Genomic DNA, 72,089 nt, shown 5'->3' with positions numbered 1-72,089 from the left:
CGCATTTAACCCATCTGGTAGTGAACACACACTCACACACACACACACGTGTGTTAGGGGCAGTGAGTACACACACACACCCAGAGCGGTGGGCAGCCAACTCCAGCGCCCGGGGAGCAAAGAGGGTAAAGGGCCTTGCTCAAGGGCCCAACAGTGGCAGCTTGCCGAGCCCGGGAATCAAACCCACAACCCTGTTATCGATATCCCGGCGCTCTAACCGCTGAGCCACCACTGCCCCTAAGGAACAATACACTGCACTGTTTCATCCAAATTACAGTTAAATCATTGAGAGATCACAACCTAAAACTGCACTACAGTCTAAAACACTTTCAAAAATAAAACTGTTCTTCTGAAACAATGATTTCTAGCAATGATCTACCTCTGGTGCAGTCTGCCTTCCTTACACAAACAGTCTCTTCCTGTGAGCACAGCTTCTTCCTGTGCAATTTAACAGGACTTTATCATTAAAAACATGGGGCTTCAACGATGCCTATCAGGGTTCATGCATTTAAACAGGGAGTGAACAGAAAGAGAGAATGTAAGCATTTCCTCTGACAATACTGGCAGTTACAGACACTATGTTTTGGCACACACACACACACACACACACACACACACACACACACACACACACACACACACACACACACACACACACAGATAAGACACAGGCCACACCTACTGGCAGTAAGAGATAAAGGGTTCTACATACCATCTCTTAGTCTACACGGTGTGTTTCTAGTACAATCATTTTTGTTTATGTGGGTTATATAGAAGTGAGAGAAAGTGTGAAAACAAAATCTTAATCTTAAAGACAACCAGAGCTTAAACCCAAAGCATACAATTCTTTACTGCGCAGCTTTGTGACAGCATGTTTGGTTGAGTTAAACCTAAAGCTTGGAAAAGCCTTGAGACTTTCATTCAGGGATTCAAATGCAACGGACTTGTTTAAAGTAACTGAACTAAGTAACTCAAATCACTCTCCAAAACCCACTTCACCAGACTGGAGTCATATTGGAAATCTCTAAACAGCTGCTGCAGCTAGTCAGCTGCTTTTGGTCACTTGATTTTGAGGGAAACAGGTGAAGATACTCTTCATCTGAGAGTCTCCGCAGTTTAGGAACATGTCAAACTGACAGTTGGCAGTAATCTCAAAGCCCCGTTTGCATGGGACCTTCTACACGGGACCTACTAAAATTCCAGCAAAATTACTGTGAGGGCGCATAAACGAACAAAAGCCCATAAGTTACCAAGAAAGATGAATAATGTATCAGCTTCTGTTGTCAAGCTTTCAGGGTTTGTGAATGGGGGGGAAATAATTACGTAGTTTTATGACCTTTCCTCATTACAACCATGTTTTCACTTTGTGTTTGCTTATTTACAGTTTAAGGGCCAATGGTGCATTTTTCAGTGCACTGATTTCACGATCCAGGTCATTACAAATGAGTCCAAAAAGCAACACAATCAGCTTACTTTGCTAACTTGTATATAAGCATTACAAGAACAACAGTTTACTGTGACCCAATTGACCCCATTTAGAGCATTGTCTTGTAAGAAAAGGTAAAACAGACCACAGGAAGAAAAATATGCATCTGCCTGTTACCCTTTACTTTGCCAATGAGCCATTTTATTTTCACAGACTGTGATGAATATTGACATAATTTAGACTTATCGAGGGACCACTCATTCTGGGAACTGTGTCCAAAAAGACTGAAGTAATAACACAGTCCTAGGTCAATGAATTGCATCTTTTCAAAAGGCAAACCTGCTGAAGTGTCCTACCAGAATTACATAAGAACACAGTATATAACACACACACAGAGAGAGAGAGAGAGAGAGAGAGAGAGAGAGAGAGAGAGAGAGAGAGAGAGAGAGAGAGAGAGAGAGAGAGAGAGAGAGAGTAGCCTATTACACAGTCAATTCACCAAGTAATCTATTTAAGGCTTGTTTAATTTGTTTAATTAATTAATTAATTAATTAATTAATATTTCCATCCACACAAGAACAATTAGTCCTAACCTCACACCACAAAGAGGAAGGAAATAAAGAGAAATGACACTCCCCATGTGTACTATGCGAGTCACAAAATTACGTATTCCAAAAACAGTGCGATGTATGTTATAGAACAGTGTTCAAATCTGAAGTCTGGGGCTGTCTGCGTCTAGACATTTAGTTGTATAACTTATGTAGCCCACTATACCTGGGGGTAAGAAGGTATTTGAGATTCAGTCAGAAACATGCATGTGTTGTAACGCCAACGTTTTCATAAAGCTTTGTTTTCCTCATCCAAACGACAATACTGAAATGTTTTCATAAATCTCCACTATGAAGAGCATGTTCAAAAACCTTAAATCAGTGACTAAAAACAGCAGTTGTGTGGACAGGAGGCCAAAATGCAGACAAAAACCTCTGGATGTGTGTGGACAAGGCCGAAGACTGAGATGAACACTGTAGGTGCCGCTCAAAATAACCTTAAACTAAAGCAGTAAAGCAGTCTTCTGAACATTGACCTCTGTTTGTACCAAAGCATTCATTGCGCTTTATTAAAGGAAGTCATAAACCTCTTCTCAGACTGACAAACACATTTCCTCTCTTTAGACAAAACAAAATCAAAAGGAAAAATGGAGAAATGGAAGAAATTTGGAGAAATGAAATATACAAGGATTAAAACATGACATGAGAATGTCTCGAACTAGCGCCAAGCAAAAGAAGACCTGTCCTGCGAAGTCTTTACAGAAAAAGAAAATCAATCAGCTACCTCGGTGCAACTCTACACAGCGGTTTGCTCCTATCTTTCTCACACACATGCACTCAGTACACAAAGAATGGTGCCAAAGTGCTCCCATATGCCAGATTCACACAGACCATTTAGCCCCTTGCAACCAAACATGCAGGCCTGAGCAAATCTGAACAAAACAACAACAAAAAAAACCACAATTAGTGGAGGAGACTGTAGTAAGAGAATCCTGACCCAACATAGGATGGGGCAGACAGGAGTTTAGCAAGTCTTAACACAAAAGGACACCCCGGGGTGTGTGTGTGTGGTTGTGAGTGGGGGAGGGGAAAGAAGACACAGCCTTCAGATAGGTGTGTGTGTGTGTGTGTGTGTGTTTGGGTGTGTATTTACAGATCTAAAATTCTTTACACATTCCTGAAGGGCTTCTGTTTGTTGTTAAACCCCACCCACATTGCATGAGAACCAATCAAAACACTGCCTTGACTTAAGGAAGGCATTCTTCTGGAGACGATCCGTAAATGGTTCTGTCTGTGAGCTGCGTTTGTTTTAGCAAGTCTCAAATCTCCAACAGTAACACAGTTCCAACAGTCCAAAGCTGACCGATCTAACCAAACCCAGGGTCTTATGGGAGAGAGAGTGCGAGTGTGTGTAATGGAATCATTGCCGAATGCTTTAGGATGACTAACGGTTGACTAACTGCTTCCAAACTGTATTTCTTAAAGAGTTTAGATTTTGAGAGATGCATGCAAGTGGAGCTTGGTAATGGGAACACACACATACACAAACAGCTGATCTTCTGTTTTAGCTACTCACCCAACCCCCACACCATTAGGTCCTCTGGTGTGGAGCAGCTAAGCCATTTCCTTAATTAAAGTCTGCTGCTATTCTTCACTCACACACACACAGATGAGTGATCGGGAAGAACATGTGTCCGCTATACAGAATCTAGCAGGATAGAAGGGCCTGCAGAAGGAAAACCCCACCTATATATGAAACGCACACAGTCACTGCTTAAACATGCTCACGTTTACACACAAATCACACATTTTCACCGTATTAACCTTATTTTCCATGACAACAATAGGAGGGGCCATCGTTGTTTACATTTGTTGTGTTAGACCTTCCCATGTGAGAGTGGATCTGCCTATATAGATTACAAGCACAGCCACACACACATCCATTCATACGCCTGCTGTGAAGGGGAACCAACACTAGAACGTCCTAACCCAGAGAAATGGCTTGGCTGTGAAGCTCCAGTGAAGTGAAGTGTTGAGTGCTTGTGAGGCTCTTAGCCTAGGAGCTAGCCTAAGAGCTAACCTAACATCTTACCCAACAGACTCACAAGCATCACTTCTCCTGAGTTTCGTAACAGAGCTGGAACAAGACATACGTTTGGGTGGATGTGTTAAAATTAGCACCTACGACCATAGACGCAGGTCCTCTTCTTTGTAAGGCGGTGGATAGAAGTTAGCAAAATCCTGAAAGTGGGCGTGGCAAAATATGGTACACGGCAAGCTTGTCGGCCCACAAGTTAAAGAAACTGGAACCACAAACAGATTTTATGGTGCTGAAATCTCAGCCCTCACTGCGAAACCACCCATATCTTATATTAGCGACTACCCACACTTACAGTACACATGCCAAAAGGGGATTTGTTCGCTGAACTAATGTACTCAAGTGTGCACACCCTCACACACAAGTCCCAACTGACCACTTCCTCTACATAGGGGTGTAAGAAAATACTGAGCTACTGAAGTATATCCTCCTGTATCATGATGTGTATCGTATCGCCAGGTTCCTGTCAATGCACAGCCCCACTACTAAAAGCTCCACAGGCCTTACTACACTAGGCTGTACTACAGGGCTGCATTTGGTATCTGGTGCGGTATTTTCTTTTAAAGCAAGACTGAGCTGTTTTACATCTCAGGAACATCTACAGTTCCTCACCGCAATCTTTCCACCTCCTTCAGGAACTCCCTGGTAACTCCAGCCAGAAAAGCATTAAGCCTTGGTGTAGTTGTGGGTGACCAGCTTTCATTCTCAATTTATGTTGCAAACCGGACTCAGTCATGCAGATTTGTTCTCTACAACATTTAGAGAATTTGCCCCTTTCTCTCCAGGGAGGCCAACCAGGAACATGGCAACTTCCTGTAGCCACTCACATCAGATTTAAAACCCTTAAGCTGGCCTACAAAAATCAAAGTCAAAAATGGACTACCAACTTCCCTCTGGGTCATTTGTACAAGTTAATTGTACAGTTCTATATAGACATGGTATATGCACTCTTTCTCCAAAAAGCTTAGAAACTTCCAAAAAACACTGACCAATCAGCTCCACCGGAATCTCCCATGCCACTCCCGTCCTTCCCCATTGTTAAGGTGTCATAACAAAGCGACTGCAGGAAGTGAGTCAGGCTGCTTGTCAGTATAGAATTGGGCTCAGGGTCTGTAAACACTGACCATATTAGACTTTACCATTCCTTGACATGTGATTCACTAATATACGGGATATGAACTCAGCTCTGATCAGCACTATGTTTCACATTTAAAAACTATAACACAATGCCTGTTACCAGTTTCAGATTCTCAGGTATTCATTATTCAAGCATGGTTGTCCTCTACGCCACGGACTCTTAACTCCAAGCTCTGCCTATTACTGGACTTTCTCTACATTAACATGCTTGCTTTAACTCGTGTAATTACAATTCAACTCAGCTAATTACAAAGCTGTTTTTGAACCAGCCAGATGTGCAAGAGGAAAATCACCAAAATGTACAAAGCTTTGATTCCCAAGAACCCCTCTGTTAGTCTAAAGAGTTGTAGATGTGTGTCAAATACAAAGAGCAAATTTATAAGATCTTTGATTTGACCAATCAGACCAACAATTAACACTTCGTTGTGGCTGATATGCTATATTACGCTCTTATCTAGGGCCCAGAATACTAGTGATCATCTGCGCAAACGTATATACAAGCAAAAAATAGGGCACCAAGTAAACTTACGTTCCAATGGTCTATAACGCCAACATTGGTCAGACAATAATGGTGTTTTCCCATTCATCTGCAAAGCATATCAGCTGCAGCATCACAGTGAAGAGATTGACTGATTTCCTGATTACTGTATACAAGAACAGTGCATGCAAACATTAGAGAACATCAAGTTCTTCCCAAGGAGGGACACAAAGAAGTGAAAAGAACCACGAAATCTAACACATCAATAGAGTACACTGGCCTCGACAAGTCCAGAAGGCTTCGGGAATCTGTGCAATCATTTAATTCACAAGAAATGACTTGTTGAGGCGCCATTCTCCTCCTCCTCCTCCCTGAGGTTTTATTCTAAGTGATAGACTGAGTTACAAATTGAGGCCTATAAACACAGGCCTGTACAACAGACGAGAGCACTGCTAATGGTTACCGTACTACCAGAAGGTAAATCACCCTGGATCCAACAGTACCTCTGTGCTGGCCTTGTTTGTTTCGCTGAATCTAAAACCACACACTTCTTTACTTCTGTTGCCAAAGCCCACACTGGCAAAGTGTTAAACCACTTGTAGCAAAAATTCTAGAAAACTACACTAATGAATACCTTTCTAATTGTAGTGAAATGTTTTTTTATTAATTACTCAGTCTGAGAGTGTGTGGGTTGGGATGCAGCCATTGTGTATGCTGTAAAAGGGGGGAAATCTGCCGTGACCTTAATTCTGTGTGTAATCGCACACCATCCCCAATCAACAAACTTAACATACAAACTACTAAACACAATAAGCACTACTATTTTTTCTAAAGGAAGTATTATAACAGCGCTACTGACAACAGGATGCCATCTCACACACCATAAACAGAGGGAAGCCAGCTGACTGACCACTTACACGCACACTACCGTCTTATTTAACCACTACCTTCTTATTAAACCACGGTTAGTTTCAGGCTTGCCTCAGTGATCTCACTGTCGATTTGCTCATGAACCTGCAGCCGAATGATCAAGGGCACACATTTTCTCACTCGCTCAGCTGTTGGTTACAGACATTGCTTTGGAGTTGATGTGTCAGTTCCCTTGACCATGGGGACTTACAGAATTACAGAGCAGATGAGTAGTCATGTCTGTAATTAACGCTGCTGTATTAAAAGACACAAACCTAAGGTTGGGAATCACCACATTGCCCAGAGATGACACACACACATACTTCACCACTCCAGGCTATATTAAAGCAGTGTAGTGTGGAGCACTACTAAGTGCCGTAGACCTCTACGTAGCCGGATATGCTTCATGCCTCTATAAGTAATTTTCCAACCATCTTTTAATCTCTCTCCCCCTTTATCCATTAGAATTAATCACGTTGTTTCTGTTAATGCACCTCTAATGTGCTAAATGAGTTCTGTTCTGATCGCCAGCCCTGTGTTGAGCTTCATTCAAAAAGCCTTCAGAGCTGAAACACCCCTGAGAATGGTAATACGAAAGGGTGAGGCTAAACTGTGGTAGGCTGAGATACATGTACATGAGTTGTTTCTCATGACATTTGAAACATAGTTATTTGCAGCTTAGTTTGCATACGTGGACTGAATGGACTGGGGAGTACATTAAAATCAATTTTAGTAAAATTTGCTGCAGTAGACTTCCGAGTCAGACACACCGTCACAAAAAAACAACAACATTGTGCTTCTCCGCGCCATCTCTCTGTGGGAACAGCTGAGCTTTACAGTGATGTGAAAGTATCACATTTCCTTGTGTAATAATAAGTAATGAGTCGGAAGAAAGCTCATGCCTGTATGACTTTACAGCAACTAAAGCTTTCAGCTGTCACAGTAGGTCTGGCTGTAAGTCTGCCTGGTCTGGAAAAAGCCCTCAGTCCAAACCCAAAAACTAGAACTCAGACTAAATGAAAAAATATGAGGAACCAAACGTCCACAACTGAGCAGCGTTGCTAAGGAAGCAGAGCAAACATCTGAACAGCCAACATAATAAATCCATCCTGGAAAGTATGCATTTATTAATGCCTGAAAAAGATCTGCCAAGTGGAGCTGAGGCAAACGTTTAGGGGTGGCAAAAGACAAAAAACATATGATATTTGAGATGTATTGTTGTACTAGGTTTTTCTATTGTTTGAGGAGTTGGTGAAGACAAAAAAGCCACAGTAGTGTAAAACACTATTTAAAAATGATGCATACAATTACTTGTATGTGATGTTTTACAATTGAATCAAATTATAAGCAATACTTACGTCCACTTTACAATGGGAAAGGCAGCTGACCTGTATTCTTTAGACACTGACCATTCAAGAAAGGTATATCTACATAATTTACCACAACAATACATAGTTATATTGTCCACCTCTTGTTTACAGTTTATTGTAAAAGGCAGAAGGCATATTAGTGGGGTTTGTGTGAAGGATCCAACTATATGAATATAACTGTGTGTAAACATTTATTTATAAAATACAAACAGTAACAAGAGCATTTTTGTAAATTTTTGTAAATATTACTTTGACAGGCAGCCGGAGGTGCAGATACCGATGCAGACGCCGCAATTCCGGTAACCTCATTCACCCACCTTGTTCTAATACCAATGTGATGGTGACTGGGGGACCCACCTCTTCCGAGAGTACTTGGGCGAATAGAGTATTATGGTCGCCTTATTGTCTTGTGTGTAGTAATGTCTAAGCTTAGAGGTATCTTTGAATTATTAGTCTATTCTAACTAGCTAAGGTTTCTTTCTTGGGTAAATAGCAAAGCACTTTGTAAGTCGCTCTGGATAAGAGCGTCTGCTAAATGCCGTAAATGTAAATGTAAATATTCCTTACTGGACTTACACACTCCTGCAGTGTGTGGTTGGCTTTCTGAAGAGAAAGGCCAGCAAACTACGGTTAGCTTTTAGCCTAGAACAGATACCTGCTCACTCAGTGTAAAGAGGAAAAAAGATCCCCAGATCAGGCCTCAGGCAAAGCCATGGTCACAAGGCCTGGGTCATGTAGCAACTCACTTTCCACCATCTAGCGGAGTCTGATGTGCTGCTCTGATGTACAGCCGTGGCAAAGATTGCGTTAGAAAACTATCTGCAAGCAATAATGACAAAGACTAGCGCTAGCAGGGCTTTCCTAAGGAGTTTAGCTTATGTAAATGTTGGGGACATAAATAACAATAAGATAACGGTGACGGCCCTGTTTTGGTTATGCCGGATTGTCTTTGTCAAAGAAGACACAACAGTGTTTGAGGCTCACAGTACGTCACTTCCTTGGAAAACCCAATTTTCCGTCCTATGGCACTTTTAAAGTCAATGTCCTGCTGATCCGGATAATTCTGACCTCCCTGTGCATCCTTAAGTTGTGTGGTGGTCTTAGTCTGGGTGAAGTCCCCCTCACTCGATAACTTTCCACTGCATGGTGGTTGGTGTGGCGCAACAGATAACACCACTACCTGCCACTGAGCTACCACACCATGTGGGAGGCTGGGGTTCGATTCCCGATCTGGGTGACTATGCTGCGCTACACCAATAAGAGTCCTCGGGCAAGACTCCTAACACTACACTGGCCCACCTCTGTAATACGAGTAACCTTGTAAGTCGCTCTGGATAAGATGCCGTAATGTAAATGGTGTTTAATATGTTGGGACAGTTTTAGCTTTGTGGAAAAATGAGCAGCTGATGAGTAACTGTGATCCCCTGCACTGAGGGGTGTGGGGGGTAGTACGGATGAGTCAGAAGTGTGACAAAATCCAGGCCACCCATTCTGAATTCCAGATATGGAAAAGGGGGGAAAAGGGCGTAGGGGACAGAAATAAACCTTGTTTCTAACGTAAGCAGAACAACAGCACAGACATCCCAGTGGAAGGCAGCACTGTTCTCCGTTGCTTGTGGAGAGACAAGCTGGGCTGCAGGAAGTTCTTCTGATACTCAGCTATCTATCTAGCTGCCCTGAACAAAGATAACTCACGGCTTACAGCTGTTGCATCGTGGAGGTCGCCCACAGGCTGATCTCAAGCCTGTTTTTGGAGTATCCCAGCTAGCTAACAGAAGCAGGGGTAGCGAGGGGCTTCCAGCGAGCTCTGGCATTGCTTCCGAATGACATGAACAATGGGAGCCGTGCCGTGCTGGAGTTGGACCGAGCCGTATTTACGTTAACTAGCACACCAACAACTACCAAATAAAGCATTGTTCATCAGCGGCGGCCATTCTTCCTCCTCAGAGACTCTTTTCTCTCTCTCTCTCTCTCACTCTAGTGGGCCTCAGACACTCAAACATTACCACAAACCCACTATACAGACACTGAAAGGGGGGGAACATTTGCTCGACCACACCTTTGAGAAGGACGTTAACCAGAGCAGCCACAGGGGTTGGTTTCTAAATGAATAGCTAGTGCGTGTATAAGGATATTTGGCTGGCTCCTCTTTTTTGCCACATCCCCACCCATTTCCCTGCATTAATTTGCTAGCTAACTAACTAGCTAAGCCACCAAGCTGAAGTTTGCTTCTTAGTGCTATCTCCCCCCCGTCCCACCTTAAATGATTCAGCAGTCACACCGCGGGGCTGCACAGAACCGTTTAAGGTGGAACGGAGCCGAAACGAGCGAGCAGACCCCTCGCCAGTCTGTTATTTATTTATTTACTGCCCAACAAGTCGTTTTATCTCGCTTTTGTCGAGTTTTTCCCACATTACTCACCTTATCCCGCGTCCGCCGGCAAAAACTGCAACTCTCGACCACGTTTTCAAAGCAACATTTGCTGGCAGAAAGATCCTTCAGCGACTTTCTGGCGACTCCCGGCCCCGCGACTCGCTGCTGCTGCTGCTGCTGCTTCTTCTTCGGCGGAAAAACGGTTGCCCCGGGCTACGTTTATCAGCACGCGCCCAAAATATGGCCTAAAAACGGGGCTGCAGGCTAATGTTCCCTTTCTGTGGTCAAACGGATAACGTAAAAAAACACGACGGACAGTACAGACGACACTGAGACAAAGGGCAGTGAGTCCCGCTCGCCCTTGGCTTGTTGGTGAGGGAGCAGAAGCAGTGTATGTGTGTGTGTGTGGGCTAACCGGCTGGTGGGCAGCTCAGCGGACGTGGGGAACGCTTTGGCCCGCCTTCTCACCTAGATCCCGCCCACCCCCACACAGGAAATGCTACCAGCGGCCACTAGTCTGCCTTAGTAACTGGCCTTTAAACGTCTGCACCAGTTCCAGTCTTAGTGCACAGTGTCATGACTTGGATAGCATGACTCAGCCTGGGTATAACCAGGGGTCATCTGATGGAGGCCAGCCACCCGTAAAACACCAGCTAGTCCTGCTCATGAACTGGGCTGGCTAAAGCACCTTTGTCCCAAGATGATTGCTAAATGGTAGATCTCTACCAGTTGAGATGATCCTAACACTTGGCCCTGCTGAGGTTATCATACGTGATTTGAGCTTGGCTAAACGGTGAAGCTTATTACGATCAACAGTTTAAGGAAAAGAAAATGAACCCTTTGGGATTACATGGGTGTCTGATAACCAGGGGTGCTGCCAGGCATTTTGTGCTCCATGAAAATACAGTATAGTAGACCCCATACCCTTGAACAATTCTGCCAAAATACTCAAGTAATACATTTCTAGGGCCCCTGTCGGTCACAGGCCCTCAGAATTGGCCTAACATCCCTGCTGCCACTTATAAAATGTGTGATTTATAGACAAACACAATCTAAGTAACCTAATAAGACTCCTAAAACTGTGCTGATTGAATGGTGTGGTGTAGTGGATAACCACACTGCCTTTTCTACACTGCCACAATAATCCTGAAGGTCACTGGTTTGCTGGTCCCCAGGTCTGGCACTCGTGGCTGAGGTGCCCATAAGCGAGCACTCAAACCTCAGTTGCACCTACTGGGTGCTGAAGGGGCTGCCCACCAGTCTAGGTGAGTGTTCTCACTGCCATGGATGGGTTGGGTTGGGTTGGGTTCTGTTGTACTGCTGTAAAGGTAAAGGTGCACGTAATTGTCACTGTACAGTGTGGACTGTACAGCGAAATGGGTCCTCCGCATTTAACCCATCTGGTAGTGAACACACACTCACACACACACATGTTGGGCAGCCAACTCCAGCGCCCGGGGAGCAGAGAGGGTAAAGGGCCTTGCTCAAGGGCCCAACAGTGGCAGCTTGCCGAGCCCAGGAATCGAACCCACAACCCTGTTATCGATATCCCGACGCTCTAACCGCTGAGCCACCACTGCTGTGCAATGCTGATAAAGGGTGCTTAGTCTTGCTTAATAGGAGCATCAGCCAATATCATAAATGTAATTTGGAGTAAACACCCACAGTGCTGGTTAAAAAGTTAGTGAACCAATGTGTTAATGACCCAAGGGTTACAACAAGAGACCTACAGACAGTGCCTCTGGACAGCGACTCAGCTTATCTAGTGAAGGAGACTGTGGTGAGGCAACGTTGAAGCGCAATCAAGCTAACAGCTATTCTATTGAGCGATCTGTAATCAGTACTACAATCAAGTTGTTTGTGATGATGTCTGAGCCACGGTCCGGTCTGTGAGCTGTGCTTTGCCCTGACTTCTTCTAAGTATGTCTGGTAAGCTTCCTGCGTAGGCTATACACCAGAACACTGTTACTAAATGTGACTCAGAGGCTGAACTCAACACTGATAAAGACTGAAGGAAGTCCTAACACAATCAGGCTATACACACACACACATGGCCTGAGAGGGCCTGAGTGGAAGCCCTAAATTGATTTAAAGTTTAAAGGCTTTTTGGTGTAGTCTGTGTGAAAGAGGGAGCGGTGGAGGATGGAAGTGGGCGGTATAGGCCCATATCTATATTAAGCCATTTCCTGTCTCATACACATTTTGTTTTCTGGTCACATTGAGCTGTGGGAAAGTGTGTTTGGTTGGTTAATGTGCAGCAGAACATGACCATACTTCATGTAGAGATGAATAGGGATCAGTACTGCAGTAACACGATCAAATACACTGTGTATTTACTGCAAAATGGTACTTGTAGATAAATTACCATGGTTGTATTGTTTTTCATGGATATTCATGGTCAAGTCAGATCCAGGCAGTTCAAACGGAGTGCTTTGCAGGTTAGAATGTAAATGGCTCACACCAGTCATCGGGTAACATCGGGTCATTGAGGCCTACCTACACAGAGACTGCATAACACACACAAGTCATACTTAAGTATTAGTGAACTGCTTAGTATTTTACAGCCAGTAAATGACATTGTATTGACATACACTTTAGGGACAAAAGTATTGGGACACCTGCTCATTCATGTTTTTTTCTGAAATCAAGGGTATTGAAAAAAACACTACCCTGCTTTTGCTGGAGTAACTATCTCTACTGTGCAAGAAAGGATTTCTACTAGACATTGCTATGAGGATTTGATTGTATTCAGCGACAAAAGTGTTGGTGAGGTCAGGATGTTGGATGATCACCATCCCACCTCATCATCCCCAACTCCCCAAATCATCCCAAGAATATTAGATGGAGCTCCATCCATCATTCCAGAAAACACAGCTTCACTACTCCATAGCTCAAATACCGGGGAGCTTTATACCCCTCTAGCCCATGCCCAGCATTAGGCATGGTGCCTATAGGTTTATGTTCATCTCCTTCAGAGAGTCCTATTCTATTGGTAGTACTTCTCTACAGGGACTAGACAGGCTGTGTGTGTGTGTGTGTGTGTGTGTGTGCATGTACACATCTGTGTCTGTGCAACTCAAAGTAGACTGCATTCATTAGAAGGGGTGTCCACAGATATCTGAACGTATAGTGGCCTAGCAAGACCTAGCAAGTAATAAACAAGTAAGTGTAGTATTTTTACTCCTATTATTATGTGAAAACAAAATGTATATTAACGAGGCCTGTGAACAACAGCCTAAGCTTTTCATGTCACCTGGCTTAGAGACCTAGTTATTTTACTTAGGAAATTATGCTTCATAACAGTGTTATAAATAGAAAGAAAAAATATCCATCACTGAAGTAAGGGCCATTCTGTCACCACATGTCCCACATACTTTATAATCTACTTACACCATCTTTTAATTACTGGATGACTAGCACTAGGTTTACTAGCATATAATATAGTGGTATGAGTGAGGTTGAGAAATCAAATAAAATGAGCTTGGATGGGAGTCAGTCTGGGATCCAGGCTTAACTGTCATGGAGGGGTAGTGGACTTAATTCATGGAAACACTGACGAAGAGCGGTGTCTACCTAATGACCCCTGTGAAGAGCTTTGTGAAGAGTATGGGCGATGGGAATTGGCTTGCTAGGTGCGCGATTCTGTCATCTTCCTGTATTACATCACTATAAATATGTCATTCAGTGCTTCAGTCTTTGTAGGTAGCCTTCAAATAAACAGACTTTTTTTCTTTAATTCTTAAACAAAATCAATCAATTGTTGATGCAAAAACTAAAGAAAAGTAATGCAATTTATTGGACTTTCTTTGGAATGGATTTGTCCTTGCATCTAACAAAATAGATTTGATTAATTAAGATTGATCTTTAGAAATCCTCATCTACTATGAACCTGAATCCCATCAGCAGCCAGAACCTGAGAGAGCACAATTGGCCTTGCTCTCTCGGGGTGGGTAGATGTCTCTCTCTCTTTTTTGTTCCCCACATCACTTTAGTGTGATGCTGGCTGGCATGGGCATTGGCTAGCTTTCCTCCAACGGTTGAATCAGTGACAGTTAGAAAAAAAGAGGCACAGGCTGGTTGTGCATGTCGGAGAAGGCCCAACCGGCAGTCCTCGCCCTCTCAGTGTTGAAAGCAGTACTAATGGGTGGGTTAGGGAATTATATATAATTGAGGAAGAAAATTAAGTAATAAATAAATAAATAAAATCCTTGCCCATTTTACCTAAAACCAGTTAATTTAACCAACCTTAATGGTTCTTTTTATTAACTTCAGTAAAGTACAAATTCTCCAAACTAATTCTTAAGTACATGGAAAGTGTATGTAGCCTGTAAAGAGAAAGAGAAAAAGTAAAGAGAAAGTAAAGAGAAATTCTGCCCCTGTTTCTAGACCAGCCCCTAGAGTAATTCTTAGTCTGACTGTTGCTGGGTAGCGATCGCTAGTGCTGCTTTGCTGTAAACAGGAAAGAGGTTTCTTCTCGATTTTCTGGGCCTGTTTTACACTGTCTAAAATGATGTTTTGCCTCACCACCATTTCTCAGCACAATTAAACTTACATTATCAATAAAATATTTGTTTCTGCTTCTGATTACCTTGACTAAGCTACATCAGCATAGTTGCAGTCAGACAGATCGGCCAACTACAAGACATGACTTGCTTTACCTCAGAGAAGGAGTCATCAGTTCCAATCTTTGAGTGCCAGGATCCAGTATATGTTCAAATGCTTGTGAACATCCCATCTAATGAATGCATTTGTCTACTATAAGTTGCACCAATTGCTGACACAGATGTGTACCTGCACACACCCAGACTAGAGGGGCACAGAGCCCTCCAGTATTGTGGATGGAATGGGATGAGTTAGGGAATTGGGTATAATGTGGGGTGGCCCTGACCTCACTAACAGACCAGACTAAGAATTAGCAATGCACCCAAATCTATTAGAAAGTATACCCTGTTCAGTAGAAACAGTTACTCCAACAAAAGCAGGAAAAACTTGAATACAATGAATACACAGGTGTCCCAATACTTTTGTCCACATAGTGCATCTTTTCTAACGCACCAACTAAACCAATTAATTGACTAATAAGTTCAATCAGGTAGGTTTGAGTGAGGAAGTCACCAACTCTAGAGCAGGGGTACCCAATGCTGGTGCTGGCGATCAACCAAACGAATCTACCCTGATAACATGCCCATGCGGGGGTCTGTATGGGTAGCCTAACTGGTAACCAAAATGTTTTGTCCATGGGTACCATGTTGGCCCCACATTTGGGTGCCCACCAGGGTCAGTTGATGGGACCAGGAGGGGTTAAACATGGACCCACATAGGATCTAGATAGACTCATGCAATATTAAGGTGGACTGGGGCCCATTTGGGATGCCAAACTGGGTACAACATATATACAATCCCACATCAGAGCCCATGCTCACCTGGAAGCCACTTAGCCCATCTTTCACTCATGTGAGCCCCAAATGAACACGTTGGCTGGGTACATACGACACACACCCAGTTAGCCTGTTACATGTAAAGCCTCAGCACAGAACCAACCTCTACATTTGATCTATCAGCTTTTAAACCTCATAGGACGAAGGCTTCTTTGTGGGCGAGAGCAGACTTGTGATTGCGGTTCCTGAATTTGATCGTTATCAGTTAAAGGAAATGTAGATGCCATCATCAGGTATTGGCTGTGCAATGTTCATGTTATGCTACTGTAATACAGCCAGAGTTCTTCTGATTATGTTCTGACCTCCATCAACTTCCAACCTTGAAGTACATTCACACTTCATGACCACCTATAACCTGTCTATGTGGTCGGACAATACACTATATGTCCAAATGTTTGTGGACACCCCTTCTAATAAATGCATTCAGCTTCTTTCAGTTGCTCCTATTGCTGACACAGATGTGCAAATGCCCACACATACAGCATGTCTAGTCCCTGTAGAGACCTTGACTATTGGCAATAGAATAGGACTCTCTGAAGCAAATGAACATGAATCTATAGGCACCATGCCTAATGTCAGGTGTGGGCTAGAGGGGTATGAAGCCCCCCCAGCTTTAAGGTGCTCGTTCAGTTTCTCGTCACTTTAAGACTTGATTGCTGCAACTCTCTTCTGGCTGGTCTCCCTCTGCGCACCATCAGACCCCTGCAACTTATCCAGAATGCAGCGGCACAGGTCGTCTTCAACGTTTCTATGTTCAGCCATGTGATTCCACTGCTGCGTTCTCTTCACTGGCCTCACTGCATTCAAAACTCTAATGCAGGCGTACAAAGCCAAGAATAGACCAGCCCCTCTGTACTTGAGCCCTTCAAGCTTCAAGTACGCTCGGTTTGACCCGTCCCTTAAGATCCATGGAAACAAGTGTCCAGACTTTTTTCTTTTCTCCCACCAAAGTGGTGGGAGTCACTTGCTGTCTATAAACTTAAGACCCACTCTTCCGAGAGTACTTGGAAGAATAGTATTTAGTAGAGTATTATGGTCTCCATATTGACTTGTGTTTAGTAGTGTCTAAACTTAGAGGGATCTTTGAATTTTAGTCTATTCAAACTACCGGAGGTTATCCTTGAGTAAATAGCGAAGCACTTTTGTAAATTGCTCTGGATAAGAGCATCTGCTAAACGCCTTAAATGTAAATGTAAATCCTGACCCCACTAATGCTCTTGTCGCTGAAAACAATCAAATCCTCACAGCAGTGCTCCTACAATCTAGTAAAAAGCCTTCCATGGACAGTAGAGACAGTTACTTCAGCAAAAGCAGGACACACTCTTTTTTTGTCCCAATACTTTTGTCCATATCATGTATGTTGCCTACTCTTGGCCAGCTTTTAGTGAAGATACGAGTAGTTACTGCAAACCATGCCTTGATGCAAATAACATTTTAGAAAACCTCGGAAGATGTGTTATAATGAAGCAAACAGCTGGTTTAGGTTACAAAAGCATTGCTAAAGACCTGGGTATACATCAATCAACAGAGGGAATTCAGGACTGTTGCTACTCTCCCTAGGAGTGGGCATCCTGTTAAAATCGCTCCAAGGGCACCACGTGCAATCCTGAAAGAAGTGAGAAAGAGCCCAAGGGTAACAGCTCACGGCCTACAGAAGACTCTACATAATGCCAAAACCTTCATGAGTCCACTGTTAGAAAAACTCTAGAGAATGGTGTTGAAGGAGGGACATAATGAAGGAAGCTGCTGCTGTCCAAGTAAAAAATTGTGGCCTATCTCCAGGCTGCCTAGCACCACCTGGACCACATAGTGCTTCTAGGAAAATGTTCTAAGAACAGATAAAACAAATTCACAACACGGTGCACACCCACATCAAAATTTCATCCCACCTGTGAAACATGGTGGAGGGAGAAGCATGGGTTATGGCATGACCTGAAGAGGGTTGTGTATGCAGGGGTCTAGCATTCCTCTTTAACATTTTGCATGTCTCATTTGAAGCTACAGGACATGATAGGTGGAGGTGAATGCTGCTAAAGGGGGATCAATGGGTTACTGAATTCATGGATTCACTTACTTTTTCTAGCCTGCACTGTGGATAATGACACTATGTGCTTGTGTGATTTTGTAACCAACAACATAGAAGGTTACATAGATACATTATTCAGCTTTTTTTTTTTTTTGACCCTCAATCAAGCACAAACCATTGGTCATTAATATGGATTAGCTCATTAACATGTCAGTTTTGACTGCCTGTTGCTGAAGTTGTGTAAAAAATCCTGCAGCAGCAAAGAAAGAGCAGAACGCTAAGAACGGTCAGTGTATTATTATAAATAGGCCTCCCAGTTGGACATTTTCAGGTTTATAGCCCATACTGTCTTTTGCAGAGTTTGACTGCAAAGACTAGTGTTTTCAGGAGCATCTTAACACTGTCAACCCGGATAACTGAATCTCCACTGAAGGTGAAAAATCTTTCATTCCTAAGCTAAAGTGTATTACTCAGTAACTACAGGGACTTCTGTGCAAACTGGTGGGGCTATTCTCTGGTAATAGAATGGCACCTTCGGCCCGCCAGTGGCTCATAGGCTGTTTAAGAGGTCAATTGACTATTTTTAAAACAACCTGTGGGCTTACAGTGTAAGTAGCTTCCTTGTTCAACAGTGGATATGGAGACAGCACCACCACAGCCTGGTGTTGAGAGCAGGCCACATTTCAGTGCAGAAGGCTTTGAAAAGCCAACCTTCACTAGGGAAGTTCACAAGGTCAGCACACATAGGCGTGCACCAAGCACAAACATACCCATCAACAACAACACCACCCTAGCATGCACACCGTCAGCTTTTTTGAAGCAGAAGTGGTGCGGCACTGTGGTTTCGATGGGAAACCACAGCTCAGGTTTCCAAGACAACAGCACCAAAACTCTATAACATCATTCACCACTGTGAGAAACAGGTTGGGCATTCGAGTAAATGGCCTTGAGACAAAAGAAGCCCCAAAAAAAAAAACCCTAGAGAACCACTGAATAAGGGGGGATAGACGGTGGGACTGAAGGGGTGAATTCCAGCCCTCTTTTAAATCCATAGTAATATGAGATGACAATATGATATTAAAATTCTAGTCAGATGAGTCAAAAGTATTGGGACACCTGCTCAATCAATGATTTTTTTTTATCCAAGGTTTCAAAGAAGAGTTTATTCTGCTTTTGTTGGAGTAACTGTCTCTGCTGTCCAGGGAAGAAGGCTTTTACTTGATTTTGGAGCATTGCTCTGAGGATTTGATTGCAGCTACCAGAGCATTAGTGAGGTCAGGATGTTGGATGATCACCATCCCACCTCATCATCCCCAAAACCCCAACTCATCCCAAAAGGATTGAAAGGAGCACCATCATTCTAGAGAACACAGTTTTACTGCACCACAATTTGATGCTGGGGGGCTTTATACCCCTTTAGCCCACGTCTGGCATTAGGCATGGTGCCTAATTAGGCAGGGTGACTCAAGGTAAAGATTACACAGTATAAGTTATGTTCATTATATGTTCATTTCTGGCCACAGCTGTATTTTTCATGGCAATATTGGAGTTCAAGACCAGCTTTTTTATTTGATGGTCAAGACAAAAACAATCGTATAGATTGTGTATTTTGCATTTGATTTTGTCGTGCTTGGTTATGCAGGTCATACTGATCAAACAACATGGTCTTGCTGGTGGAACAACATAGTCTTGCTGGTCATACTGGTCAACCAGTTTGGTTATGCTGGTCAACCAGTTTGGTTATGCTGGTCAACCAGTTTGGTCATTCTGGTCAACCAGCTTGGTCATGCTGGTCATGTTGGTCGACCCTTTTGGTCATGCTGGTCGACCAGCTTGGCCTTGCTGGTTAAACAGCCAAACCATCAAACTCCAACAAAAACAGTCCCTATGCTGGTGAATAGCTAAGCGGGTCAGGCCAGCTTGAACTGGCCATGCAGTTTTTCCGGCAGGGTGGGCTGTCAATGACTTCTTTGTACTGTTCTTTTCTGGGGCAAAATGGCTGACAACATCACAGGTGTCAAATTATACCCATAGCAACCTTAATATTTGGTTAAATGACTGGTTAGATGCTTTTGGTAGCTTGGTCTTGGTTAGCAAGCTTCTGGTAGAATTGGTCCAATCTTCTTTATCCATTTCAAAACACCTGCTTTACCTATGCTTTACCTATAATGTGTGTTTGGGTTCATTGTCCTGTTGCAATGTGCCACCCCAGAGCATGATGCTTCCACCACCATGCTTAACAGATGGTTTCTGTTGGTTTCTGCTGATGTGTTCTGTCTTTGTCTGTGTGGCCAGCTGCATACTTTAGTTAAGCTTGAACCTGTTGATTATGGGCCAGATGCTTCTTTCATTGATGGTGGACTCTCAGTCCATGGTGAGGTAAAACTGTAGACAGCAAAACCGGTGTTCCAGCAGCCTTTAGTTCATGGCAGGCCTGTGCCATGATAGATGGTTCTTGGATTGTTCCTGGCTGTCTGAACCAGAGTCTACTTCCAACTTGGCAAGGTGGCTGCACCTCTCTTAAGAGATGGCTCCTGAGTTGTATAAATCTGTGACCATCCTTCTCAGATCTTCAGATTTGAGCTCATTGGACTTTCCCATTGTTCCGTGTGTTGGTCAATCCAATGGATGCTGTCAAACAATCCCTTTTTATGTGGGCACAGAGAAGCTACCAGCTGTAGTCAATCATGATCACTAACCAAAGGTTAAGAGGCCTTGGCTTTGGCAGGTTAAAAGGCCTTCACAGACTGAAAACTTGTTGCTAGATGTGATCCTGGCATCATTCAGTCCAGGAGATTCCTCCTCATTAGGTCTAATTTGGCTAGAACACAAGCATGCGCCCACATCAGCTAACTCTTTTAGATAACTCCTCTAATAATAACGCTGAGCATTACAACATAACAACTTAATAAAAGCTTTATTAAATCCACTCTTTGGAATGTAGTAGTCACTGGGCATGATCATGTCGACAGGGCTTGGTAAGATCGGTCAGTGTGTGATTGGTGCTAGAGGGCCTTAAACAAAATCCAGACTCTTCCTAGTCCTTTCTGTCATTTCACTACTAAACAACAACCTGCTGAAAACAATGCACCACAAATTCAGATCAGTTCAAACAGTCATAGACAACAAATACATTCATGATTCTAAATAAAGTGAACTGAAGGAATTATATAGTAGGTTCATGGAAATGGTACAATCAGTGATTACAGCTGGTCAATGAGGAAACCTGTAATACAGTCATGTGAAAAATTAGGACACCCCATGAAAATCCTTGTCTTTTTTATAGACATTTGAACAATATTGAGAGATGGAGATAAATAACTAAACACATACAACAGAAGAAATGTCTTTTAAAAGAATCTGTCAAATATTTTAAATATTTTATCTGTCAATTTTTTTTTAGGAAATGTTTAATTGAGGTTATTTCAGGCAAAGGGGGGAATATCAGCTAGTTGAGGATTTGAACAACTTTGAGTCAGAACTGGCTCCTTTTTTGTGTTAAATAAATGATTACTTTTGTTTAAATGATTAAATGATAAATTATATTTTTCTTCCTTTATACATATTTTTACACATTGTTAGAGAGAAAAGCAATTATTGATATGTACATTCAGTATTTTGTAATAAGGAACTAAATATTAAATGGAATATCCTTTTTTTCACATGGCTGCAGCTGCATTATGTGATATAGCTGCATGTTAAAATAACAGTCTGTGACACGTCCTTTTTAGCCACAATTTAATGAAATAAAAAATCTCATATAAATACATTTCTCAGTGCAATGATAGACTACTCTATTTCTCTCTGTAGCGGCTCTGCGTTCCTCTACAGACAGCAGTCCAAACCTTCTGCAGTGAACACACAGTCATCATCATATTCATCTGTAAAAAAAACAAAAAACAAAGATGCTTTGACAGCATCCTCCCATCTTACTGGAGTTTGGCTACAGGTATGTTATGCAGCACAAAGAGCGACGCACACATACATACACATACACTGGGTTCGGTACCAAACCCTCTACTGCAGTGTGCTCCCTTCTCTACTCAAAAGAAGCAAAGGAGAACCTTGACCCTCTTCAGAGCTCTGGATTCACCAGACAAAAGGAATGAAAAATATCACTTGTGTCATCTTCATAAGGCAATGTGACGACAGTCTAACCACAGCTGTAGCTGCAGAGGTCTTTAGATCCTGGGCCTTTGTGGTATCCCTGTGTTCTTTGTATCATGGTCTCCTCTCTGCAAGCTTGCTAAGTCTCTCTGGAGTGTTGATGCATGATACTGTCTGTATTACACTGAAATCAGATCTACAATCACAACATCTGTATCGGTTCCATATTCAAATCTCACCAACAAAAATAGAGCAATATTTGGTGACAATATAATGATGCAATATGATTGGGTAAAATTTACAAAGCCACATCAGTTCAAACTGTCCGATTTAGCAGGTTTAGACACAGATATACTGATCGTCGAGAGCAGGCCAAGATTTTCACATTTCTAATATTTTCTAGGGCTGGCCCAAACAGCATTTTACCTTTGAATACTAGTTAGTAAGCAATCTTCACCAACACTTGTTCTTAGCACCACTATTTACGTCTCATAATTGACCACATTACTTACATTTCATTATTTACTATAATTGTAAGTATATTTCTAACTCCAGTTTACAATATATCCAGTAGGAGACAGAAATGTGTTATAAGTGTATACCAGTGGTAGCGCAAATGAACTGAAATTAGCCATAAATATATCGTTGCTACAAAACATTATATATTGTTGCTGTCTAAAACAAAATCTTCTAACTTCATTTTTGTCGTTTTAAATTTTTATATAATTTGAATCAATGGTGGTTGTTCTTCACATTGTGTCACAATGTCATAATGAATGGAGCAATAGAAATGGAGATACATGGAGATGCAAGATTTTCTTTGGACAGCAATGATATATAATGTTGTAGACTAGTGCTTAAAAAGCTAAAAGGCAGATCAACTGAAAAATAATAGTGGACTTGAACTGATTACAGAGCATTTTTGAGTTTACTCAACTTACATTGTTCAAAAAGTTCTCCTAACTTAGAACTTTAGCTCTGAATCTCAGTTTGGTCAAGGATACATTTAAGTTAAACAAACTGCAGCTGGAACCGATTAAATATTATTTACGATATTTAGTTTGGGGAACTTCCTTTAATTTGTTCATGCTGTTTATTTACTTTTCCTCTCACAAGGGAGGAGGCCTTTCTATTCTCAGACACCTGACCATGAGGCTGTGGTGTTAATGGGATTCAAACTTATGATCTCCTGTATCTTGACAAGCAGGCATTTAGACAGCTGTGCCACTCTAGAGCTGTGAAACCATGCCATCATGTTCATATCTGTGTCCAAGAACAGAAATGTACTGTGTTTACATAGTATAGTTATGCAGCTCTAGGGTGGCATAACAGCATAACTGCTGCTCATCAAGTGTGAGGAGATCATAAGTTTAAAGCTGCAGCTCATTTACTGATGTTTTTAGGGCTCAACTTGAACTATCGCTGACCAAACTGAAATGCAAAAGTAAAACGTGTGAGTTAGGAGAACCTTTGACTAAACTAAGTTGAGTAACTGTGATGATAACAGTGTACCGAGATGAAGCTACTGTAATTGTTTTTGAACAACTGCTGCCCTTCACATTGTCTAAACCTTTCATAAGAAATAGATCCATACAAGTGGTCCACATTTACTTGGAATATATTAACTTGCACTGAAAATGAATAAGATTACTTCCTTATTCAACCGACCTGTCAAGTATTTATGGTATACCAACTTCTGATCACAAATTTAGAGCATTTTCCTTGTAGTCCAGTAATTTAAAGTGCTCCTTCACTGTGTTTTCTTAGGCATCTCTACTCAGCAGACTTTCAGCAGATGGCTAAAAACATGGCTGCATGAAAAACAGTGCAGTTACTTGCGCTCTGAGGCCTGGCATGAATATCTGATGCATTTGACCAGACAGAACTGATTTGTGTTGGTCAAAAAAGAGGGTGCTTCTTCAAGTATTCAACTATTCGAGCCAGCCCTAACTTCTTCTGTGCCTACTAGAATACTAAAGGCAAATGTAATAATGGAAGTATGTTTGTATCTCCATTGTTTATAATTCTTTGATGCAAACCACACAGTACAGTTTGTCTTTTAGGCAGTATTCATGAAGCACCTGTGGAATAGTCAGTCATGTGAAAAAAAAAAAAAAAACCCCATAAAAACCTTTGTCTTTTTTAATATGTTTAAACATATGGACCTATTAATAAGCTGGAGAGTTCTTTAGGCATTTTGTAGTTTGCTCTCGGGCTGAACTTGCTAGGATGGCCTGACCTAACCATGTTGACAGTTGTTTTACTGTAAATTATTTTGTGGTGCGACCAACTGTTGTTGGTGTGGTGTGACAGGTAACACCACCACCTACCATTGTGTTACAACAACATCATGTGGGAGACCAGGGTTTGATTCCCGGTCTGGGTGACTATGCTGCGCTATACCAATAAGAGTCCTTGGGCAAGACTCCTAACACTACATTGGCCCTCCTCTGTAATACAAGTACCCTTGTAAGTCGCTCTGGATAAGAGTGTCTGCTAAATGCCATAAATGTAAATGGACAGTGGAACGGCTAATTTCGAAGTGTTCTGAGATCTTATTGCATCCTTCTGGCAGCCTCAGGGAGCTCTCACAATCAAGAGCAAACCAAACTATGTCTGAGGTTAAGATTAGACAGGCGCCTCCAAAATCCCCTCTAATGATGTTCTAATCGTCTGCAGCTGATGTGGTGCACCTGATTCTAATGTTATGTAATAATACATGTAAAAAGTTATGTAATAATACATGTGGGGATGTTAAAACTTTTTTACAATTTTACAAATTTATGTGTTTATTAATATTATCTCCAATCTCTCAACAAATCTCTATTTGTTTAAATATGTAAGACAAAGGTTTTCATGGGCTGTCCTCATTTTTTCACATAACTGTAGGAACAATTGAAACTTGGTCTGCAGGGCATGATGCTGCTTGTAGGATGAGGACTGAGGTGAGACCAGGCGTGAAAAGGCAACAGAAACATGTAAAAAAGGCACTATTGGGATGAAACACAAGCCACAAGCCACACACACATCCTTAAACATTTTCAACTCGTATACTCTCTCATCCACACACACACACACACACACACACACACACACACACACATGCTACCATGCCCTTTACCCTTTTTAAATCACATGCACATACATAATCTCTCTCTCTGTCTCTCTCTCTCTCTCTCTCTCTCTCAAACACACACAGGCACAAAAGCACTAAAATAGTGAAAGCTCAGTCCTAGACTACAAATGTGTGAACGTTTCTCTTTCTACACACTGTTTTCTTCTTCTTCTTGGAAAAAAAGCCCCCCCCCAGACCGGCCCCAAAAGAGTCCCAGCTCGTAGAGAAGATACTTTCATCTTGATTGGTCGCATCACCAGCATCTTTGTATAAAAAAAAAAAAGAAAACAACAAACAAAACAGACAAACCAACAAAGTGACGATCACCACTGACTGTACATTTTTTTTCTTTACACGCAGCGCCCTCAGGAGGTGTGTCCCTCTTACTGCAGATCCTGAGAAAAGCACGGCTCAGTCTCAAAACGACCCAATTGCCCCACAGGGTTTACTGAAACGTTCCTTGGGCCTCGTGCGAGCCTTTCCTCAATGTCCCCTTAATGCTAGTCCAGTGGCTGTCTGGCCGAGGCCAGGCTCCACTCCTCACGCCTCTGTGTATGACTTCTGTGCGCTCACTTTCTCCTTCTTCAGCTTGATGCCGTCCACCAGCTCAAAGTTGTAGTTCTCCAGGGCAGAGAGGTTTCGGTCTGGGTTTTGTGAGCAGGCGCAGTACAGCACCACCCCACAAACGGCGCCCAGCAGGACCCCCACGGCGCTCATCACGATGATGGTGATCAGGATGGGGTCCAGCGTCTTCAACATGGAGCCCCCGGGCCGACCGAACCTCCACCCTGAATCCGCCTCATCATCGCACTCTACTGTGGGGGGAGGCAGAGAGAACTGGTTAGTTTTTTCCCTTTTACTTCTCTGTAGACAAAAGCATGTTAAATACCACCAATCAAATCAAATGAATGTCTGTTGGAAACATGTACAACTATCAATGATGACAGTGATGACTGTCTGATCACATAGAAAAAGGGAGTTTAAAGATGGATAAGGATGTATAAAATAAAAATATAAGATTAAATATGAAATTACAAACATTGCACAATATCCAATGGCACAAATAAGAATAATATAAAAACAAATCTAGATATACAGAATAAAAATCTACATGTATATAGAAATATATACATACACTCTATTGACAAAAATATTCAGACACCTGCTCATTTATTATTTGTTTCTGAGTGTTTTACACTTACTAATTAGAATTTTTGCCCTGTTTAACACTGATAAGTTTGACCCTTATATGCAGCTTGAAAAAGAGTTCAATGAGGCAAAGGGGGACATACCGATCTTTTCTTCATCAATAGTTACTTGAACTTCTGGATCTGAAACACAAAAATTCATATTTCGGTCAATATATATATTTTTGTAATTGTAATATTACTATTACATAATATATATATTACAAATAGTATTTCAGTTGTTTTACTTGTTTTGAATAATATTATCTATAGACATTGTCTTATTCTATTGATCGTTAAAAAATTATAAATTAAAAATATGTTCACAAATTATCTGCCAAAACAACACAAGACAAATTATCTACATAACATGACTCAAAACTCATCTATAATAGTCTAAAGTAAAATGTCTTATAGTATGATAAATATCGGTTGAATATTCTGGCTAGCTTTAATGTAATTTTTGTTGTGTAATGTATTTGAGGCACAGACAATATGGGGAATTACCAGCAGGGGGTGGTGTTTTACTATGAGTGAAAAGAAAGGCAGTGAGTGACAATTATATAGTGTGATGGAATTGAAGGCAGCAGGATGAGTCTGAGTAGTTGAAAAAACTTCCTTTTGATTTTGCCTGACCTGTAGCTTATGGTCTAACTGAATGTACAGGTGCATCTGACTAGTCTCAGGCCAAGCTATGGGTTTCTTGTAAATACAGAAGGTGCATAAAACAGGGTCTAAATATAGTGGCAAGAGTCTGAGAATAAGAAACGGTAGGTGACATACCTTTACATTCGTCAGGACTCACAGTGTTGACAATTCTTACATTATCCACAGAAATGTGTCCAGAGGATGTGCCGTCAACCACACCCTCAATAATCACCTGAAACATACACACAGTGACAGATAGATGGTTTTAGTAATGTGGAATTAGTTTCATGTGGAAATTATGTACACATTTAAAGCAGGATTATGCAAGAATGAGCATTTCTTGCTCCTGGGCTCCCCCTACAGCCAGGAAGTGGAATTCATGCTTGAGCCACCCCTCAAGAACCACCTGATTACATGCATTTCTAAACAGCTTAGAGAATGCAGCGTTAAGCAGTTCTCACTAACAATATCCTGCCTGCTTCACCAAAATTACACAAAGTGCGGTTAGCAGCACACTGAGCTCGGAGTAGCAATGATAGAGATGCAATTCTCCCTATTGGGGAAAAACTGTCACGCTTACCTGATATGGTGAGTCAGCACGGGGCATCAGGACTCTCCCTTCTCTCCAGCGGCCGGTCTCTTGCCTGCTCTTCATCCAGAGAAGCGCCTCCTCTTCTGCCCTCCTCTCATCCCTCTCTGCCCCTACACCTCCTCCCTGCTCCTCTCCTCTCACATCCCACTCCTCCCCACCTCCTTTTCTCCTCTGTCTGATATGTAGAGTGCCCGCTTGCTCTCCGGAGAAGTGGTACCAGAATGACACACACAGATCTTCTTCAGGAGCTGTGACCGGCAGACTAACCATCCGTGCCCACCCTCTTTCTCCTTCTCTCTCCTGCTCCTTATCTCTGTCTGCCTCCACTTCCCGCTCTATCCCAGTCTCTTGGTCTGACTCTGTCTCTCCCTCTGGCTCTTTCTCTTTCTCCGCCCCTGGGTGGGGAGTGTCTGTGGACAGTGCAGTGTAGATGAAGTTTCCTGGTTCCCCTGATGACAGAAAACAATCAGTGATTAGTAGACATAACACAACACATTTAGTTCTAGAGTTAACCCTTAGACGTCTGTGGTCAAACTGCTGCAAAATGTAGCAAATATGTAGTTAAGAAAGATGTCTTTTTTCTGATCTGAGTACTGTAATGTTGAGTATCGGTTGAGTATACCAATCCAATCTGATAATTGTACAGGTGGCGCTGCACAGTGGAAAAGTACAACACCTCTCATAGCTACATTTTATGTAATGTCTTTTTGCAGCTGAGTTTTTGATTGGCCTTTCTAGTAATCTTATGGGCAGTTGTGAAGGTTTTTTTGTGGTCTTCCAGACCTCAACTTCACCACCAGTGTTCCTGTTAACTTCCATTTCGTAATGACATTACAAACTGGGTTTCAAACAGCTACTTGAAAATGCGTTGCTTCGCTATTCTCTCTTGCTTTGTGTGCATCGACCATTTTAATCCTGAGAGTGCTGTGCAGCTGATTGCTGGGAAATAGCTGCTGATTGCTGGGACAAGGTTTGAGGACTTATTTGCATCACCTGGCCTTTCCTAATGATGATTGTGAACAAGCCATAGCTCTAATTAAGGTCTGTGACTTTGCTAAACGTTACGCAATATGTCCAATCACACAGATATACAAATGCACACACACACTTGTCTAGAAGTACTGCCTTATCTACGCTTTGGAGTAGATAGATATGAATCTATTGGCACCATGCCTGATGCCAGGTGTGGGCTAAAAAAGCCCCCAGAATTGAGCTGTGGAGCAGTGGAACGGTGTTCCATCCATCTGTGTTCCATTCAAGACTTTTGGGATGAGTTGGGAAGTTGGGGATGAAAAGGTGGGGTGGTGATCATCCAACATCCTGACTTCACTAATGATCTTGTTACTGAATGCAATCAAATCCTCACAGCAATGCTCCAAAATCTAGTAGAAAGTCTTCCCTGTCTTTTTTTAATACCCTTGATTTTGAAAGAAACAATGAACGATCAGGTGTCCCAATACTTTTGTCCATAGTAGTGTATGACAGTTTCTAGGTTTGTTTTTGTAAATGACTTATTATCTCACCTCTATAATCCACTTTGGGCAGTTGGTGATTTGAGGGTTTGCCGTTGCTTTGTATTAGCCAGTGAGCTCCTCCGATGCTTTCCGGTACCCACCCACAGTAGGATGGCTTGTTGGCCCAGCCAAAATCACAGGCAAACCAAATAAACTCTGCACAAGGAACAAAACACAGAAGCAGAGATTACATTACTATATAATAACCACTTTCATTGCATGACAATGTAATTTTATGACCAAAGGAAGCCCAGAAACACCTCAATTCTGCCTGTTCTTATGATTTAGTTCACTACTTTAACATAGTAGAAATTAGAATTCAGACCTCTGAGGATCAATTTGGGGGTGACAGAAACAAGACTCTAAAAGGAAACAAAACTCCCCACAGTCAAAGGAGACTTGGGGACTGTTTACGGAAGTCTGTATAGCTATGACTGTGCTGGGCTGGGTTTCCTGAAAGCCTCTGATGACACAAAGATGACTCCATCACACTGAATATGATCTTAGCACCAATATATTTTTGGGAAACTTGGCTCTGACAATTGGTTTTGGGTCTTTTGATGGTGTAATTCTCCAAAGCACCTCACAGGGGCAGTAAAGCCCTTCAGATGGCCTTCATACTCCTAACACTAGAAGGGTAAGGACTTAACATGTTTCCTCTGATACATGCAAAGCCAGGCACTGGCTCTTCTTGAACTGTGGATGCAACATGCTCAGAGGAAAGCGCCAGCTAATAGACGCCTGTGCCTACCCATACTGCTTTAAGAGTGATGAGGGGAGAGAGCGCCATCTGCCCACCCGGTGAGAGCACGGCCAGTTGTGCTCTCTCAAACTTGCGACCCCCAGGCCATAGTGCTGGTGCATAAGACTGCTGCGTGTACAAAAGTGACTAATTTCAGAATCTCTTCAAAAGTGTGAAGTGTGGCATATATTTTTAAAACTACTTGTGAGGGTGACTCATTGAATGCACTGCAATGTACAACAGTTTTAGCAGCCTTGGTCAAATGACACTGAACAAATCCAGCATAGAGAACACACTTCTGCACATTTTTATGCACAGTTACTTTTACTTAATTTAAAATGTAGGGTGCCTGTATGTATATGGGGTATGTTGTGTTTTCTCCAATGTATGTAGCACTTTATAGCAAGTTTATCTTAAAATCTCTTCAAAAGCTTCAAAATCATTTTAATACTCCACTGACTGAGATAGAAAGAATAGCATCTCTATGACCTTGTTTGAATGAGATCACATCATATGACTAGTATCTGGATTGTCTCCTGATAAGATTTTAGCCACATTTACACTTGGTAGTCAAATCGGTCTTTGTTTAGTTAAACAGAAATCTGATTGCTGTGTGCAACAATATATGCAAATCCACTCATTCCATTCCTGAAGTGGTTTAAGTAATTGGATTTGTATCTGGTTTAAATGCGTGTTCGGTGTGTTTACACTTATAATTTTATGTGGCTCGGCCTCATCCAGATATAATCATGATACTCAAGAGGGATGAAGTGACCAGCTGAGAACAGGGTCTATCACTGCTACTGAAATGCTGAAATGGTGCTACTGCTATACTGCTACACTGCTACACACTACACACGCAACGTAACCCAAATCATATTTGTGTAAAACCCTGTAATATAACTCTACTGACTCAGCCCACCACCTCAGAGACGGTTCTGTACCTCTCAGCTTATATACCGGGTATTGGACAGTTTCTTGTAGAGGATTTGTTGATTTGTTAATTTCACAAAGTATGTAATCTGAACTGTACATATAAAATATTTATAAATGTTTATACATAACCCAACAAGAAAAGCAGGAATTTTTTTGTGGTTGCAGTGTGCTTTTGCACGTTTGAGAAATGGGGCACACTTAGACACGTAACGAAAGTGCATGTGCCCACAAACGAGTACACAAAAAATGCGAATGTGAACTTTGGGTCAGGCTAAGAAAGAGAAAGAGAGAGTAGCTGAGACAGCGGGACTCCAGTGATTTGGTCTGGAAAAGCACAAATTATTTCCAGACTACACAGCAGACAGAAATAGAGACTGCACAAGCTGTATTTGGAACACCAACCATGATATGCTGGGTGTGTATGTGTGTGGCCTGATGCCACAACACAAAAATGAATCTCTCTCTCGCTTCCTGTCTCCTCCTACATTTGGGAAAACCCATGCTTCAGGGGTAAACAGCAAACGCTTTAGCCAGAAAAGTTTTGAATGTCAAACCTGTCAAACCTAAGCTACCCTTTAAAAGCTACAATGTGACACCAATGTCTGCTCACCAAAGCTTCGAGGGTTCAGAGGAAGTGGGCAGAGTTTTTTGTTTTTTATTTTATAAGTAGGATTGCGCCCCTATGTCTTTCTCAGCAATTTAGCCTGAGGCACAACATCCAAACAGGAACAGCATACTCTCAAAAGTCTCATTCCAAAGTGATGACTGGCTTCTTCTCCTATGTTTTGATCATGCATGTACTGTATAATACTGTATATTATTATCTAGTAGTGTGTGAGTGTGCATGTGTGTAAGGTTTCTCACCGGGTAGTATTTCTTCATCCAGCATTGGCTCTGGTATTGTAGTACCTACTGTCAAAACATAAACACACAACAGGAAGGCAGTTAGAATTGGGTTGTCTGGGAGTGTGAAATTTCTATATATGTATATTTGTGTGTTTACGGGTGTTAGTTGGAGTGTGTGTATTACTTGTTGACTCGTAGTCTTCACTTGTGCCCGTTCCACTGTGACAGTTCGCTGATTCGTCGTCACAGTCCTCCGTCATCGTGGCAGTGGTAGGGATGGCTAGGCTGATTACTGGCGTGCTGGAGGTTGCCACCACTGTAGTGGTGGGAGGAAGAGGAGTGGTTGGAGGAAGAGGAGTAGTGGTCTCTGGAAGAGAGAAGACAGATAACAGTGTAAGTACAGGCTCAGCTTGGATTTCTGCTTGTCAATCGTGTAAATTGGTAAAAAACCTTCCAGTGAAAATTCTTTAGACCTTTAAAACGTTCTTCACTCTCACACATCCCACATGCCTCCCTCAAATCTGCTTTTGTTGTTGTTTTTGGTTTTATGGCACACAGTAAATTTGCCAGTGTTAAATCAGAGTTTGCAGAGTTAAATTAACACGATGGATGTTGAAATGTAACACTAATGGTGTGGTTAATTTACCTCTAACAGTGTTGATTTAACACTGGCAAATTTACTGTGTATTTGTGGGCAGCCCTGCTGTTGCTGGTTGACTGGCTTTGGTCACTTACGTTCTAGTTCACAGCCCAGCAGTTCCAGTCTGAGCCCCATGCCATCAGGCCCACCACGTTCAGGATACACTCGCACAAAACGTGTCATCAGCTGATCAAAGGAACGCACCTCTGGAGTGTCATGGTTCTGGTTTCCGATGAATATCTGTAGACAGACATGATGCGAGAGAGAGGAGACATGGTAAGAGGGACGGGAGGAAGAGCTGGAAAACAGATTCAATAAGAAAAAGAATCTGCTTTTCCTCTATGAGTGTGTGTGTGTGTGTGTGTGTGTTTGTAAGAGCGAGAGACAGTTGGCCGTTTACTAGCAACATGTATGTTTTGTGCACTTAACAGATACATGTTTTTCAGCAGATACTCTCTACCTTGTTTATTAATACTAGCCCAACACACACTCACATGCCTTTACCATGTCAGTGTCACTGCTGTGCTGAGAATGAGGCACCACCCAAATACTATGGTGACCCCTTTCCATTGATAGATGGGCTAGAGGGTCGATGGTAATCGGTGCAGCAACTGATGGGCTACAGTCACACACACATATTCATCCAGTATATACTGTATGTATACATATAGAACGTCCCCTTTCAAAGACCTCTCCTCACGAACCTTGGGTTTGCTGCCATTCTCTTCCAGGACGTAGCTCCAGTCTGATCCATTAGTGCTGTAGCCCAGCCTGAAGCGTCGGACAAACACGCTCTTGTCCCGGTGTTTCCCCCCTTGTAAGATTACTCCAGTGAGCCAGCGTGTTGCCCCAAGATCCAGCTCCAGGTAAGGGGTGTGTGTGGCACTGTGTGGGACGGGAGTCACCCAGCCAGACCGGCCTGTCAGCAGCCTAGCCTGCTCTGGTAACCACCCTCGCTCCATCTCTGGCCAGACAGAAATCTGAGCGTCGGAAATGTGACCGGAGACCATCCCCAGCATACTGGAGCAGGAAGAGTCTGAGAAAGAAAGAGAGAATAGCTTTAACAGATACACCTTCCCTTCATTCCTGGAGTTGTGTTGCATTATTGAGAATGATCATATTGCAATGTTGAGTGCTACATCGGAGTAGCTGATTTCTTTTTCCATCTTTCTTTCATTCAAATCCACACACACACACACACTGTAGTTGCAGAACAGAGAAGGTTATTGTTTCTCACTATGCTGACTCCCATGATTTCCCTCTATGGTTACATCATTTTCAAAATAATGTATTGTGTGTGTGTGTGTGTGTGTGTGTGCTGGCATGTGCGTATGTGGGCCTCAGTTTGGTACCTGACACTCTGCAGCCATACAGTTCAAAGCGCATGCAGATGCCTTGTTCCCAGGTCAGAGGTCGTATCCGTATGTATCGGGTCAGAGTGGGTTTGGGGAATCTTGCAAGCACCTCGTCTGTGGGGTTTTGATTTCCCTGAAACACCTAAGAGAGGACACACACATACATTTTACACAGACCACACACACTCTGGTTTCTTTGCAACCTAAGGTCATAAAACACCTCTGTATCAGACAATACTGGTACATCCAGTCATTAACAGTGTAGTATTTTTCTTACATTATTTAATCCAAGAAATACAGGATAATGAATAGCCATAGAATTGCAGTCGCTTACATCTAGATAAAATTGTCAAAATAATGAATAAAACTTAATATTATTCATTCATTAATAAGATAAATAATTTCCTTCCACATTAAATAAAGATACCAGGTCAACATGCAGAAAATGCATGAATTGACCTGATCCAACATGTACATCATTTCCACATGAATAAAATATATTACATCAACTTATTTTCAGCAGTATCTGTGTAATAGTTGATGTAATATATTTAATTCATGTGGAAATGATGTACACAGGTGAGTCAAGTAAATTCAGTGCCTCACTTTTTTCAATGAATGCTTTCCTCTTGATAATCTACCTTCCAGCAGAGTTCACATCTAACCCAAATCCTCCACACCTGATCTAATCAAAAGCAAGGCTGCATTTCATTTCACCACTGACGGCTGTAATATTTTTAGGAGCCTTCAAACCTGGCCAAGAAATGCCCCCTTCATTTTTGAAATTCTGAAGGACCCAACTGAACCTTTCCAGACACTCAATCACCTGCAGTCCTGCAGAAGCAGCTCAAAACCACTTAAATATGTTGAAACACAGTGGGCTAGACGCTCTGGCACCAGAGTTTGGAATGGAATGTTGATTTTGACTAAATGCTTTCAAATGATTTGAAGGATTTTAAGAAAAAAACTGTGTTTAATAGTAATTGTGTTTTGTAGTGCAGTGTTATATCCTTACCACCATGGGTTTCAAAGAATTAATCATTTTATATATACATACAATGTATTAATATATCAATGTTCTGTCACTACAACACCCAACACCCATGTCTAATACATGTGTTGGAAATGCCTGTGGTGGTCAACTAGTCTTCACAGCTAGCTTAGCCACTGATCTTAGGCTAATAAATATACCCAATATAGCACTTTAAACAAACCGCTTCCAAAAGGTTTTTCTACCTTCAAGATACATTATATGTCCAAATATTTGTGGACACCCCTTTTAATTAATGCATTCAGCTACTTTAAGTTGCACCTATTGCAGGGTGGGGTGGTGATCATCAAACATCCTGACCGCACTAACACTCTTGTCACTGAATGCAATCAAATCCTCACAGCAATGCTCCAAAATCTAACAGAAAGCCTTCCCTGGACAGTAGAGACAGTTACTCCAACAAACACAGGATCAACTCTTTTTTATTATCCTAGATTTCAGAAGAAACAATGAATGAGCAGGTGTCTCAATATTGTATGTCATCAGACGATTATTTTTCCTAGACTTTAAACTGATAAACTCAGGCTCTAGAGACCACTGCAGCACTGCTGTTGCATGCAAACAGACATTTTTACAGCATTTCTCAGTTTGGCCAGAGCCAGATCTCTTTAAATGTGTTGCACTGCTTATGTTAGTGTGCCATGACATGTTGGCACCGCCTTGATTGTGCATGAGTGAAGGTGAGCCTTCACAGATCAGCACCAGCAAGGGGTCTATGCTGTCTTGGCTGCGGCACTGACACGACTAATGAACATGTGAAACAGGACTGGATCTAAGGAGGGCTATTAGGGACCACTGCCCTCCATCTATTATAGTTTTCACCACCAGAGGGTCTACTCCACTCTTTTACCTTGTACTTGGTGCCATCCTTCACTATGATCCAGTCCTCTCCGTTGCTGCTAATGCTGACTTTGTAGGTCTTCACATAGTACGGTTTCTTTGTCTCCATAGAAATGGCTCCTTGAGTTCCTATAGCTGAGACATACCGGAGGAAACCCAGATCCACCTGAGAGAGTGAGAGAGAGAGACATATAAATTACATTAAGCATTCAGGGGCAGTTATGTATGCTGATATGTCTGCTTTAATAAACTGCTGCGTGATCTCTAGCTACATTCAGACGTTTTTGTATGGGTCCACATGAGGACAGGCCTGCTGTCAGCTCATTGTTTCCTCTCGTCTCTTTTGAAAATTTGCCCTCAAACACACTGCATAGACTTTCGGACAACTGCACAAACTTAATGACTTAAGTTTGTGTTAATCTATGACTGCCCTGAGCTTATTGGACTTTCCCACTGTACTGTGTGTTGGCCAAAGATTGCTGTAAAACAAACCCTTTTCAAGTAAGCACAGAGAAAATACCTGCTGTAGTCAATCATGATCACTACCAGGAAGTTTTTCAGCCTGTATGTATAATTTTGACCATGTTGATTCCTCTGTACTATGTATGATAATTTGGATAGCAGTTGAAATCTTAAAATCTGCAGCTACTGTATACTATTTTGTATACATAACAAAATATTGCAATAAATATTGTGTATTGTGCAAGCATTTTTACCATGTTGCCCAGTCCTATAAAACCCAAAACCTAAAACTTGTGCACCTTGATTTTTCTATTAAACTGGCATGACATTCATGTCCATGATGAGCGTATATGTAAAGTTCCAATCACAACTGTATATTGCTGCTGTCCAATGAAAAACATGTATCTCCATTTGTTCTGTTTTTAGTTTTCTCCATTGCTTGAACCCTGTAGTTGCTCTGTACACTGTGTAAATCATTTTACATTATTATTAAAATAATTATTACTATTTTACATTAACTTTCATTAAAAGTTAAAAACTCTTTTATTCTCCTTTAAAGTCACTATTTTGGAAATGCATGTTTTTCATTGGACAGCGCCGATAAAGTGGGATTGCTTTAAAGGCCTTTGATGTCCGTGTTTAAGATAAACCCAATATGCGAAAGCGAAAGTAAAGCTCAGTGTGAGTAAAAGGCTGCTTAAACTGAATAACTGTACACTAAACAGTGAAATTAAGTGCAAAGTTGTCGCTTGTTCACAATGTTTAAACATGTATTTTTATTCTATGTTACTGCACTAGCAGAGCATCTTTGGAGCTAGCATGTCCATGTTTATTTATACCAAAATAAATTCATTTTCTTAGTTAAATATTATTCATCTAACACTGGAACAACTAAAGACCAAAAGTAGTTACCCCCTTAACACTCCAAGGCTTATTACACATTAACTACAGCCTACATGATTGGGCTTTTCCTTGGTGACGGAAGTGTATAATAAAACCTTTGGGCCGCTACCTTGTCATTGGCCATTTACAGGGTTTATATATTCTGGTAGTGCTAAAACATTGGTACATGCACTAGTGTTGAAAAATGTCAGTGCTCTATGTGTGAGCTCCCTCTTGAGAGTAGCGCTTGCTTGCTTTGCTCTCTTTCGTTTCTGTCCTCGTGCACCGATTCACAATTTTCTCACGGCCATGACGCGGATCAACTACAGCCACCGAGACACCAGTGCGAGACACACTGCACAGACTTCCCGCAACATGATGCCAAGCAGTCAGCTTAATGTACCAGGGACTTAAGCCTGTGCATTGCTTTATGTGTGGCGTATGTGCTCCTGCATGGCCTTATTTAAATACAACCATAAGTGATGTGTCACGTATTAAACAGTATCATGACTCACTACAGGAGAGAGAAATGGGCTGAATCAGCCTAGCACACTCACTCATACACCCTTGTGCAGTTTCTACATTTTACCTTTTCCGTGTGACACATCTGGATAAGTCAGAGAATCAAAGCACAAAGCGTATTCTGTCCCCATCACGAGTCTAGTGATGTGTTTGACTAGTATTAGTCTAGGCATATGATGTCTATCAGAGGCACTACTGACAGCCTGTTTGCTATTCCCATGCACTCAATTACATGTGCATGACTCTAAACAAACGTCTGATTTAGATATTACACACACACACACACATACGCAAGCAGACAGGAAAAAGGCAGCACAAGGGAGCCAAACCTCATCTTATTTACGCAGCTAGAAAACAGGGGAAAGTTTTAGAACACTTCAGCCTCATTCTGTCAGATTCTATTCTGGACTTCTAACATTTCCTGAACATCATGACATTACAGTGACTCAGCTATAAAGCCAAAGGTCTGATGTGTGATCAGCTTACTGATCATCCGAACTCCGTAACCATACAGTCTGCCTCATTTGGAGTCTGAGTCAGCGCTCAGAAACTCTAAAACCCAACACGGAACAGGCTGGCGGAGCACGGTTTGCAAAATTCTTCCTCAGAAAGCAGTCGGGAAAGAACTCGAACTGGAACCAGCTGTCTTTTTCAGGCTTAATGAAAAGGCATAGTGGGGCTGGACCAGTGAATGGGTGCAGAGAATAAAACAGAAGCAAAAAAAAACCACACCATCCACCAGTCCTCTCACCAGTTGCAAACCTCAGGAAAAACTCAGTCTCTGCTTAACCCTTACAGGCTGCAGTTGTTGGCTGTCTGTATTATCTATATATTGTATTATCTATATAAGAGTGTGCAGTACTCTGAATGTAATTTTTGATTAGCAATATTGTGTTGGTGATTCTTACATGTCTGTCTTTGAAAACGTCCCTAACAGCTCTACAGCAGAGGTTAGTAATAGGCAGGCCGCGGTCCTGCGTTTTAAACATTACACATGACGCTACTCAGTCACTCAGATCTGTGCATTATGATGGGCTCTGAGACTCAGAGTAGGACAGTGGTTAGAGAAGAAAGCAAGTCAGTGCTCTAAGAAGAGAATCGTGGAGCTTGAAAACCGAGCTTCTAAGCAAGAATGGACAGACTTGTACATGTTTATTTTAATCCCATGGCAGTTCTAACCCAGTCTGAACCAGTCTCATATGGTTTGAGACTGTGGCGATTATTAAGAGCGGTGATGTTAAGCAGCACTATGAGATCACTTTATTTTAAGATTTTTCCAAAAGCATTCTTTTATTTTTAAATGTTACTTAAAATGTGAAATTTAGAGCCTGTGTTACTCGTCCAGTTCAGTGACTGACACTAATTGTGCTTGTAATTTGATTTAACCTTATTGAATTTTAATGAAATACCCACTCTAAGGCCTTCCCTGATATGTCCCTAATAAGGATTTCAGAGCTCATTCATTTCTTTTAAATGTTCCCCCAGTTTTCTCCCCAGCCACTAAGCCAGACTCCTTCGTCATACAATGCTACCAGTGCTGGGAGGGTGAAGGTTAGTATGAGCTTTCTCCACATCACATAAGGATGTGCCAGCCACTGCATCTTTAAGGACAGCTGAGCATGCTTAACGAAGAGTGTTACTGACACATCTGTTATATCAGCTAACAGACTAAGTGATGGCGGAGAAGAAGGGCCGTCCTACCCACCAAGAGGGAGTGACGTTGATTATGCTCTCTTGCCATCACTGGGAAACCCATCTGCGATCTGATAATAGGACCAAAGCTTAGACGGCTGGGCCACTCGGGAGCCACTATTGCTCTTATTATAATGGCTTAGTATCTTTATTCTTTTTGGGATTTTGACAGCATTATCATCAGGTCTTTGGTTAGTAGTAGATCCCTTAGTAATCTGGACAGCACACTGAGTTTAACAGGAGAGCTCTGCTATGTTTACAATTAGGTCTGAGGGCGCTCAGATAAGTAACACTGTAAAAGAGCTATAAAACATAAAAAAGCATGGGATCGGCTTATAAAAGCTGAGCTATTCTCCATAATTATATATCTATTATAATGGAACTGGGGGTATTCTTTGGGGAGCCTTGCAGCCAATGATTCCGGGGACTCTCCAGACCCACTGTGACCCTGACCGGAAATAAATTGATAAGATTCATAATGTTTTATAATGTTGAATACTTTAATAAACTGAAAATCAAACATTTAATATTATACAATTTTCTTGCTATACTAAACAATGTAACACCGCTGTATCATATAAAAGTAAAATTATCATCTGTTAATCCTTTAAAACACCTTTGGCCCGCCAGCGGGACGCAAGTGTTATTACAAAATTCTTATCAATTATTATCAAAGAACAGCCCCACCAGTTTGTACAGAAGTCCCTGTAGCTACTGAGTAATACTTTTTACTTATTAATACTAGTTACTTATTAGACATGTAGTTACTCAGTGTGTAATAAGCCTTTCTGTGTTAAGAGGTGGTCTCCAGTCTCAGGGTGGCAACTGACATTTTCACCTCCAGCTCCTATTTATTCTATGCAGTGGAAATCCAACTGATTATACTGTGTTGGATGCATTAACCCTCACAGTAAATAAGCTGCTCTGCAGTGGCCCCTGTCTAGACTCCTTATGTAGGATACTTTGTGACAAATGGAACTCGCCCTGGTGCTGGAGTGAGTTGTATAAATAGCTGATTGAGAGTCTGGCTCGGCCTCAGTTTGGCCGAGGCTACTGGCACAGAGAGCAACATCTCTCTCCCTCTCTCTCCAAGCTTGGTTTCACCCCAAATCTCTCTCTCTCTCGCTCTCTCTTTCTCTGTCTCTCACTCTCATAGAGATGTTGAGGATCTAATTGCTATTCAATATTGCGCTGACTGTCAGTGCCAGCCAGTGACAGTAGGGCATCCAGCTGGACACAGCTGCCATTAACAAGCTTAATGACCCTTAACGAGCCTTAAAGTGCACTAACGAGAGAACAATGGCAGGACGGACACGGACCCTCACAAATGCACTGTGACCAAACGCGCCGCAGACAAACAAAAAGACCTCTTCCTGTGAAAAACAGGATATTGCTTTGTGCGTGTGTGTGTGTGTGTGTATGTGTGAGAGTGTGTGCGTGAGGAGAGGGGAAAAAGGAATGCACTGCTGAGATGACCCACTTGTTGGTCTGTTTTCTTAAGAAACAGCCGGAGCCAAAGCCAGACAGAGAGAATGTGGTCTGCCGGTTGGACTCTGGGCGATGTCGAGTTGCAGACGGAGTGGTCTTCAGTCACAGTGGGGGGGTAAACATCTGAAGACTTCATGGTTAACCGTAATGCCTCGCTGGGGATTCATTCAGAGGCTTTGGCCATGTCCCGTTTAATGTATTGAAGTCTACCCCACCATGTGGAGCAGTCGGCCATAGCATAAATGGTGCTTTTTAATTTTCTATCGCTGTGTAAAAGAAACACCATGCTTCCTTTTTTGTTGGATGCGCTGTGATATTTTCATCAGAGTAATAGTGAAAGATGACTGTAGATGAAGTGACACACAAAAAAATCTGCTTTGTTGATCATATTCGTTACATGTGGACAAAGTGACAATGCTCCAACTGCCTTGACAAATCACATAACTGAGTGCATAAGCAGTTAGCATAAGCATATAAATATAGCAGCTTTTTGGCTCATGAATAATCAGTTTAAGAATATAAAAGCATCCATGACTAGTCTTCTGCAGTGACTAAGGGAAGGGAAGGGGGATCAATATACATTAATCTATTCTGGACCACTTCTGTCCGTCCATTCAACATTAAAATGTTCACACGTGTAAAAGGCAGCCATCATTTATTTATGTGTGTAGTATTAAAAGGTATTGGAGTCATGACAGTCACAACATACAACGGTACTATTCAGGGCTCAGAAACTAAATAAAAAATGTATTGTTCCACCCCAAGCAGAATCAATGTGTATTTCAGTTTAGCGGTAAGAATAATAACATCTCTGGTAGAACTGAACACATAACACCTCACACGAACCACCTACATAATAAGAAAACTGACAGGAATTACCCTACCATATTCCGTTTCGCAACGGATGGGACCAGTTTCATTTGAAATAACATCAGATCTATAGGCCTTTTGGAAGTCTTCAATACACTCTATGTCCAAATACTTGAGGACACCTCTTTTAATGACTGCAATCAGCTACTTTAAGTTGCACATATTGCTGACACAGCTTGTCTAGTCCCTGTAGAGAAGAAGTACTCTGCAGCAGATAAACATGGTACTGGCACCATGCCTAGAGTGTGGGCTAGAGGGGTATAACCACAGTGAAACTGTGCTCTCTAGAATGATTGTGTGCTCCATCCAATACTTTTGGGATGCGTTGGGGAGTTGGGGATGAGGGTGATCTGAATGCAATCAAATCCGCACGGCAATGCTCTAGCAGATCTAGCAGAAAGCCATACCAGGACACTAGAGTGAGTTACTCTAACGAAAGCGGAAACAACTCTTTTTTAATACCCTTGATTTAGAAAGAATTTAGAAACAATAAATGAGCAGGTGTCCCAATACCTTTGTCCATATATTGTACATCACTGGCTGTTAATGCAAGCAGTACAGGACAATGTACAGTAACTCGACATTGTGCAGCTTATACAGACATATGGAGGGTATTGACTGTAGCAACCCCCCCACACACAGAGAAGACATCCTTAATACACAGCAGAATCTGCCACTCTATAGAATCCACAGTAGGGGTCAATGTGTTGACTTTAGGCTCATTAACTCAGTCCAATCTAATCAGTGTTAGCTAATTAGTGTGAAAGCGACTGGCTTGATGCATCCAGCTCCCACTGAACAGTTGCTACAACTCTCTCTCCTGCCCTCTCTCCATTCTTTCATCCTCAAAGACATTGTCTCAGATGGTGAATGTGTTCTCCAGATGGGGGCTTGTTTTCCTGGTTGCGTCAGAAACACTGGCGCAATGTCAGCTTAGCGCAATGTTCGTCTATAAATACGTCTTTACTGTGGAAGGAAACCCTCCCTGTGTCTACAGCAGTGGAAACCACAACATGTCAATCAATGCAGCTAGAAAAAACATAAACCAGCCGCTATGTGTGTGTGTGTGGGAAGGGGGTATATATATACACTTACACTAGGTTTAGTAAATGGGCCTGTTAAGCAATCCCACAATCAATATTAATTCCATTACAAACATCTGCCATATCTTCTGGAATCGCTGCTTGCATCACAAAGTAAGCACACATTATGGTGAGTGCTGAAATATGTATTTAAATAATCTATAATAATACTAAATAGTATTTCAATTACAGTCTCTGCTTTGTATTTACTTTGTAACAAATGCCCTGACCATAAGCTCAAGCAGTTGCTTCCAACAGACTTAGCTTTTATTTTCATCAATAGTGGTGAAGACCATGAAACCATGGGGAAATGATGTTAAGATCTTTGGGTCACACTATCTTTATAAACTATATAGATATTCTAAACTGATTTTCTTTGAGACAATTTTAGGTTTCAAACTGAATCGTCTTTGATATCTTTCAGTCCAGTCTGACTGACCTGTACTTTACAATCACAGTGTGTGTGCATTAGCCTCCACCTTGGTTCTGAATGTGCTATTTAGAGCTGGTTTACAACCAAGGAAAGGAGCGTGGTTCTCTGGCTGGTAGAACAGAGCATTATCACCAGTTTAGTATCGAACAGAGATAATGAAATTATCATTGTCATTTCACAACTACAACCAAACTGGGTGGTTTTAGCAATGTGGGTAAAGAAAATAGACCAACATTAATGTAAGAGTCTTTAGAATTTAATCCTCCTCTGACATTAACTAACACACCCTTTAACTGCTGCTTTGGGAGCCATTGGTTGTTTGCTGCGTCACATTTACAGCGAGGCTGTTCCACCTTAAATAAGGCAGGAGTTATGTTCTGCTGTTGAAATGTAAACACTGTAACTGTGGGACTATTTAAGGTGGAATGGAGAGTCAGCATTCGAGCCAACTTTAGATTTGTTTTGGCTGCTAACTGGTAACGTCGTTACACTCATCAGTTCAATTTAAGCTCTGTGTTGTTTTGCTCACTAGAATAATGTCATAGATGACCTGTCTGGGGTAATGAAAAATGAGAAGTGCATCTGTAGCAGCTGAGAATCATATATATCAATGGCACGTAGAGGACGCCAGACGATGATCTGCTACAGCAAACCTAAGGATCGGAAATGGATTGGAACCTTAAAAGCCAACACCGATCCATTAAAAATACTTGGATCGTCCCCAAATACTGAGACACTGAATCAGATCAGGACATCCCTACTTATGTGAGATGTGAGGTGTGTATCATCAGTATTTCCTCTTAATCTACTCAAAGTAGAACAATAGCTGACCTCATGCATAAAAGGCCGTTAACCAATGACAGCTGAGCTGATTAAAGAGCTGAGGTGAACGGAGAGCCAAGGGCCAAATCTGATTCATCGTAGAACACAATTTTTTGTTCACTTTTCTGCTGTTAAAAGCACACATAACTAGCACAGGGATATGTGTCCCACTGCTGTCTGCCATGTTTGTTTTGATCTAATCTCAAGTTTGCTCAGAAGACATTCTGTGTGATCTCAGGGGCAGCGAGACAGGACTGTGTGTGGTTTTTATTCTGGGCAGATCCTGTGGTGTGGAGGGCTGTAATGACTGAAAGATGACTAAGAAAATCAGTGGAATCTGTGAATATGTGTGGGGTCTCGCACATTTTCAGCATCAGTTAGGATTTCAAAAATCCTGTAGTGTGAGCCAGGCATTACATCATCTCAAATTTTGGTTTTCATTACCAGAAACACCACATATTCCTGCTGACTTGTGTGTATACTGTTACTTTTCTTATTACTGATGTGTCCAGTGGTCATTCAGAGCTAAAAAAAAGCTTTCTTTTTTAACACAAAGACAAGCTACCTTTCTCTAGGTCTAAGTCTCCAATAATCATTTGTGGTCTCTAAGACTTTACATAATGGCTTTAATCAAATCAAAAGAGGATGAAAAGAGGTTGATAGTTCAAGGGTATGATTTCTTATCCTATTTATATTATTGTTGGAGTAGCTGTGTGGAAGGGATTGCTTTCTATTAGATTTTGGAGCAGAATTGCTGTGAGGATTTGAGTGCATTCAGTGACAAGAGTATTATTGAGGTGAGGAGGTTGAATGATCATTACCCAACCTCAGCCCTGACTCCACAAGTCATCTCAAAGGTCTTGGATGGAGCACAATCATAAGATCCACTTATGATCCACAAAAGAGCAGATCCACTGCCCCGTTAGATTTGGGTTGAAGCCTAAACCTGCAGGATGGTAAATCTCCAGGAGGAGAGTTGAAGACCAGTGCTGTAGACATAATCCGAAATTTCATTTTTAACTACCTGAATGCACACACGCATACATTTACACACATTTACATACATGTGCTCACACACACTATCATACAAACACATGCACACTTTGCTTTGGTTGGGGAGGCTGATTTTGTTATACCAGAAAGAAACTTGGAACTTTACCTGGACAGGCTCTTTGGCTAATTCCTTACACAACACACACACCTTCAAGCACACAGGCAGAATGTTCAGTTTGTTTCTATATGGGCATCTGTTCGTAGGAATGGAGAATGTACATGTGTGTATGCTCAAGAAGCAGTCACATCACTAAAACAGACTTTGACAATTTGCCTACTGTGCACTTGTCAGTGTGTCAGTGTGTGTCAGTGAGTACAAATGCTGGTGGGTGTGATTGCTAGTGTGTGTACCTGAATCCATTCTCTGGTGGAGTCTTCTGACGGGGTCCAGCCATTTTTGGGGTAATTCAGTCGTGAGCGGAGAGGAGACCAGCTGGGGTTATATTGGGAAGAGGCTGTAATTGCCTCATCTCTAATCTCACCTGATTCCATCCCAAGTGAATCCATGCACTCATCTGTAACACACACACACACACACACACATTCAGTTAATGACTAACAAACTAACATGTTTTTAAGAAACAAGTGGTCACACTAGGACAATGAATAGCATAAACAGGCATTGTTTCTACATATGCAGAATTATGCTATGCTGGCTCTGCCCATAAATGCAGAATGCTGGCAAAAATCATTGCTCAACTCTTTTTCTGGTTAAAAAAACAAATTATTTGAACTGGACTGCTACACTGTCTCCTTAGAGTGGCTACATAACTTTAAAAGGTCCTGGTTTAACTGCTGTTATCAAGTTACAATAAGCTGTTGCAGCTACAACCTTAAAATTCTCATGAAAAATTCTCTATCCTGTATTATCCTGTACCCTGCCGCACTGATTCAAAACAGCTTACCATTTGAAGACAAGTCCAAATTATGTGTTGCATACACATGAAAAATGTCTTATTAGGCTGAATGAGAGTTTTGCAGCAAAATAATGAAAAGTAATTTGGCTGTTTGAGAACTCATGTCTTACTGTTAATAGCATATATATATATATTTTTTTTAATCAATTAATGCAACAGTGAAATATGTTGTGTCGACATAGTTACTGCCTAAATAAAATAAACAAAAAATGTAAATATGTACTTAATTTGATTTCCCGATTCCCGATCAGTTAATTGCATCAAGTAAACATCTCATTTTGGTCAGTGTGGTCGCATTACTCACTGTGTTGGTCCTGAGAGGCCTCTGGGCTGGTTCGAATGCTGTAATTGGCTGAGAAGCCCTCCTTACTGATGGCATTGTCAGTGTGGATGGAAAGGGATAGAATGCCAGTGTAGGATATGACACGGCCAGGGCTATTTTGACCACAGTATCTCCCGATATGGGGGCCAACTTGTAAAGAGACAGAAAAGGGGGGTAACGGAGGCAGATGGGAGACAGGGGCACAGAGAGAAAGAGGAAAACATTGGGAAAGACAAAGAGCAAACAGAAAAGAGAAGTTGTCATTTTCAGCTTTCGGTCACTTTGTTCCCCTTTTCAGCATAACTGACTTCATTTAGAGTGTGACCACCCTTCTCTTTTCTTCCTTCTCCTCTCACTAGCCTAGATCAGTACAGACACACAATGGATGGATTCATCTCCATAGAATGTACACCATATGTCCAAATGTTTGTGGACACCCCTTCTAATGAATGCATTCAGCTACTTTGAGTTGCACCCATTGTTGACACAGATATGCAAATGCACACACACACAGCTTGTCTAGTTCCTGTAGAGAAGTACTGTCAATAGAATAGGACTCTCTGGGGCAGATAAACCTGAACCTATTGGCCCCCCTTAGCATTGAGCTGTCTTCTCTGGATGATGGTGCCAATACTTTAGAAAGCCTTCCCTGGACAGTAGAGACAGTTACTTCAACAAAAGCAGGATACTTTTTTGAATACTCTGGATTTCAGAACAAACAATGAATAAACAGGTGTCTCATTACTTTTGTCCATATAGTGTATATGTGTGTATGATGTGTGTGTGTAATTTTGTTTTCACATTGGATACTCATTTTAGTGAAAATCAACCAGCCTTTACATCAATGCCACCTAAAGATCTCTCTCTCTCTTTCTTTTCTCTTGTTCTTTCTCTCTTTTTGTACCTGTGGGGTATCCATCCCAGATTTCCAGGTAGTCAAATCGGCACACAGCTCCTGCGGGGGCAGTGGTGTCAGGCTCCATGTCGAAGCTTTCAAACTCAAGCACGATCTCCGCCATCTTTGGCGCGAAGATGATGATGGTACACTCAAGGTTGTTGGGGTATTTCTCAGGGAACCCTGGTGTGTGTATAACTCCACTCTGCGCTGACAGATTTCTGGAACACTCCATGCCTGATGAGGACAGAAATGAATATACATTTAAACATGAGATTTTTTTTTGAGCTTCATTATTTTCATCCTTTTGTGTAATGGAATCTGTAAGAGTGATCATATAGATGTCGACCTCAAGAGACTTACATCTCACTATATTCACAGCTTTCATAACTGTATACAAGCAGTGATAGCTCTATCGCATTTCCATCAATAAAACCAATAGCAATAACAGTAATTTCTTGACCTCATACAGAATTATTATCATCTTATACAGTCCTATATAGTACTGCACTGAAAAAAGGCAATTGATATATTTCTTGGTGCTGTATTAATAAGAGGGCAATGACCCCGCCACTTCAAATGCAGGCAAAGTCAGACCTTGCCAGTGTGTGTTGCCATTTGGCTTTGCTTTCAGTTTTTTTGTTTTCACACATTAGTTGTCACTTGTGAGTTTGGTGTTATGTGGTATTTGCATATTCTGCTATATTTTAGAAAGCTTTTTTGCTTTATTTGCATTTTTGGGAAGGGCAGTGTGTCTGTATGTATGATGTCCAGCGTATACTGAATACTGCAGGGACTGTTATACTGCAGGGACGTCTGTACAAACTAGTTGGGCTATGCTTTGGTAATAGAAGTTTGTAATAAGATTGTTCAGCCCGCCCACAGGCCATAAGCTGTTTAACCCACCCGTTTCATAGCTTGCCCTAGTCCTATCAATGCTCCTAGATGCGCCTCCTCTTTTCGTACTGCCATGCGATAGGACAGCGAAAGGGACAGCTCTGCCGCACCAGCTAACAGAGCTAACTCAGTCAGTTTACATAGCTTTGCATGTAGTTACCAACTAGTAATTCTTAAGTCAGAGCACAAAGGGCTAATAAATAAACAATAAGTAGCAACCCATCATATATTTATCACATGAGCCATGGTAACCAACTGTGACAAAAACTGCAGATGCAGATTCAACACTATATTTATATGACAACCAGCCATTGGTGAAGGAGGTTATTTGGCTTGCTGTAATGACAGTGCACCATTAACCTAATCCGTACATGGCCTCAAGCATTTTAATGACACTAAAGAATCATATTCCATCCCACATTTTCCTCTTATATCTTTCTTATATCTTAGATTGATATATTTCTTAAGCTTATATATTGCGAGGATATTGAGGCCCATGGGATACTCCACTGGAAACACACCCTCCATGAATCTCTTCCAAGCTGTACCCACATACGGGGGTATTGTCTACACTGTTTATAAGAGACTGATTTCTAATGTTCCCCATGTGCTTGCTATACCAATGATTTGGAATCGTGATTTTGCTGTAGAAGACTCAGGTCTGGACTGGGAATTGATCTGGAAGAATATATTTACATCCTCCAAAAACTTGCCGACCACAAACCTGAACATAGAATCTATATATAACACCTTACCAGGTTCTTTCACAGTTATTGGAACATTTATCCATATTTTCTGGCAGTGTTGCCCAGAGAAGCACATTGGGAAGGTAGCAATTTCAAGTGTATCTTTCTATTCTGTTTCTGCTCTGAGATAGTTCTGCACTTAATATGACAACCGGTAAATGAAAGTGCTTTTAGCTCTTTAATGGCAGTATAGAAACCACTTTCCATGCAGACCGGGATGTCCATTTGAAATCAACTTTCTTGAAGTACTTTATGGGTGTATTTTTCATTTTGGAAAGGGAAACTGCTGGCAAGAGTGACTACAGTGGACATGTGGTTGATAATGTAAGGAATATGTTGTCATTTTACTGGCGGTATTTGTTTGCGCGTCTGTTTTTGTCTCATGTTTTTTTTTTGCCTTTTGTTGTACTGTTGCTCCAATTCCAGCCGTATATGGCCATATCCCACTGAACTGTGAAAAACAACTGTTGGTATTGTTGACACTTATGTATCTAATGTCCTAAAAGCATAATAAGGTTATTACATATTTTGATTTGGTGAGAGCTTTGGGAGCAGTGCAGCACGTCTGCAGCACAACATTATTCATCAATGACTATGTTAATGATGGCAGTTATGATGGGTGAGCATGTTTTCACCTGTTTCACACACACACACACACACACCGTCCATTATTTAAATGATTCTCTAAATCAGGTCACTTTCAGCACCAAGGACGGACATAGCCTATTACTGAACAGCCTGGAGAGTAGTGCACCTGTTCATACCACACACATACACACATGTGTACTCACTCACACGTGCACGTCCACTATGATGGACTCATGCACATGCAGACACAAAAAAAGAGACTATAACTCTCTCTCTTTCTTTCTTTCTTTCTTTCATTCACAGAGAGCAGGACGGGGAGAGAGAGTGTCAAATTCTTTTTGTGTGTCTGTATATAGCCTATTTATGTACATAGCATTTATAACAGACATAACAAAAACTCCTGAGCAGGTAAAAAGGTGAAACCACTCCAAAGAGAAAACTCCAGTGATTTTAACACGGAAATTCTGGAGTATTCTGGTGCACTCTCAGACCAAAACACAGAGGTAATTGCTGTGGAATTATTTAGTTCAACAACTGTGCAAATCCAGGCCATGTCCAAAAAGCTCCTTTTGAGACCTCACATCTATTATACATAAGGCCAATCTAAAAACATCACCCATCATTTGTATTCTGCTGGCTCCATTATAGCGCTCAGTGCTTGGACCCCGCGGATTGCCACTTACATGTACAACAGTCCATGGATATCAGCATGTACTTTCTCTTTAGGTTTCTGTAATCTTAGTTCTGAATGGTCCATAAAAAATACAACATCTATGTCTTGCCCGAATTACGATCTGAGCTATGCTGTGTTTGGGAGAGATATGTCATTCTGAAATTAAAAAAAAATATTTCTATAATTAAAAACAATGTATCATTCAAAATGGCAAATTCCATTGAAATGTGACGTGTTTGCAGGTACTAATGCTAAGTGTGTGTGTGAGAGAGCATGCTTATGTGTCTTACTTTTTTGATGCACTTCGTAGCGGATGCTAAAGCCAGCCCCGTTCGTCTCGTAGTCTGAGGTGAATTTGATCAGCAGGGAGTTTCCAGAGGAGATGATAGGGGATGGAGCAATTTTACCACAAAACTTTCCCACCATTGCGGCCTTCTCAGTGTCCCCATCATACACTTCCACAAAGTCATACCTGCACACACACACACACACACACACACACAATGAATGCAGTTCAGTTTGTGAATTGAATTTTGGACCAGCAATCATTTTTAAAAATGTCAAACTGAACAACATCCCGCTATACACAGCCTTTCAAATATTAAACATCAATAATAATAAAAAAAATAAATAATAAACCAAATGAATACAAAACATAAACGCAAAACATAAATGCAAACCTGCTTTTTTTTACTATGTCGCCTGTTTACCTCATTTAAAATTCTCATTTTAACACCACCCAGTCACAAAAAAAATCCACATGAAAGAGCCTGAAGAGCCAAAATGGATTTAATTAGTGTTTCTATGACAGTGTTTCTCACTGTAAGATAATTCAGAATATGCATTATAAGCAGGCGAGCCACCAACTAATCACTGCTACTTCAGTGATAAGGTAAATGTAATCAATGATTTTAGAATTTTGAAAATGATAAAAAAATATATTTTGTTATCAAGTTTAATTGATTAATCATGAGAACCCATATGTGTATTTATTGTAATTTCTCTTCTCTTTAAGATTTTAGGTTGAAATTAAAATGGTATTACTCCAACTCTCTGCACTTTGGCTCTTCTTAACCTTCAGGAATAGACACCAGATGTCTGAAAAAGGACTGAGAGACTACTTTCAATTTCTGAAACTATTTGCTGAATTTAAGATCGTCCTGAACTAACATAATAAATACAAGTCAGGAAAGGCCCTGCACTCGTAGATAACCATCTGGACGTTTCAATACTGTCCATAAATCAAAGCTGAAGAGAGTGAGATTAACCTTTCAAATCATGTAGGAAATGTAGGAAAGTCCTCGTGAGAACATCTTTCACTCTTTAAAACGGGAGGCATTTCCTGTCGACCTTACGCCTTACCCCTCCCGTACAGCCCCCCAACACATATACACTCTCATAACTGAAGACACTGCAGGCCAGTTTACTGTGACCTGTGTGTGACCCTGTGTGTGAAATGAAGCATGGTTCCTGGATGTCTCTCATAGTTGCTCTTCTATGAGAAGTAATGTAAAACACCAAGGCTCAACAGTAGCACCCTCTCGAGAGAACATCTACTGATCTATACTCTGATAGGTTCTCTAACTTGTATAGATGGTGGAACCCTTTCTGGGGCTACATAGGACCAATCTGAAGGTAATAGTTAAGAATCACAATGATTCTTTGAATTTCATCTGTACATTATTTAACATAGAACCATTACCGCTAGTACCAAACCCTTGAAGAATGTGCAGTCAACATACCCACATACTACATACCCACCTAGTGTAGATTAGACTGAGTCTAATCTAATTGGTTCTTTAACCATTAAAACTGATGTAATTAACGTAACACATATTAAGAAGGTTGTACGAGTAGCTGCAGCTAGAAAAGAACAAATGAAAAATAACTGAATGGCAGCCTTGTAGAAGCTGAGTTGTACTTCAGTGGAACGTATTGTATTATAAACAGACGGTGGACGCCCTCTGAGATTAACAAACAGAAATTGTACTTCAGTACAATTGGGTGCCATCTACCCACCCAGAGAGCGCACGACCAGTTGTACTCTCTCAGGCTCCGGTTGCTGATGGCAAGCAGCAGTCGAACTAGTGACCACTTGGATGAGATATTGGCTATTTAAGCTCAACCAAATTCTAAACCTGAGCACTGTGCTCTAAATGTAATTCACAGATATTGTTATAGCTCACAGCCTGAAGTGTGGAATTTTACAGCAGAACCTGAAAACTTAGCGTAGTATCTGTAGTTGCTGTGCTTTGACAGTGTTTGAGCTGTCTTTCTTTCAAATGTTTGTCTATGTTCTGATGTTTTGCTCCTGCCACCAAATTCATGTGGAGAAACACTCTTAAACTAAGGCTGTTTAGAAATTAAACTGACACACAACTACTTGCTTTTACCTGCGGAGTAACACTTGCCTTTCTTTGGTTCTGCAGTGTTTTAGAGTAACTGGGAGCTAAAAGATCAGGTAGTTCAGCAGACTGTATTATTAGACGTTAAATACACTATAAAATGGTCAATGAAGTTCAAATTCTCAAGTATTTTCCTCCACTGTCTGTAATACTGACATACATAATAAAACTGTCATCTCAAACCTGACAATACATTAAAACACATACACACACACACTTCTCAGCTTCAGGTAAATAACCTTGATCATTCAAAAGCTAAGCCACCTGCAGCTCAGCCTCTTGACAGTGCTGACGTTTCTTTTAAACGGTGAGTGAATAAATCACTACAATAGCTCATGCATGTTTCAATCCTTTGTGGTTTATTTCCGCTACTCAGCAGGACCATCAGAGACGGCGGTGGTGACAGGGGCATATGGTAGCAATAATAACCCAGCAGCCCTCTGAGGGCCGATGCCAGATGCTACATGAAAAACTGAGAAACGTGAGAGACGAGGCATCTCGGTGGCTCTGAAGAAAGACAAAGACAGGAAAACAAAGCCTCCTGGGAGCAAAAACCAGTGCCCGCTCAATAGTCTAATCAATCACAGTCCAACAGGACACTTTTAGAAAATCAATATTAATCAATAATTCAATCCATTAGGTAACAGACACACCATAAGGACTAATAGTGAACAAACTGCTAGTACCAGCCTCCACCTCGCTTCAGAAAAAAGCTTCTAGAGCTGTTTTCGAAGGTGTGATTAAAAATTAAATATCTGTAAACCACAAGGTAGTTCTAATGGACAGAAATCTGCTGATCTTACAGCAAAATCCTGTGCTGACGTTAATGACACAAGCAGAGGTGCAGGCTCACAGACATCCACTATCCATCAGAATGAGATTCAAACATGGGCTGGGTATCATTCAACCCAACTGATACCTTGCCTTTATATCTAAAACCTGTTATATGAAAATACCTAATAAAATACAGTATTACATTTTCTTTGCACCCGATTCAAATACCTAAATATTGCATCAGCCGATATGACAATACGATGTTAGAATTTTCATACACAATATGATCATACAATTTTGTACTCTGTGAATCAATACACCTGTACATTTTATTAGTTTTTAATATGTGGATAATCCTAGATATTCTAGACTAGCCTTGGATAAAACTGATATTAATAAATATGTTGTGGTACACATTAACTGTTCTCAGCAGGGGAGCTATTAGCATTAAAAAGTGGCTTTTGTCGGCATCATTTAAAATCAAGTAGCATCTATAAATCAGCAGGAGCTCACTAAAACCCAAAATACTACCCAAAGTACAACCAAATACGGGTCTGGAAATAGTGACAATATATTTATTAATAATATATTCTGCAGTCGAACTAACAGGGCAGCACATTGTTCACTGAGGACAAAATGTCTTGTGTAGATCATTTCTTTTTAGCATCCATTCTTGAGGTGGTTGAGCTGTAACCTCATGAATGGCATAAAACCCTATGAAATCACCAAGGTCCAGACCTCAACTTACTGTTAAAATGACAAGATTCTTAAGGAACTGTGGAGGTTCTTCAATTTGTTACTACCCTGTAGAGATTACACATTGGTAACGACATGCAGCCCACTCTCTGAGTTGTTCCTAAGTTAAACCAGTGGGAAAAAAGCAAAGAACCATCGGCGGTTTTGCAATGTGTTAAGTTTCTCAATTTAATAGCCTAAAGATCCTTTAGAAACCTTCATTCAAATAAGTTCTTTGAAAGAACACATTTTGTACCGAGGGCTCCCAAACATTCTTACAGGCTCCTCTAAGAGCACTGAGGAATGTTCAAGTTCTTGGAGGAACCTAAAGCTTCTCCAAAGAACTACTCCTTTTTTAAGGTAGCATGTTCATGTGGTGTGAATTTGATCCACATCAAGTAACTTTTGATATTTTTGATAAACGCTACCGTTTAGATGTTTAGCATTTGAGGCCTAGCTTGGAGGAAAGCACTAACTGCCTGATTTTGTATGTATGTCATATATGAATGACAGAAATAGAAGAACTAAGACACCCCCAATGAGAGTGTGGCCAATTCTAGCCTTAGACACAAATACACACATTCACAAATTTGATTCAATTGGGTTGGGTGCTGGCATAACCATGTTGGTTAACTTTGGGAGATGCTGGGTTTGGGGTTTTAAAACAGAACAGAAACAGATTCACCATTCAAAAAAAAAAGAAAAAAAAAAAGCCACAGAGCACATGGTGACATTTTTACACTGTACTATGGGAAAAGAGCCGTGCTATACTGTGGCTATGTGACTAACTCTGAGCCAAATCTGAAACAGACAGAAGGGAAGAGATGAGTGAGTGCATAATAATCGTAACTCACTCTTCTTTTGAGGGAGTTTCCCACAGTGTCACTGTGCGTGTGTGTGTGTGTGTGTGTATCTCATCACTGTCATATGAAATCTATTTTTCCGATTTTTACACCATTTGAAATGCCAGCTGCCCTGAAGAATGGACCAATAGAAATGGCCCAAAATACCTTTTAATAAAATCTCATTACAGTAACTTTACCAGTTAAGAACATTGGGTATCATTCACCATTATCTTTCTAAGAATTTTCTTAAATTTGCTCTTTAAGTCCTAATAAAAAGTCTACGTCAGACTCAAATTTATACACTACATTTCTTCTAAAACATTTCTTCTGTTTTTTCAAGATTGTTAAAAATTCTTGAAAGAATTTTTATAAGTTCAACATTTCAAAAAAATAGGAATAGGAAAATATCTTTCAGGTAACTTTCACCAAGGTCTCAGTCCTTAAATAGCTTGTTATGGCTATGACTTGTTCACAGTCATCGTTAGAAAAGGTCTCAAACCTTGTCCCAACAACCAGCAGTCATAATATAATTAAGAAATGGCTGTTAACAGGAGCAGTGGAGCTGAAGAAGAGATCTGGAGGAGAAATAAAACGTTTTAAAAAAACCTGTTTGTTTTTTGGACAAGCGTCCAGGCTTTTTTCTGTCCTGGCACCAAAGTGGTGGAACGAACCTCCCCTGGGTGTCCGAACGGCCGAGTCGCTCGCTGTCTTCAAACGCAGACTGAAGACCCACCTCTTCCGAGAGTACTTGGACGAATAGAGTACTATGGTCACCTTATTGTCTTGTGTCTAGTAATGTCTAAAGCTTAAAGGTCTCTTTGAACTATTAGTCTATTCTAACTAGCTATGGTCTTTCTTGGGTAAATAGCAAAGCACTTTGTAAGTCGCTCTGGATAAGAGCGTCTGCTAAATGCCGTAAATGTAAATGTAAATGCTTGTAGGAAGCCTCTGTTCAGGACGGCTTAGCAGACTCTGGAATAGTGGTGCGCTGTTTACTGTTCTATGTCTGCACAAATGTGACCTTTATGGATAAGTCTTTATGAAAGAACAACAGATGTGAAGATTATAAAGAAAACATCCCATCAACATCACATCATTCCGTACAAAAAAGAAAACATCACAACCATCAGTCCATCCGTAAAAAAGCTGAGGATGGAGAGAGGATGGCTTCTACAGTAGGGACTACCGCAAGAGGTGCAAGCTGGAAGTTTTGCCATAGGCGTCACAATTCTCCGACCTAAACATCATAGAAAATCTGACAGACCTCAAACGAGCAGTGCAGCAAGATGGCCTAAAATGCTCACAGAACTAGAAGCCTTTTGCAAGGAAACATGAGTGAAAAGAACTGAAAGACTGGTCAAAAGGGGGTGTTACTAAGTACTGACCAAGCAGGGTGCCCTAACTTTTGCTTTGGGTCCTTTTCCTTTTTTCTTATTTTAGAACTGTAAGAAAATGTGTATTAATTAAGATTAAATATATTATTATTATTATTATTATTATTATTATTTTATTGTTTCACATATATATATATATATATATATATATATACACATACATTTTTGTGCGACAGGAGCTTATGTCTGTGCAAAGCATGCATGTGTGTGTGTATGTGTGTGTGTACAGTGCAGTGTGTGTGCCTGTATGTCCGTGTGTGAGGAAGTGGAGGCCTTAGGTCACATTAATGATTAGTCTCACTGGCATGGCCAACAAGGAACACATTCTGACAGACAAAACAGCTATTGACAGCTTGTACATCCGTGCGTGTGAGTGCATGAGAAAGAGAGAAGAGAAAGAGGAAAAAGAAAGACAGAGAAAGAGAGAGTGAGCAAAAGAAAATAAGGGGTGGGTGGGGGTGGAGAGGGTGCAGGAATTTGAAAGCGCTTTCCAAACTCTAACAGTTTTGCGGGCAAAGAGAAAGAGAGAGAGACAGAGAGAGGTAGTAAAATAAGTCAAATAGGTCAAATAATTCAAAGATACTTTTACACAAATAAAACTTGCTAAAACATCATGTTGTGTGTTTGTGAACATTTTCTGTCTGTGCTCCCTCTGATCACGGAAGTGTGTCTTGCCCAATTTTGGACATGTGTGTTTCGTTTCACGCTAATTAGATCACTGTCAGGGATAGGAATATGTTGCCCCCCCTTCCACCCACAAACACCACTATGACATACATACAAATAACACAGGAATGCAGCAGAGTGCAGCCCCCCTCCTCCCTGACACACACACACACACACACACACTGACCTTTCAGCAGTGAGCGAATGCAGACAACATAAGACTATCCTCCTGTAAAAATAAACCTGCTGAATTAGTCAGAGTGGTTAAAGTGTTGTTTATGCAGACAAAACGAAACTTTTCTGCAGGGCTTCCAGAAGTGATGCATGACTCCCGGGTGTTCTGGAGTCAAACCCAACACACGAATCCTGCGACTGGAGTTGACAAAGTCCCCTAATTTGAACTTAGACAGCCCCAGAGCCATTGATGAATGGATGGAGCCGAGATGAAAGCATTCTAAACATAGTTTACCCCTGTGCGTTGCTACAGATCATCGTGATAAGACAAATCACAGGTAGTGTCTCAAATGAATACGGATGACTAATGTTTGAAAGTGAGCACGGCTCACCATATGGAGATCTATAGGCCCTCTGAAGGTGTGCGTCGTTCTATAGTCAGAGTCATGTCCATATTAGGAAAGCTGGGCCTTAGCTGGATTTCTGAATGGCAGAACTGAATGGGTTTTTAAAAACACTATCAGGCCCTGTGTATGTTTTGTCGATTCTGTCCAATTTCTCCCAATTCTGTACTGCTAATTAACCCCCTCGTCTGTAATTCCTCCTGGGCACTAGCAATCCTCTCAACACTAGGAGAGTGAGGACTTAACGCATGTCTCCTCTGATACATGTAAAATCAGCCACCGCCTCTTTTCAAACATTGCCAGGCAGCCGACACAGAGAGGAGAGCTCCAGGGCCACAGCTACATCTCAGCTAATAGGCAGATGTCTGTGCTTGCCAAAATCACTTAAACATGATGAGGAGAGAGAGCGCCATCTACCTACCCAGAGAGAAAGAGCACAACCAATTGTGCTCTCTCAGACTCCGGACACCGATGGCAAAGCAAAGACCCTGTGTTAAACATGCCCCAGACTCGTTGTGTGTTGTCCTGAATTTTCTAAAACGTTGAAGTACGACTAATTTTGCATGAAAGTAATTTGACTACTAAACTAAACACTATTATATAACACCACCTAATTTAATTGTAGCTATAACACTGTCAAAAAACTGCTTGTATTACCAAATCAATGTGTACTGGTGTTAGATAGTATATAGCAAGGGTCGAATTTTTGTTTACTACAGGGTGTGAAAATTCCATTCATTGCTGTTCAAATTCAGCAGAGAACAGCTTCAGATTTCCAAATATGGGCATGGCAGCGACTACAGGATGATGCATTGCTATAGTGGACTAATTCACATGACGAGGCACTGCTGAAGGGAGCTTGAGCTCAAGCAGGCTGCCGGAGGAGGGGAAATCATTACAGTTGGTCGTAACTCTTTAAAAGTGAACAGTTCTTAACAATTCCCTCATTCATTTATTCAATCAATCATTCACCCATCTCCTTATTCATCTTTTCCTAGTCAGGGTCATGGTGGGTCCAGAGTCTACCTTGAGATCATTGTGTTCAAGGCAGAAATCATCACAGAGAACCACAAACCCATTCACTCACACATAGGGGCAATTAAGCACAGCCAATTCACCTAGTGGCATGTTTTTGGGGGCTGGAGGAAACCAGCACACCCAGAGGAAACCCACACTCCATTATTAACCAGTTAACCACATTTAAAGTAAAACTGTCATTCTCTGACACTGTCTGACACTATCTCTCCTACAGCATCCTGTAAAGCAATACTGTTTGTATTTGGTTTTGGTTCTGTGTACCTTTTCTAATGCTTGTTACTTGAAATTTCAATCATGAAGTAATGAAGTGCCTAGTTTGCTGCAGTGCAGTATGGAGGTGGACATATGGAAGACGTTTTTGTGAGTTAGTGGCTGGTGAGCAGCGCTGGTATGGCAAAACGCCTGGTAATTAAACAAACTCACGCTACTCATACTTTTTCCTGCACTGCACAGCAATGTCGACAGAGCCAAACAGTCGACTCCAAGAACTCTGACTTTCAGAGTTGTTGGCCAAGACTCGACCCTGACTTCTAGACATTCTGGAGTCAGTGAGTAGACTCTTTTTGAAGTCGACTCCCTATCAACAGCTTCCAGCTCCTCAGTAAGACACAGGCCAAAACATAGCATCCAGAAAGCATTTAGTGGTATACTGTGCCATCCAACTGTAAGGTATTGCATACTGGGTTCAGTCTGACATATCTGTGAGTCCCTATTCTTAAGGAAGTGTCCTTATAGTCACATATCATGTGTAACACAGGTACAGCCACTAGGTCTTGTTCTAGTATCACACCATCTACTGATTGTAATCTAAGCCAAACGCATTTATCATCTCTTTTCTATTCAAATCTTCAAAGATATGCTGAAGCTTAGTTCTCCAGGCTTGAAAAAAACATTCTTTACACTGCTGATCATCAGTTATATAAGAAAATGTAACCAATTCCTGTGGAGAAATGCAGAATGTGTTTTTTTGTGGTTACGAGGCGATATCTTGGACTTCTCTGTTAGTTTAACATGGTAGCGAAAGCAGAGCTAGGCTAGCTCACTGACTGCTCTCCAAAAACAACAGTGAGGGCCATCTGGTGCAGGTTAGCATGCGGGTCATTCTCCAGCTAGTGGGCTAAAGTCTGGGCTTAGCTCAGATCTTGAGTGGCAACACACACAAATGGCTGTGCAAAACAAGCACAAACTCTGTTCTTTATTTTTTCCAACAGTCAGCAAACATAGGCCAGCAGCATGTGGATGTAATGTAGCACAAGGTTTTGGAAAGAATGAACAATAGAAGGCTACTTTTGACAAATGAATACCAGACACACTACATGTCCAAATATTTGTGGACACCCACCCCTCCTCATGAATGCATTCAGCTACTTTAAGGCTGCACGAGTTGTACCCAGTTGCACACAGGTTGGCTAGATCCTGTAGAACAGTACTGCCAACTGAACAGCACTCTCTAAAGCAGTCAATGTGAAACTATTGGCACCTTGCCTAATGTCAGGCGTGGGCTAGAGGAGTTCAAACTGTGTCCTCTGGAATGATGGAGCGCCATTCAATTCTTACAGGAAGAGTTAGAGGGTTGGAAATGAGGTGGGGTGGTTGCACAGTTCCAGGGGCCTGGGGTTGTGGGTTCAATCCCTGCTCCAGTCACAGTCTGTGAGGGGTTTGGTGTGTTTGGGTAATACCCTGTAATGGACTGGCACACTGTCTAGGGGGTATTGCTGCCTTCCTGCGCCAAATTATTCGAGGTAGGCTCTGGACCCATCATGACCCTGACTAGGGAGAAGCGGAAAAGAAGATGGATGGATGTTTGCACATTGTTTGCACAGACGCTACTTACTTTAGTAATTCAATGAAAATGTACATTCGGTTAATATGCCAATGCTAATGACATGCTAGTTGTTGCTGTGGAGTTTATGCAGTTTTGACATACTGGCTGTTGTTGTTTACAGACTCTAAATTGGTCTAAAATGTCTTTTTAATGACACAGTTTCCCACACACTGCCCACCATTACAGTGCACTAGATTGTGCAGCACTGTGGCCGTGCAGTCTTCCATTTTCTGGTTTATGGTTGAAGGGGCTAAATACAGTCTGGTGCTCTAATTCATTATTCATCCAGTCTTGTGAACTAGAAGTTACCCTTGTGTAAGTACCATTCTTTAAAGAATCGCTATACTTCCATTTAGTTTGATTAATCTGAAGGATGGGGGAAAGTTACACCTTTCCTGTTCTCAACTGTCTAATTGCTTTATTTATGGTTTAATTGTTTGAAGACAATGGAGCCAAAAACTCTTTGTGTATTAGCTCACGAAGGGGTGAGGAGGGTTTTCTGCACCATCAAAGTATCTACCAACTGTCTTCACAATGACTGTAAATGTGTATGTGCAATGACGTTTGTGTAAACACCACCACACTGACAAAAGGCTCACTTCCAGACCTCATGACATACGCTCCAAGCTGCTCCCGCTGTGTCTGTCCTGATAAACCCCAGAGAGTAGAGCAGAGCTGAGTGGGTGAGCTAACGAGGACTAGTGTCAATATGGCAGTCAGGGTCCAGACAGAAATCAATATCACCATGTTTACTAATATATATGATATGTAGATTTGCAGTAATTGCATTAATTAACCTATGCAGCCCGATCAACTTTGCAGGTGCCACAGAATTCATTTACTGAGTAATAAAAATGCTGAGATGTAGTTTTAAATGCCCATTTACAACCCTGATATTTTGTGATTTTTCCTTTATGGTGGGCTTATGAATAATTTGAGAAGCTCTGCTCTGATTGGCTGGTTTAACTGTAACGGCTTATACAGCACCACGAAGAACAACATATTCTTGGTTATAACACTATCAGAAATGTTAGTGCCTGAAGAGATTGTCGGCTAGTGTTAGCTTTTATGCCTGCAACGCCTCCTTAGCTGTGCATTACCCAAAGTGGTGCTTCCCCGGTGACAGTTCTCCAAACAACACTTTTCTTTCCTTAGCGGCCCCTCTCCGGGTGTGTTTTTCAACCTAGCGTTAGCTTTTACCCTAGAACCCTAGTTCCCTTCCCCATCTTTAGCTTCTTCCCTTGCCGTGTTTGAACTTCCCTTCTGCAGACGCTGGCACAGACAAAGCTTTGGCCACGAGGCCTGATTTGTGTAGCAATCCATGTTCCGTAATCTAGCATAGACAGGCAGTGGAAAGTTGACTACAACTTTCAACAAATTTGACATTTACAGACACTCCTTTTTTGCGACATTGAAAAATGCATCAAACTGATTTCTGAATTTAGTGAATCGTTACACCTCTAATACAGAGCCATGTAAACATTAACCAGAAACAAACCAGACAGATTTCCGGAAAGGAAACTCAAAAATCAATAATGCTGCGTGACACCAGTAAAGGTACTGGCAATACTGGCAGCCCTAGCACTGATACAAGTCACATTCAATGGGAAGGAAGCTTCATATACATGAGAACACTGGTTGGAAAATGAACTGGACAGTAGGAGGGGCAGTGTTAGCTGATCTTAAATGAATCCACAAACACACATTCCAACCCACAGACACAAACAAGGGTCTCATACACACACACACACACACACACACACACACACACACACACACACACACACAGCAGCAGAAGAACCCTCTCCTCTCCCCCACAAAATGACTAAAAGAGAAGTGAAAAAAGATCAGGAGACAGGAAAGAATACGATGATGTGTCAGTCTCTCTCTCTCTCTCTCTCTCTCTCTCTCTCTCTCTCTCTCTCTCTCTGTCTCTCTCTCTTATTTTCCTCTCCATTTCTCTCTCTAAGGAGTCCCCAACAGGACGTTCATTACTGGGGGCATTTTATTGGTCCCCTGCTGATGAAACCCGAGCCAATAGTAATGCGGCCTCTGTGTGTGTGACAGCTGCTGATTTACGCCCCTTTTACGAGGCATTTAAAACGATCCATCTCATTTACTAGATTTAGTCCTCACATAGTCCTTTGTGTGTGTGTATGTGACATTGTGTGTGTGTGTGTGTGTGTGTGTGTGTGTATACACGCCCACAAGTCAGTGTGTATTAGTGTAAGAGAGTGTGTGTGTGTGTGTGTGAGTCAGTGCACTCGATGGGGGGAAGGTTGTTAACAAAATCATCACTAATAGACCACAGGGCAATAACATGCTCTGGCTTTCAACTCCTATTACACTAAATGCTTCAAACACCCCCCGATAGCAAAAACCATCAGCATAATTACGCACAACAACGCTGTCGCTTTCCAATAGACATGTCAGGAGCCTGTCAGGAGAAATTCACTGCTCTTAAGATCCAGACAGTTCAGCATCTGATTTTACCCCTGAGCTGCCACTCTGTGTCTGAAGATACCTCTGCCTTGTGGGAGAACACTAGTCTCCTATCGGGCCTTCTGCGTGAGATGACTTTTAGACCCCAGCTTTGACTTTCTTGTAGGCTTCCAGTCTTCTCCAACCACAATAGCATAATAACTGCACAGAGCCAACCAGACCACCAATCCAGTGCTCCTACCGCCTCCCTCATTCACATTCAACTCAGACTCTGCGCTGCAGAATTCAGAATTATTATATTTCCCACCATAAGGTGGCATCGTTCAACATGCCAATGCGAGTGTGACCGCTCGTGTAATTAGGCCAGTGGCCACAGGCTCTGCTGCTGGAGATCTATTGCCCTGCAGAAATCAGTTCCAGGCCTAATCCATCAAAGCTGATCTGTCTGATTATTGCTTGCAGAAGTCCTTGATCAGCAGGTATAGGAAGGGGCTTAAGTTTTTGGTTGGTGAGGAACAACAACACTGAGGAACAAAAAGGATTCATTGCATTTACTGCATTCAAATGTGTTTTACACATTTAAACATGAATAAATCTCATCATGAGTGAACCAACAGAAATGGCCCAAAATGGCTTGGGATACAATCTCCTTACATTAAAGTTCAGCACTTTTTTCCATTATGCTGTACAGTGCCATTTCAGAGATATAAAATTTGGCGACAGAAAGAGATCTTCAAGAGTTCTTTAGCAAGTTAAAGAACCATTTGAATGCTAAAATGGGTTTTTGCTAATTTAAATGGTTCCTCCTCACGATAGTAAGCCACAGTCTAGAAGATTGTTCTTCATAGAAGCTAAAATGGCCCTACATAGCACCAAAAGGGTACTGTTGCTGTACCCAGGGTACAAAGAGCCCTTCTTCAGCACTATATAGTAAGAACTCTTTTTTGATGAGTGAACAGTGGAGACGATGTGTAACTTTAAGACAGCATTGTCTTTTAGTTGATGTGGAAATGATAGACACATCTGAACCAAGCAAATTTAACACATCCCTTTCTTCACAGCACAAAGAGGGGAATCTCCATGGGTAGGGCTGGTGAGCACTGTATCAGGGCAGAGGTTTCCACCCCTGATCCTGGAGTACTCCTGCCCCTGCATATTTTTGTGCTTTCCCTAATCAGCTCTTAATCAGGGCTGGGTTTCCCGAAAGCCTCTTAGCACAAATATCACTGCTGAATGGTAGAGCGAGCATCACATTAAACACTCCCTCTCTACCACTTAAGATGATCCTAACGCTACAAAGCATTTGGAGGTACCGGAGCCAGCTCATCAACAAGTCCATCCTTAGATGAAGCGGGGGAGTCAGATCAGGGAAAAGACGTGTGTGTGTGTCTAGAGGACTCACTTGCACTCGCGGTTCTCCAGGTCAAAGTGTGGGTTGAAGTTGATGAGGATCTTCTGCTGCGGGTCCGGCGCACGGATGAGCCACACGCACTGCTCCGAGAGCGGGTATGAGGACGGGTACCCAGGGGATGTCACATAGCCCGCGCTGGAGATGGTGATGTTCCCGCCGCAGGAGCTGGCTGCAATTCAGAAAGCAGAACAAGCAACCGTGAAAGACAGCAGAGAGAAACAGACGCCAGACGCAACTTGGCCATGCCTTGCATTATATCGCAATTCAAGCACTCTGATTGCTGTGACACCCATGGGAGCCTGTATGGAGCGTTCAGGAATAGACGCTGATGACAGAACGATCAATACTCCCCCTCAGATTCTCAGAGAGCGCTGTGAAAGGATGGACGTAGGATGGGTCAGTGGGGTCCTTGCGCCAGTCTGGGTTTCACTGGCTGGTGGGATATGTGTCCGCTGCCAGCAGAAAGCGGCGTGCAAGGAGCAACTGCTGAGGGCTTTGGCCTCGGGTCTGCCTTCTTAACCTTAACAAAGAGTGTCCGGGGGGCTGAAGAAATGCTCAAAATAGCCCTGATCTGCTCTCAGAGGCACGCACACATATCTCCTCCAAGACACACACATACAGGAGGAGGTGCATCCGCACACACCAGTATCCCAACCTTGTTGAGGTACGTCTGTATTTCTCTAGATATTTACACTTAAACCTAAACCCAAACCTAACATTCATATAAGTAGCTAAAATAAAAGACAAAAGAAGGAACCTAAAGAAAGGGGCATTTTCTTTAGGTTCAGCAGTTAAAGGTCCCCACAAACACAAAATATTCATGTTTTACTGGGCCCGTGTACACTTCAGTCCCCACAACGACAGAAAAACAAGGCCACATACGATCTCTCTCATTTCAGGATGGAATTCCCTGAGCCTGCTTTCTGTCCCAGTATTCCTCCTTTTTTTTCCTCACTAAGAATGAAACGTTTATCCAAAAAACAAAACATCATAGAACTAGACTAAACAGCACATGGAGTCATAGCAGCCCAGTCTTAGACCAGCACCAAACTCACCCATCTGAGCCAGAGCTGTAACTGTAGACAGTCCCGCTACGGAGGCGAGTAGCAGCAGCACCAACACACACATCCTGGAAAACCGGGCAGGGAAAAGCGGGCTAATCCGAAGAACCCAACTCAAGCGTGGTCAGACTGTGGAGGAGCCTCTCCGGGTCATATCACGTCCTGAAGTCCAGGTGAAGGGAAGGTGTCCTCTGAGAGAACTCCTCGAGTCTCGAGCACCTCCTCACAGAAAACAAACACAGAACAGCTACTCCACATCCGACCCTCTCTCTCTCTCTCTCCCTCTCTCTCTCTCTCTCTCCCTCTCTCCCTCTCTCACACAGACGGGCAGAGTTTCTCAACAGCGCTCAATTTCACCGACACGTCGCTTCCCTTTTTTTGTTTTGTATTTTTGAGTTTTTTTTGGCGTCGAAAAAGAAAAAACGCCGCTCGAACAAGTCGCAGAGATGTGGCAGTGTCCTCAGCGGAGCTCCGTGCCCCTCGCTCTCATCTCTCTGCTCCCGCTGACAGGATGCTGCTGGCTCCGCTCTAAAGGGCGGCCGGTTTTCACGCCCGTATTGAGACACCCCACGCCCTGCCGCGCTGTGATTGGCCGGTGCGAGCCGGGAGGTTGGGCCGGGAGTTCATATTAAGGTTTAAGCAGGTTTAAACTAGTAGCCAATCGTAGCGCAGGAGGCGGGGATTCTCCGAAAACGGGTGCGAAAACGAACAACGCTGTTGATGTGCAGCTCGCGGATGGGTCAGGGCTGGAAATTACCTCAGGCGCGCCTCAGTGTTTAGGGGACTTGTTCGAGTTAGCGAGAACACACACACACACACACACACACACACACACACACACACTACACTTTCTTGCAAGACTGACATCAACATAAATCTCAAACCTTCATTTTTACACACACACACACACACACACACACGCACACAGCCGTCATGTAGCCTAACTGTCAGACCACCGCAGACACCGCGCTATCGCGCGACGCCAAAAACAGAGGACTCACCAAGACACTGACATTGTCATGAGTATCACGTATTGTACTTTTGGGCACGCGCGCTCGCGCGGAGAGCCGCTGGAGGTGCGCGCGCAGCTGTAGGGACACTGTAATGTTTCCTGTGCAGGAAACGCCTTATAAACCCCTTACATACCTCAGGCGCGCCTGTGCGTTGAAGGGACTTGTTCCGAGTGAGAAGCTCTCTCTCTCTCTCTCTCTCTGTCTCTCTCTCTCTCTCTCTCTCTCTGTCTCTCTCTCTCTGTGTCTCTCTCTCTCTCTCTGTCTCTCTCTTTCTCTCTCTCTCTCTCTGTCTCTCTCTTCTCTCTCTCTCTCTCTCTGTCTCTCTCTCTCTCTCTCTCTCTCTGTCTCTCTCTCTCTCTCTTTCTCTCTCTCTCTCTCTCTCTCTCTCTCTCTCTCTCTCTCTCTCTCTCTCTCTCTCTCTCTCTCTCTCCCTCTCTCCCATCCTCTCAGTCATTAATATGTATGGGTTTGACCGGAGACACTAAAGGTGATTTAACCTGCCCATGGGTCTCGGCGCTAAGACTGGTCCTGGCCCCTCTAGTCTACTTAAAATCCATAAAATCAGGATAAAAGAAACATGACACCACTGAGTTCCCTCTGGACTGATGTGAACAAATTACACCAAGACATTTGTCAATACAAACTGTATTCGGTCTAGGAAACCATTAGGATTTGAGTAGACTCCCTTCAAAAAAGCCTTCAGAGCTCATTTGCAGCCTCATGTACATATACATTTTTTTAATTGGATTTAAAAATGACAAATTATTTAGGCTACACCTGAGATCTTCTAGAAGTTGGTTCACGTAGCACACAGAAGCTGATCCTGAGCTCTGCTAGCTGGCCTGTATCCAAGGCTCACTGGAGGCCGGTGTAGTGATTGCACTCTTGCACCAGAGGTTTGAGTGAACTGGAGCTGTTTAATGCTGGATTTGGGAAGTCCAGGGACAGCAGCATTACAGTCATCAATCCTGCTGGAGATGAAAGCAGGAATGAGTTTCTCTAGATCTTGCTGGGATATCAAACGTTTGATGCTGGCTACTTTTAGGATGAAAAAGGCTGTTTTGGGGACTGTTTTGATGTGGCCAGTCATGATGAGATCAGAGGTCCTGTTTACAGTTGTCTAGTATCTGGATTGTGTCTGGACTAGCATCCCGACATGATTTTAGCCACATACGTTTAAACTTGGTAGTAAAATGTATCTCCGGTTAGTCAGACTGAAACTCGATCACTGTGTGGAATGAAATATGCAAATTCGCTTGTTGCCCAGCAATTATTACTGGTGTTTCGGTTGTACTGGGAGGGGTGTTGGTCGTTGAATGTGTCTTGGAACGACAGATGTGTTTACACTGCTATAACATGGCGTGGCTCAGATGCATCTCAGACCTCCTCCTGAAGTGGTTTGCCTTATCCAGATTTAACCCTGATAATCAAGATGCATGAAGTGACCTGGAGCAAATCATGATTTTGGACTTGGTCTTCAGTGTTTAGAGCTTGGTGCTCAAGGCTTGCAGATATATTGAGTCATATATCTGAGCGACTTCCACAAGGGCCAAATTGTGGCAGCTAGACGGCTGGGTCAGAACATCTGCAAAGTAGCAGACCTTGTTAGGTGTTCATGGTGTACAGGGGTCAGTCCCACAAAAGTCATTCAAGTAAGGACTGCTGGTCAAGTGTTGGGTCATGGACATGATCATAATGTTTGGTTATGTTTGGTCGATTCATGGAGGCCCCACCTTGCAACTTACAGGACTTAAATGATCTGCTGCAATGTATCACAAGATGCCTTCAGAGGTCTTGTGAAGTCTTGATAGGTCAAACCCTTACAATATGTGAAATCGCTGAAACTGTAATTGTAACCTTAATGGGTGATGGGTCGCTAGCTCAGCAAGTAAACAGCATATCCTGACGCATTTGCCGACCAGTGTACCACTTTATTCAATTGTGTAGTTCAACTCAAAAACATCCAGCCAAAAGCAGCGGTCCCAAAAACAGAAAGTGACCACTGATGAAGAGTTAAAGGATGACAAGCACTAATTCAGTCTCTAACTGGACCTGAATTCCAAAAAAGTGGCCAAGAGGGTAACTTTGAAAACTACTAGAAAAAAACTAATCGTGAAGAGCTCAATCAAGAGCTTCTCCAACCACCTACTTTCCCCATATTCTCACAGAGAGGTAATGAAGATTCATCACTGAAGCTCGTCTCCAGCCTAAGACTACACTTAATGCCTGGAAAACCCTCCCCCCTACACTCAGTATCCAATGACAGGGCCTATTTTTCATCTCTACCAAGTCAATAACCAATCAAAACGTTTACCTCCATCAGTAATGAGCCAATGGAATCAGGCGACCTGTGACCCTCTAGGAGCCTAAGAGTTCTACATCATTCTGTCAGCATTTACACAGATGTTTGAAACGTTCGCTGTGAGACAGAGATAGGTGCTACAGCAATGCGCAGTCACTACCAAGCTGTACCTCATGCACCAGGGCTGTGACGCTATTCTCACTAAACCTCTAGGGTCCCATTGCTTTAATACAACAGCCTAAAAAGCTAAATGGTTTTGGGGGGCAGTAGCAGCCTCTTTTCTGTTTCTGTGAGACTGGAAAAGCTTACTTCTGTAACAGACAACCATGTATTGACTAGAACGGTGCTGAGAGATACCATGCACAGAGAGAGAGGCCAATCATGCTCTCATGGACCTCCACCAAATGATCAAAATAATCTTTTTTAACCCCTTAAACAGCCTATGGCCCGCGACAGGCTGAAAGTGTTATTACAAACTTCTATTACCAAGGGATAATATTTTTCAGATTTGTAAGATTTTTCTGTTTATTATTATGATGTTTGGTTGTCAACAGGTTATTAATGCAACCAGCAAGGTCACAGAACAAGTATGATAAAAAAAATGGGTTGTTATCAGATACAGTAATGCAGTAGAGCTCTTTTCATCCAGTCAGTAATGTATTAAACTGTTTATCAGAGTCAAGTCAGAGACGGAGATCTTGAGAACCTGATGGTGGTTGAACATACATGATATTTCCTGAGTAAGTCAACACTGGCAACTAAAATCATTATTAATTGATGATCTCATTATTAATGAGTAATATCAACTGAAAAAAGGCAGAATCAAAAGAGAGATATGAACTCAAGGTGAAGTAAACATTAGTTAGTTGTTTGAGAACAGTCTGAGAATAAAAGGTCTAAGAATTTGTATAGTCCAAAGGAGTGATGAAAAGGGTTACGGTGGAGAGTGGTGGAGCAGTAGCTCATAATATTTGAACCCTTTCACAAGTGAGTTCTGGGCACCTGTGACAGTCCAGATAGAGTGAGTTCTTTTGGCACAAGCAGAGTGGGGAGTATGATCAATACTTAGCAAGGCAGCTGTATGTCATCTGTAGAGTGGTGTGGGATATCAGCCGGCAGTAACTGTGCAGGTCTTATGATCAGATCAGATCAGATTTCGGTGTTATTTTTTATTAATAAAATAAATAAAATAAACAGTTATTTTGCCAGTTTTTAGAAGGAGGTGACACCTCATGACTTTGATCCATATACTTACTGGATCTGACTGATATAAAATGCTTTACAATATAATTTTTTTAAGTTTAAGCTCCATAGGCTCGTTTATGTCATTTTAAAAATATAAAAAATGTGAAGCTTAAATCATGAAGTGTGTGTCTTGATGTGTGCAGTATGACTAGTAGGTAAACTGAATAAACTAGTAATCTATCTAAGCCTGACCGTGATCTGTCACATAAGGTTTACATCGCCTGGTACTGGTCAACCTGAAACCGAAGTCCCCTACTTTGAACACAGCTATAGACTACAGGCCTCTACTCTGAACTCTCGCAACTTGCTCCTTCTGCACGTTAGCCATGCTGTTTTTTCACTTTTTCAAGACCTCTTTTAAGATTTCTAGAGATTTCCTTCATCTCTCTCTCTCTCTAGCTAGCAGCCATAATTCACTTCTCCCAGTTGTTGTCGTCATGCTTTGATTTTCAGGTGGCTGTATTTGAGTAAAAGGTCAGTGACCATGCACTCTCTCTTTCCCACTTTCTCAGCAGCCCACACACGTAGTGGCCCGCTGGGAATTGTCCCGCTACTCCCGATGGGCAGCCTTTCCCTGATCAGCATTATTTTGGAGCCATCGTACCATCATTCCCAGCAGCATCTGCGAAAGTGCATGAGCTTTGGGTATTATGGCAGTTTTTCAAGGCTTTCCAGAGCAGCTAGGAGGCAATGAATATTAAACATCCACGCACACACACACTCCCATCTCTCAGCAGGCAAATAGAAACTCACTCAGAACGAGCTGGCATAGAAAGATTTGGTATGCTCCTCTTCACCTGAGGAGAAAACATTAAAAAATTAATAGCGTAAACAGTCACTCCCACTATGAGAAGAATACAAAGCACTACAGATGCCTTTGTGCTGCCTATTAGGGGCATAACACTGTGCATTGGAACATCAACACGTGGCGCGATGGACATCATGCACATATGAAAACTCATGCTGGATATCTGGGGTTGTATTAATTCTGATATCTAATGCAAATGCTTTGTTAGAAAACATCACAACACACAAAAAGTTCACAAACAACCAGCACCAACACCACATTCACTCAGCATGTTCATGTCTCTTCATGTCGTGCGCCACACTCCTCCTGCCTTCCAGCTCTAGTCTCATTAGCAGAAGGACAGTCATCACATTCCTTCATTCATTTTTTTTTTCAAATTATGTTCATTGTGTTTATGTTGTCAGGGGCCATGCACAAAATACATTCATCTCTGAAGAGAACAGATGCTTTGCACGAGTTAGCTAATAAGCTCATTTCCATCTGAAGTCCCTGGGCAGGTAAACACAGGACAACTACTAAAACACAATGTACAAGACAAAATTACAGAAACAAAGTACAATAAAAACCCATAATTTTAATATATGAGCCACTCACACCCTCAACTTTATCTCCCCCCACCAACACAAATGCATGCAAGACCCTCATCGATCACTGTCTACACAGTATTTGCCATCCTCAAACAATAAAAACTAAATTTCTGATTTGCAAGAAAAAGTTTAAAAGTCCACACAATTCAAAATATCATGTGAATATCAAATCCAGACATCCAACCCTGTGTCCTGCCACTTCAGCCACTCTGTCTCACTATACAATCCCAATATATAATGTCCTGAATTTCCAGGGTACTGGATATGATTTTCGAGTGTCAGGGAGCCATTGTCAATTTGCGGAAGAATCTTCGCAAGAGTCCCAGGAGAGGTGGGACGTCTGCAAATCATGAAACAACCTCATGAATCACAGCTCTCATATTTACCTTTCTCCTCTTACAAGAAAAACCAGGCAAGCCTAGCTTTGCTGGACTGTTATTGGCTGCATAGAATCGTCAATGGCATTTCAACAATGGGGAGTTTGGGACCAAACTATCTGCTCTTGATGTTGAAAAAGTTCTGTAATGTAAAATGACTCAAGCCTTCCCCTTTAGAGCATAGTCCACATATTTACCCATTTTTAGATGTGGGGGGTCCAGGACCCCCTGAACATGGCTTGTGACTAATGCTACAATAGCGATTCTGGCTGAGGCCAGCAGCTGGAGCGGTAGCGATGCTAATGCTGCAATAGTCATGACAACATCACAGAAGTAAGTCTAGGTGAGGCTTGCGGCCCTCATGCTAACACTGCGGTAGCGCTGAGCGTGCCTGGCGGCCAATGTGCTGTTGATGCTGCAGTAGCCAGGTTGAGTTTACATGCTATTGCTACGGACTTTGACACACACATTATTACCATAGTGTGTTTTGGCACCACTTCCCTTTACAATAATATGGATAAGGATAAGGAGACCCAACCTCAGCTTACTTAAAATCACATCTCCTCTCAGCAGCACATAGACTTGTTAGCTTTGTGGCAAAATGTAGTCCTTAGACCTTAGTCAGCACGGGAAACAAAGCAATAAGGTGTTAATGGCTTTATTAAAGATGAGCAGCTTCTCTATGGCCATGTAACAAGACATTTATTAACAATGAACAACAATTATTAATTAAATATTACCTAATTTTATCCTATATAACCTAATTTTATTAAGCACACTTGCTTCATTTCAGTGCAAGGCACTGAGCATGATTACATTCTATAACACTATTGGCAACTAAATTTCTTGAGATTAATGCACTT

The 72,089-nt window shown here is 41.9% G+C and overlaps 2 protein-coding genes across 2 annotated transcripts in view; both read right to left on the bottom strand.

Annotated features, from left to right (window-relative positions):
- Positions 1-10,741, bottom strand: part of LOC140545566 (integrin beta-1-like) — a 25,767-nt gene extending 15,026 nt beyond the window's left edge. Inside the window, exon 1 of the mRNA XM_072668395.1 lies at positions 10,388-10,741. The gene's annotated coding sequence lies outside the window, so the exon portion shown is untranslated. The remainder of the gene's footprint in view (positions 1-10,387) is intronic.
- A 9,962-nt stretch (positions 10,742-20,703) lies between these two features.
- On the bottom strand, positions 20,704-65,392 carry LOC140546154 (neuropilin-1a-like). Its single transcript, XM_072669331.1, has 17 exons — positions 64,889-65,392; positions 63,825-64,002; positions 50,011-50,192; positions 46,826-47,053; positions 45,904-46,071; positions 45,034-45,197; positions 35,387-35,542; positions 33,483-33,627; positions 32,835-33,166; positions 32,226-32,370; positions 31,675-31,857; positions 31,509-31,556; positions 28,976-29,122; positions 27,441-27,901; positions 26,996-27,092; positions 26,318-26,356; positions 20,704-25,840 (listed from the first exon to the last, which is right to left on the bottom strand). The coding sequence occupies exons 1-17, from the start codon at positions 64,959-64,961 to the stop codon at positions 25,566-25,568; spliced, it is 3,021 nt and encodes a 1,006-aa protein (XP_072525432.1). The 5' UTR covers positions 64,962-65,392; the 3' UTR covers positions 20,704-25,565.
- Between the last annotated feature and the right edge of the window lie 6,697 nt (positions 65,393-72,089).

The sequence above is a fragment of the Salminus brasiliensis genome, chromosome 23 (assembly GCF_030463535.1).
Source record: "Salminus brasiliensis chromosome 23, fSalBra1.hap2, whole genome shotgun sequence".
NCBI lineage: Eukaryota > Metazoa > Chordata > Actinopteri > Characiformes > Bryconidae > Salminus > Salminus brasiliensis.
Note: the sequence above shows the minus strand (reverse complement) of the source record. Positions and strands in the feature narration are given on the sequence as shown.

Coding starts and splice junctions, on each gene's coding strand:
- LOC140546154 (XM_072669331.1), bottom strand. CDS start 64,961: ATGTGTGTGTTGGTGCTGCTGCTACTCGCCTCCGTAGCGGGACTGTCT. Junction 33,167..33,482: donor GTATGGCTGCAGAGTGTCAG/GTACCAAACTGA, acceptor TTTCTTTCTCAG/ACTCTTCCTGCTCCAGTATG. Junction 29,123..31,508: donor GGATGAAGAAATACTACCCG/GTGAGAAACCTT, acceptor TTCCTTGTGCAG/AGTTTATTTGGTTTGCCTGT.